This window comes from Calliopsis andreniformis, chromosome 12 (assembly GCF_051401765.1).
Source record: "Calliopsis andreniformis isolate RMS-2024a chromosome 12, iyCalAndr_principal, whole genome shotgun sequence".
Lineage (NCBI taxonomy): Eukaryota > Metazoa > Arthropoda > Insecta > Hymenoptera > Andrenidae > Calliopsis > Calliopsis andreniformis.
In genome coordinates, this window is record NC_135073.1 from 15525406 (window position 1) to 15590105 (window position 64700).

General features: G+C 37.9%; 10 protein-coding genes across 19 annotated transcripts; 4 read left to right on the forward strand and 6 right to left on the reverse strand.

Annotated features, from left to right (window-relative positions):
• The first annotated feature begins 25020 nt into the window (after positions 1-25020).
• Positions 25021-27124, forward strand: LOC143186126 (mitochondrial import inner membrane translocase subunit TIM50-C). The gene is made up of 8 exons (XM_076389573.1): positions 25021-25230; positions 25459-25799; positions 25875-25994; positions 26068-26175; positions 26249-26380; positions 26449-26572; positions 26655-26758; positions 26830-27124. Exons 1-8 carry the CDS (start codon positions 25089-25091, stop codon positions 26920-26922), a joined length of 1164 nt encoding a protein of 387 aa, XP_076245688.1. The 5' UTR covers positions 25021-25088; the 3' UTR covers positions 26923-27124.
• Positions 27053-30228, reverse strand: Taf1c-like (TATA box-binding protein-associated factor RNA polymerase I subunit C-like). 2 transcript variants are annotated; one of them, XM_076389571.1, is made up of 11 exons: positions 29748-30228; positions 29573-29674; positions 29371-29501; positions 29202-29292; positions 29010-29129; positions 28727-28925; positions 28508-28643; positions 28216-28436; positions 27861-28126; positions 27616-27789; positions 27053-27543 (listed from the first exon to the last, which is right to left on the reverse strand). In XM_076389571.1, exons 1-11 carry the CDS (start codon positions 29986-29988, stop codon positions 27143-27145), a joined length of 2082 nt encoding a protein of 693 aa, XP_076245686.1. In that variant the 5' UTR covers positions 29989-30228; the 3' UTR covers positions 27053-27142. The 2 variants fall into 2 exon arrangements, with proteins under 2 accessions (XP_076245686.1, XP_076245685.1); XM_076389570.1 differs by having other exon boundaries at positions 29745-30228.
• Positions 30229-30625: 397 nt separating this feature from the next.
• On the reverse strand, positions 30626-35435 carry LOC143186127 (lysophosphatidylserine lipase ABHD12). 3 transcript variants are annotated; one of them, XM_076389575.1, is made up of 10 exons: positions 35094-35435; positions 34130-34289; positions 32570-32688; positions 32384-32489; positions 32094-32293; positions 31887-32022; positions 31659-31776; positions 31411-31572; positions 31215-31342; positions 30626-31142 (listed from the first exon to the last, which is right to left on the reverse strand). In XM_076389575.1, exons 2-10 carry the CDS (start codon positions 34198-34200, stop codon positions 31103-31105), a joined length of 1080 nt encoding a protein of 359 aa, XP_076245690.1. In that variant the 5' UTR covers positions 34201-34289; positions 35094-35435; the 3' UTR covers positions 30626-31102. The 3 variants fall into 3 exon arrangements, with proteins under 3 accessions (XP_076245690.1, XP_076245691.1, XP_076245692.1); XM_076389576.1 differs by lacking the exon at positions 35094-35435 and having other exon boundaries at positions 34130-34392; XM_076389577.1 differs by lacking the exon at positions 34130-34289 and having other exon boundaries at positions 30628-31142.
• LOC143186131 (U6 snRNA-associated Sm-like protein LSm6) lies at positions 34014-36598 on the forward strand. 5 transcript variants are annotated; one of them, XM_076389582.1, is made up of 5 exons: positions 34023-34185; positions 35465-35541; positions 36003-36178; positions 36256-36346; positions 36426-36598. In XM_076389582.1, exons 4-5 carry the CDS (start codon positions 36256-36258, stop codon positions 36572-36574), a joined length of 240 nt encoding a protein of 79 aa, XP_076245697.1. In that variant the 5' UTR covers positions 34023-34185; positions 35465-35541; positions 36003-36178; the 3' UTR covers positions 36575-36598. The 5 variants fall into 5 exon arrangements, with proteins under 5 accessions (XP_076245699.1, XP_076245697.1, XP_076245696.1 ...); XM_076389581.1 differs by lacking the exon at positions 34023-34185 and having other exon boundaries at positions 35457-35541; XM_076389584.1 differs by lacking the exons at positions 35465-35541; positions 36003-36178 and having other exon boundaries at positions 34014-34185.
• An 18-nt stretch (positions 36599-36616) lies between these two features.
• Positions 36617-37708, reverse strand: LOC143186128 (TIMELESS-interacting protein). Its single transcript, XM_076389578.1, has one exon. The coding sequence runs from the start codon at positions 37689-37691 to the stop codon at positions 36765-36767; it is 927 nt and encodes a 308-aa protein (XP_076245693.1). The 5' UTR covers positions 37692-37708; the 3' UTR covers positions 36617-36764.
• A 216-nt stretch (positions 37709-37924) lies between these two features.
• LOC143186133 (uncharacterized) lies at positions 37925-38158 on the reverse strand. The gene has a single exon (XM_076389586.1). It carries the CDS (start codon positions 38156-38158, stop codon positions 37925-37927), a length of 234 nt encoding a protein of 77 aa, XP_076245701.1.
• Positions 38159-38162: 4 nt separating this feature from the next.
• Bgm (acyl-CoA synthetase bubblegum family member 1) lies at positions 38163-48959 on the forward strand. Of its 3 annotated transcripts, none has more exons than XM_076389569.1 (13): positions 38163-38303; positions 45038-45105; positions 45195-45246; positions 45314-45518; positions 45593-45727; positions 45823-46018; positions 46090-46191; positions 46263-46409; positions 46518-46993; positions 47115-47329; positions 47405-47556; positions 47651-47776; positions 47854-48959. In XM_076389569.1, the coding sequence occupies exons 2-13, from the start codon at positions 45043-45045 to the stop codon at positions 48046-48048; spliced, it is 2064 nt and encodes a 687-aa protein (XP_076245684.1). In that variant the 5' UTR covers positions 38163-38303; positions 45038-45042; the 3' UTR covers positions 48049-48959. The 3 variants fall into 3 exon arrangements, with proteins under 3 accessions (XP_076245684.1, XP_076245683.1, XP_076245682.1); XM_076389568.1 differs by lacking the exon at positions 38163-38303 and adding an exon at positions 39004-39121; XM_076389567.1 differs by lacking the exon at positions 38163-38303 and adding an exon at positions 42462-42496.
• Positions 48960-49365: 406 nt separating this feature from the next.
• Endos (endosulfine alpha) lies at positions 49366-51189 on the reverse strand. Its single transcript, XM_076389580.1, has 3 exons — positions 50654-51189; positions 50409-50525; positions 49366-50287 (listed from the first exon to the last, which is right to left on the reverse strand). Exons 1-3 carry the CDS (start codon positions 50696-50698, stop codon positions 50117-50119), a joined length of 333 nt encoding a protein of 110 aa, XP_076245695.1. The 5' UTR covers positions 50699-51189; the 3' UTR covers positions 49366-50116.
• On the forward strand, positions 51162-52364 carry LOC143186129 (uncharacterized). Its single transcript, XM_076389579.1, has 3 exons — positions 51162-51376; positions 51446-51490; positions 51618-52364. Exons 1-3 carry the CDS (start codon positions 51365-51367, stop codon positions 52362-52364), a joined length of 804 nt encoding a protein of 267 aa, XP_076245694.1. The 5' UTR covers positions 51162-51364.
• A 127-nt stretch (positions 52365-52491) lies between these two features.
• LOC143186125 (proline-rich protein PRCC) lies at positions 52492-53997 on the reverse strand. The gene is made up of 3 exons (XM_076389572.1): positions 53579-53997; positions 53450-53506; positions 52492-53376 (listed from the first exon to the last, which is right to left on the reverse strand). Exons 1-3 carry the CDS (start codon positions 53948-53950, stop codon positions 52492-52494), a joined length of 1314 nt encoding a protein of 437 aa, XP_076245687.1. The 5' UTR covers positions 53951-53997.
• Positions 53998-64700: the final 10703 nt, after the last annotated feature.

Here is a 64700-nt window from a genome sequence, read left to right on the forward strand (position 1 = left end):
CGCGGGACGATCACCATGCATTCGAATAAGCTATCGGCCATTGGAAAAGTGAGAACAAGAAGATCGTCGCGACTACTCGAGGACACGGTGTCGCGCGAAAGCAATCTGACGAGAAATGAGACCGGTTTGACGATTAAGTGAGCTTGCGTGTCGACCCTTTGTACGATAAATTTTAATCTATACTATTGCACCGAGATGGGAGAAGTATCCGCCAGCTACACATTAATGTACGCTTTTTTTTCTCGCCATTCATTTAATCGTGCAATTTCTTATGTGGTTTCAATAACCTTGATATCAACTCCACTCAAACGAATATTATCGAATGTAATTAGAAAAGCTATTGCTTCACTGTGATATATTTGATTCCCTTTTATAAACTGTTTTCTAGGTCTGCAATTATCGTCTGATGTAGTTACATAAATTTTGTTTAAAAGAAAATAATGACTATTAATTCTATTCCTCTTCATTGTAAAGAGACCATAGAAATTCTAGTCAGAAAAAGGGTAATGGAAAAGCAAGCGCCTCGAAATCACAGTAATTTGCCAGACGTTTTATCATAAAATTATTCGCCTGTGAAATTCGCGAACACGACTCGGCCGGTATCTCGGATTTCGTTTCGAGCACTGGCAAAACATTTGATGCAACTTCCAACGAGCTGATACGTTATAAAAGTTAAAAGCACCCAGGGAACAGTTTGTACTACGCGGGCATTCGCGAAAGTAATTATATTATCGTTTAAAGTTGCGAAAATCCGTGAGTGCCGGTTCGCGAATGCGATCCAAGTGTCTTTCTCTCCCCCCTTGTTCTCTGCTACGAATATTGAAATTTATTATACAGCAGACCGTGTCCTACATAGTAAGCGAGAGAAAATCGATCCTTTGTCGAGATGTCTCCGAAAGGATCTAATTTCACGAGCATCTTTCCGCGGCGATACTCCTGATAAACGATCGAACGTCGTCCCTTCCCTCGCAATTGCCACGATACATTTCACTTCAAACGACTTTAACGCCGTTCGCGGTTCTGCTCGCGAAATCAAAAGGCACGCGTTACCACCGACCGCTTTGAAGTTCCATCCAATCGAGATTGATCTTTGAGAAACTCTATTTCTAACGAGGGCCACGCCGTATGAAATGGGGGAGCAAGGAATCCAGGGGAGATTTCTCCTCTGCTTGAGAGGTAACGACGTTTCAAAAACACATCCGGCGCGGGTAGCGTATCGGTAATTGGCAGCTGAACGGGGACAGATGAGACCGTGGCTGGCCAAAAGGTCGCGACGACGGGGATAGGTAAATGTCTTAAAAGTGAAATGCTGTGTCGACGCCGAGAGACGAAGATAAATAGCTTTCGTCCTCGGTGATTTTTCCCTAGCGGCAACAGGCAGACTGCTGAGAGGCATAGAGACGGATAAATAAGAAATCGCTGCCCCCTAGAAATGGGTCAAAATGGATTGCCCGAAATAATTAGAACAATGGCATTCCTTGAATGCCACTCGTGCTGTGTGAGAACAGTAGAATCCTCCTGCCGCTGTACTTATTTTTACAAGACTCGAAAGAACGTCTGAGACCTCGAACGAGCGTCGTGTAATAAAATTAAACAATTCTCGGGGAAGAAAAGAGGGAGCGAAATTATTCTCGTAAGCACCCGCACGATTATCGTCGAGGTGATCATCAACGGTCCGTTTAATTTAATCCAGCTGGCAATCCGGCGACATTCGGAGCAACAGAGAGGAAAGAAAGGGCAAACAGATACTAGTGATTGTGGTACGCAGGGGTAGGACACAGGCGTAGTAGGTGCGCCCGCTGAAAGAGGGATAGAGTAGTCGATGGGCGAGGTGGAATTGGCCGGTGCTCATCTCTGCCTAGAAGCCAGTGCATCTCCCGAATATGATTAGCATATGCATGAGTCGGCCAACCCCTTTCCGCAGCCTCCAACGACTGACCGCGCATGTCAGCGTCAGCGTTCTCCGCTACCATCCCCCTTCGACGAGCAACGCGCCCACGTACACGTACCCGCGGCATTGTGTACGCACGGTGGCGCGCGTAAACGCTTGGCTAGCGTGCGCGCACACAAACAACCAGGGTCCCCGTGCCGCGCCGTCGCCATCAGAAACTTCAATAATACCTTCCACGTCCCTCAATTACCTCCTATTTAATTACACCGCCGCATAATTAACGTCGCGAGAGCACCCTCGCCTGACGTGACGTGGCTTGACCGACCGACTACCCGGGGACAGAAAGGCTACGCAGTGTCCTATATCCGAGAGCCAAGAGCCGTGGAACAGGTGAAATTGAAGCCGAACAGTGGCCAGAACTTGAGGGCAGTCTGGATTCTCGGGCAAACCCTTAGGGAATTTTAAAGATGGAATTCGGGAGAACTTTGATTGTCTGACAGATGCATTACGTACACTACTGTGCATAAGTATTTCAACGCTTACACGTCATTGCAATATGTAAAATGTACCAAGTAAAATTGTATGATATAGTTTTAGCTGCAAACCTCACCTCAAACGATTATATAAGGTTTACATATGCTAATAAGAATAACATTTGATAGCAGTGTAAATATTTCATGAGTTTCCAATAACGTGAAAGTGATCAAATACTTATGGACAGTAATGTATAAAAGGTATGTAATTCATTTTGAATGGGGAAATTTTTATTAATAATGTATACTTCTTAACCAAATATCTCTGCTCTTAGTAGTCCCTCTTTTCTCCCTTTTATAGGGATTAGACATTGAATGATTATACATATACAATAGTATACTACCAAGATCTACGCGAAATGCCGCGGTCAACGAAGTTGGAAGTCGCTGAAATGGCGACGCGACGAGGTACTTGTTCTTTCCATCGATGCACACGTCCGTTACATTCCTACGAATGCAGCTGAAAAGATCACGCACGCTCGATAAAACTTTCAAGAGATCTCTGTCGGTTGCATAATGCACGAAAGCGGCGGACAGCGAAGTTGCCGAGACACGAAGAGTTTCTCACGTTACCGGACTTTCTTCCACTCGAGGAATTCGATGGTTGTCGGGAAAATTAACGTTACGAAGATTCGAGATTTATAGTTTTGCAAAAATGTGACCGCCTTCCCAGCACTTGCATTATAAACGTCCAAAAACATTCGCAAGTTTTTCTAACTCAGAAATGTCAGATAGAATAGGAATATTGACGCTAATACCGTGAGATCCAAATATTTTTTTTCTAGATTTGCTTATTGGACGAAGAATATCCATTTCTAAACAATTGCATTCTTTTACCCCTCGAAAACAGACGTAAAAGTATCACCAATAAAAATGGATAACTGATTGAAAAGATGCTTTGATTGATGCTAACCGCTTTGATGGACTATCGATCGACACGACATGCAAAGACAGTTTTGATCTGACTGTCAACGTAATTGTCTTTCCCGTGATTGGCATACAATTTCCGGCCAAAAATATCTCTTGGAAAGTTCAGCGAAGCTATTTCGCAGCGATCTCGCTATTAAACTCTTGACTAAAGAGGAACACTTCCCTGGAAGTTAGTGGGGTTTAAATGGTGCGTAGAATAGGAGACCAAAGTGTACGTTCCGAAAGATGTTTACTTAAGAGGAAACTAACTACTGTAGAAGCTTGATTGTGCCAGAAAAATGATACCAAAGTCTATGCAATTAATGAGCTAATCAATCAGGTATTTTAAAACTGGAATATACCACAAACAACCTTTTGCATCGATTTACACTTCCTTCGCCGAAGGTTTAAGGCAACTTCGATTAACTTAGGAAACCCAACGAAGGCTCAAAAAGGTGTCAGGACGCCACCATGAAGTATTCGAAGAACAGGGATTCCTGGAACACAATCTGAATGGAGGGAACAGGGTAGAACTTTAACAAATTTACGCGCACCACGGGAAACGAGCGGAAGGGTAGTGGGTATGGAACGAAAACGCTGCTCTTATCGAAAGTTCCCTGCGTGAACCCTGCTAGTGACACTGAATATCGATTAGAGGAGATTAGAAAGGACTCGGGTACACGCCACGGGAATCATCCGCGAATTTACGCCAACGATTTCATTTATGTTCGGTTGGAGTCGGCTGAATTCGAACATTTCATTTCGACCCCTCGAACAGACGCACACATTCTGAATACAGAATTAGGAAGATCGACAGAGGAGAGGACAGTCGAAGTTCAATAAAAGAATCTATATTCGTGGTGACTTCCAATTCGTGAAACTCTGTAGTGGTGATCCTAGAATTATAGAACACAGTAGAATTAACCTCACATAGGTACTTTAGACTATGTAGAACCCTCCTCTGAAGCTTTCTTGAACCCCTGACCCACGGTTGGAACCTCCTAGATACATGGAAGCCTAGAACCCTTGGGTATACTACAGGGGTTATCTAGGCGTAACCCCTTTTCATCTCCTAGGACCCTTTAACCTCTTGGGTCATCTGTGCATGACTCTACGCATCTGAGAACACCTGGATTGAGTTCCACGCGTTCTCTGTTGTTGATATCGAGTTCCACAGTTCGTACATCGTTCGTATCGGATTCCACAACCCCACCACTGTTGATATCGAATTGCATGGATCTACATTGAACTCCAGGAGACATTGGATGGTATCATATCATTTAAATCATAATTACCTGCATGAATGCCATTCGTCCAATGTTTTACCACACCTATACACTACCCACTCGCAAAAAGAAGTCCTGTTTCAACAAACCCACTAACGTTATCGCGTTTCAAACCAACTTCCTCACCCCTAAAATATTCACGTACGTTTAAGAGCATACGAGCATTCGAACTTTCGAAAATTCTACCACGATGGTATGTTGTCCAGGAAACGACAAGCAAGTAGAATACAGGGCAAGGTAGGTGCATCGAATTTTCGAAGCGATATGAAACGAGAAGATGAAAAGTATAAATGTGTTGGCCACTTGGCGAAACGTGTGAACGTGAGGTATCGCGATATGGCATACGTGTCAAGGGTGAAAGGGTGTGCATCGAGGACGAAGAGGGCGAGCCATTTAATAATCAGTAAACTAGTTACAAGCCCGCATACATTCATGCAAGGAGAAGGGCCTAGCACGGTCGCATGTGCGCCTTGAATTATTTACACGTGGGATGACCGCTCGCCAAAATGGACTTAGAATTCGCAATTAAGGTGCACGGAGCCATAAGCCCGAAACGCATTATCGCATTATTATTAAAATCGAGCAGACCCGTCGCCGCTCGCCTTCCGTGCCACAAAATGTAAGACCTTCGTTCGCTTAAGCGGCGCGCCTGTCAGAACAGGAACGAGAAGCGACGGGGAAAGGAGAGGGGTCGAGAATGAAAATGAAAATTCAGCGAGAGGCCGACTCGTACGCGCCAGCTTACACGACTGGCCAAATTTTAATCCGGAAAATACGAGTGCGCGTTTCTCCGAACTACCCCACTGCTCGCGCGCGGACCTGTTTGTACAACAATTTCGTGTTCGCCGCAGCCACGTTGTTCGCCACCAGAACGCTCTCGAATAATCGAAATTCAATCAAAAAGCATTGCAGCGCAGCAACGACGGACGAGGAACTACAATGAAAGTATTGCTGCCGTTCACTGTGTAACTGAGAACGAAAAGCTCGCGGATTAAAATTGCAACGAATTTTCGAATCCCGCGCAATCAGGATTTGCCAACTTTTTGTTGCCTTCAAATAGATTTGTGAAAATTAATCTTTGTCTTTTATGATGGAAAAAATGTCAACATTTGGCTAAAAAACTGTGCTGAAAAAAATTGTAGAATTTTTTAAGCAGCTTACTTATTCAGTCGTCGACTTAAAAGCTTCCAAGTACCGTATGTTTTAGGATCAACGAGTCATGGGAACATTTGTTAATTTTTTGGCTATATTTAGAGCAATAAAGGCGACCCTGTTGGTCGCGCGATGACGGGACAAAAATTTTCTGGAACATTTAACGGCACGACATGCTCAAAGACTTTTCAGCGAAACGCCGAGCGAACAGGTCGCGCACACATTCGAGACATGTTGCCACGGAACCGTACATGCAAATTTTATAGGTTAAATAGGGCGACCGACCGACCACGGAAATAATTAGCCCCGTCACCCTGCATTCAGTGCCTTACTCATTCCTACCTAACACACCCTCGTGTGCTGCCAACACGAGGACTCACACATCGACGTATTCGCTGCTGCTTTTACTACCTTTGAAGCTGTAATTCGCTAGTAATGCGATCGGTGATTTAGTTACAGTAAATTTGTAACAGATTATCGGCGAACATTAACTGTATCGTATGTTTAAAAGTTTTGTTGTTATACCTTCTGGTATCGACAAATGGATAGGAGCCAAACAATTATACATATATATAGTTCATGTATATATATATAGTTCAAAATCGATTTTGGTGAAAAATTAGGCTAATTAGAAAATGTAGAATAATTTTATATATATTAGAATTTATATTTGAACAGCCTTCGTTACAAATTCGAATTAATGAATTAATATTATATACTACAATTAACTCTCTTTTTAACCACCTACGTAATATCCATTATTTTATTTCAATTACATTAGAAATATATATATAATAATTTTCAATATGAAAATCAGACAGTATTTGGCCATCAGCTTAATATTAATATTTATGTGCATTCTGGTGTACAGAATACCGCATATGCTCCGAAAGACTACCATAAGAAAAAAGTGACGCACCCTACGGTTCAGCAGAAAAATTATCAAGACACTTGAACCTCTGGTAATATTTAAGGATCGCGTCCAAGAGGATTGCGCGAGCTGCTGAGCTATAACTCTGACAGACTCCGTCGCTAATTCCCAATTTCAAGCACGGGAAACTATAAATCGGCGTGAACGGTGTTAAACAGCAATAGGTAAACCCGATCGCCGTGCACGAACATTTCCCACACGCTGCATAAATTCTTCTTATGATCTATTCAGCACCGCGCTGGGACTAGCTCACGTGTGGGCACGAGTTTTTGTTCGCGGCCGACACGAATGGTCCCTCCAATGACCACGTGCGCGCAGAGTTCACCATAGAAAGATTACAGACTGTCGATTCCTTCGGTGAAAACGAATTACGTGATTGCTGGTTGTTATGATCGATTTACCTGTCAGTATTAATGTTAGAAATGTTAAAATAGACAAAATGATAGATGTAGAAATTTTGATAAAATTATTCCATTTCAGGGGATCCTATTACCTAAGATTCTCTGTATACATGTACAAGTGATCGATTTCATAATAAGTGATTAAATTCCAGTAAAATGCCTTAGTGTCTATGATGAAATACTAAAGGAGAATAAGCCGCTTCTCCCATTCAGCGGCAAAGTAACTGGAATTAAAGTAAAGGTACGGAAGTACGTGAAAATTTAATAAAAGCTGTGTGGTAATCCCTGCTGCAACATATTACAACGAACACCAGTGAAAATATTGTGCATCCGTATAATCCTAACCCGTTAGAGCCCGCCTTCATAACGAATAATTAATTAGTTCAACACTCGGGCGCAATGTAGGCGAAAGCCCGATATCCACGTACGCGTTCCGTTAGCAATACCTTAATTCCAGCCAGCGCCTAGGAAGTAATTAAACGTCCGATGATTATCTATTTCCTACGTAGACCAACTACCATCTCCAGTTTGCATCCCCTTTCCCTTCCACCTTCCTCGCCACCAGTCGCCATTGCACAATGACGATGCGCCATCGGTTCAACCGGAAATTACCACGGAATCGGGGTTAGCCCCGTACTCGGGGACATCACACATTGCCACCACGCATCAGGAAGGTGCATGGGTGTTAACGCAGCCTGTGCTAGCGAGCACCGTATTGAGAATCAGCTTCGAGGAAAGGGTGGTAATTAGAGTATTTTCGACTATGCTACATACAATGGAACCTTGAATAATCGAGTTGATAATTCGTTAAAATTCTTATATAACGGGTGATAGATGAAAGTTTGAAACAATAGGAAGAAGAAAGATTTCTATTTACATTAGCTTTTTGAGCTCTGAAATTTTCTTGTTGTAGAAGGGCAACTACCCTCTGCCATCGGGCGCACGAACCACCTCCAATTAATTCGCGGGCTGGGCTTCGTTCGACGGAGGGGGAATATGGTTAAGGTCTGCACTCGACAATTGTTACCACGGGGAAAACTGTTTGGAGCAGCAAAGGGTGAGCCACTTAATGCAAGTGTCATTAACACTTTGGATCACGTTTTACCTAGGCAAAGAAATTGTCTTGGTATACCCATACGATGTTTAGAATGAAAAAGAAGAGTGGCTGTGCAATTTGGGCAGACATGAGTAATCAACGCGGGGTAAATATTGAAACGTTCGAGCGAGTCCGACCTTAGATATTTGACTTTGTAAAAAAATCTAGTCGAACGTGGAAGGAATTTAATTCCACCCTGGCAGGATTATTGGGCAAGCCCTTTTTTCAACCCCTGGCGAACTTACAAACTTGTTCCTTTAACTTGCGTCGAACGAACGTGAGAAAGAATTCAAGCAGCGAACGTTCCGCCAGACGAGCTCTGGCTTTAATTCTGCGCCTCTCTTTCTCTCTCTCTCCTTCCCCTGACCCTCTCCCTCCATCCGCCGCTGATATAATTTACCGTGTAATCAAGTGAAACATCGCAGTGGGTTACTCGAACCATTCCCAGCATACCTGCAAGATTTTTCGCCTAGCTACTCGTGTTAATGATACCGATGTTTCATCATCGTTCCAATAACGCTACGTTAATATTGCACGGACGTGTGCACGTACGCGTGAATGCAGATGCACGTGGATGCATATTAATTCTCAAGCCCTCGCGCTGACCAAAAATGAGAGATTGAAAACACGAGAATTCCTACAATGATGATGACGTAGCGAGCACGGAGGATTCGTTCTAATTCCCCGCGAGAAATAATACGCGAGCGGAGTGATATTAAATGGTACCTGCGAAATTTTCGATAAACTTCGACGAATTGAAACTTCCGTTCCAGGGGTCTGCGAATACATTTCGAACACAATGTTTGCATACGAAGCGTGACTTTATTTACATTCCCTTAAATTGTTTTTCTATGTGACCGTCCACTGTCATCGTTTCGGGAGGACAACATGAAGAGTAGGAGCCATGGAGTCCAAGCAGAGACAATCCGACTCCATTCTTTCACTAAGCAAAATGAAATTTATTTTCACACGCTGTTGGAGCAACTGAAGAAACTCGATGACTATGCTTGTTTCTGCTTACCATGTTCATTTGATCTGAATTCCCCTTTAGTCACAGGCACAGATTATGTACAGCGATGCATGATAGTATATTATCCATATAACGACGCATATTAGATACAGAGAAGCGTACGTGATCAAGATCCAGAGTATCCAACTGAGGGAATTGTTTTGCGAGCTTTTTACGTGGAACAAGGACTTCCAACTACGAGACTGATTCATGGTCCGTGTGAAATCGATCGGTCCAGAGTTCGCTTTTTATCGTGGCTGCTCCGATCAGGTTATAAAACGTGTCGCACCGTTGGAAACAATTGCTGGCACGCGTCACTGGCTACGTCTAAATTACTCGCAGACATTGATGTGCCTTTGGCTTCTCGCGACGCGGCAAACAGGCGAATCGAAACTTTTCCCTCCTGGCGTCCTTTTGCGCGTTATTCAGGGGAGAATTGTGCCACTAAAATCCGTAGCAAGCGCGACAGCGTTACCCAACATTGACAGTCTCGGCGATAACTGTTCTCGCGGAGAGCCGTAGCGAGCGTGACAAAACAGCGGAAACAAGAGACTGTAAACAAACGAGAATCTCGTCTGGGTACTGTTTCGTCGAGCATACTTCGAATTTGTTTGCCGCGGTGCTCGCCCGTCGCGTCTCCTTGATTTTACGACGAACAGCCAGCCTCGGAACAGAGGATGCAGAAAATAATTTTCATGGAGCGTGGTCGTTGAATAATATGAGGAGCAAAGAAATTTTTGTTGGCCTATGTAATGGCATGAGAAGACACGAAGGGTACTTTATAAGATAAACATTAAAGACTTGAATATAAACTACTTAATAGAAAAAATTAAATATTTTGTAACTTAAGCACGTCATCGCGTGGAATCCAGTAAATACTGTCGCTCCAAAGTACAAACTGCAACTCATTCGTTAATTTACGCGGCAGAAGTTTGTTACAAAGCCCCTCCAGGGAACTGTCAATTCCTCGTAGGGTGTTTGAGTGTCGTGTAACGAGAAACTCTCACATAAATCAGAGTTATTAATGGATCTGAGAGTAAAGAAGCGTTGCGAGGAGAAAGCCAACCGCGTGACCATAACAACCTTATGATCTCATGCTAATCTTGTGTATTTTGCCTCTGATGAGCTGTCCAATTTAATTACAATTATATGCAAATAGCAAATATTCTCTACTGTTACTAAATTACCAGAAATCGTTCCAGATTTGACTTGAGAGAGCCGTTATTCACCGTTTCGATTTGTTTAAGACTAGACTGCAGAACTGCAGGCACGAAGGCGAAGAAATCGTTTAGAAGTTCGTGAATCGGCGGAAACAAAGCGCGCAAAGGGTTGGAAAGGGACTTCGATGAGAAGCAAAGTGGCAACAAAGAGAGGAAGAGGTGAAATAGGGAGGGACGTGAAAGAAACGGAAGAGTTCCTGAAAATAATTACTCTGGAACTGGCGCTCTCGTAGTTACCATTAGCGACGCAGCGAAGCCAATACTCTAGACATCGTAATCCTATTTAAAATTGACGACCCGGGGCCGGATTTGTTAACGACGAGCAATTTGTTCCTCGAGTGTTTATCGGAACAATCATTCGGAGGGAAAAGGTAATGAGGTCTGAAAAAGGAACTGCAGGAGCAAAAGTATCGGACCCTTTAACGACATCGAGACCAGGGGCTCGTCTCTTGTTTTATTATTAATATGCAACTCGCGTTTCACTTATCTACTTCTTCTCGTTGCCGGGCAAACGCTAACGATTGCTATTTATCGAGGCAAACAAAATTCTTAAGACAAGAAAGAGAAACATTCTTGTGAAAGTATTGACGTAAAAAACGTTTCAAACAGAAATATAAAAACTGTTTAAAAAATGAGTACTAAAGTTAAACAATCATTAAAGTTGAAAAATTATATTTTTAAATCAGAATCAGCCAGGCGGAAGCACAAAAAATTAACATGTTCATACAGTTACTCAACGTCACATGCTAGGAACATTTTCAGGAAATCGCAGGCATAACGCGTGCCATGGGTAGAGTAATCTACCTCTGTGCAAAAATGCGAGAAACATGGCAAATCCCCCTCTCTCCCTCTCTCCCTGCTCCATTTCATTTCTGCGTGGGGAAGTTAGCCTGTCCCGCGTCGTGCTGCTCGATTTAAGCGGAAGCAAACGCGAGTGTTCGAGCAGGAACACAGATGCGTTCGCAAAGCTCAACGAGTTAAACCACAAACTCGATTGGACGCCGGAAAGAAACTCTGCAACAAATGGGCGAAGTCTGGTCCAGACACGGGCCGACCTTAGTCATTTGACGCCTCATTTCTGCTCCCGCAAAAACCAGGGTAACGACCAACTACTCTACGACTCCGCGTATCGACGCTCCACTTTATCCTGAACTTCCGTTACTATGCAACAGATATTCAATTTTATTGGCCCGAGTCCCTTGGGAAAGGTAAAGTTGATGACGACAGAGATAAATGGAAAACTGGTCTACCACAGAAGATCTCGAAACGTTTTAGAATGACCTGATAATCCTATTTACAGCTACTGGGACTGATGAATCTAGGTAGAAAATAATTCCAAGCTTTTGACCGACACTAAAAGTTACAATAAATTTGTATAATACAAGGGATGAAATTCAGCAATTTAAACTGAATCTAAAAATCAGTCGAGGAATGATTAGCATGAGCACAAAAAGATTATCAGAGAAAACAAGCCGGAGAGAACGAAAAGAAACTCGATTAGCCGAGTCACTGGCAGCAGGCGCGTATCCTATAAGTGGATGGATGAAGAACTTTGTAGAACAAACAATTCGGAAGGATTACTTCGAAATAGGATGTGCACCCTACGCGGCCAGACTGACAAAGGAAACAATCTCGCTCACGCAGAGAGCGATATTTTCAGAGACAACGGCTTCCCACGACTGGTAGATCTCGCAGGTAGACGTATGAATTTAAAATCTAATTCGTTACGTCTAACGTAATGTCCATTCCCGTGAAAACACGTGAGCGATAAAAGAGTCTAGCGTTGCTGATGCGCTAAAAGAGGCCGAGGAGGGAAAGGAGACGAAATTGACACCGTTCTTGAAGAACGTTCTTGTCGACTAAGATGAGATGCGCGACGAGCCCAAGAATAGGCACAAATCGTGCCACTTGAATATGTTAATACGCGACACTATCTTACCGCGACCTTAATCTTAAACGATGTCAGTGAAGAAGCCATCTCGCATGCATCCGTTTAGCAGCACCCTCAAGGCGTTTAAAAATGCAAATGGCAGCGTATGAGCGTGCTATAGCCCGAGAACGTCTCAGCTAGTCAGCTGAATTTTAAGTTCACTTATGCGCTTACACCATCATCGCTCATTAACGATGCCTCTAATGTCGAGCTAGCATTCATAGCCAAGATCGGAATGCCATTAGCTAATAAAAGCCGAACGGGGCCTGTTTCCACACTCCTACCAACACGACAGACCATGTTTCTGCATTCGAGGCGGCCACTGCCTCAGTTGCCGCAAAATAAGCACGGTTGGCCTGCACCCAAAGCCATCCACGGCCCATTAGAGGCTTCAGGATAACGCGCCATTCACTCCCACCCCGCCCGTTTTCTGCTGTTTCCCGTAAGTGCTGCATGAAGGATTCAAAAACAGAAGCGCAACGATTCCACATTGTACCGAGGCAGAACGTGGGCCCTGAAATGACGCGCCCGAGAGAAAAGCCATTGGACGTCGTACAGACCAATTAATCACAGTTTTCATCGGTAGAGACACGATTCGATCGTCGACGTCTACTTTGTCTACCAGCCGCGCCTATGTCTATTGTTTGGTCTCAATTATGGTCGAATAGGTAATTGGGTAGATGATTTATCTCGATTTTTTGTAGCGTCGGATGGCTTAGAAGGGTCGTTGCTCCGAAGAAGCTTGGCATGGATTGATCTCTGGTCGGTTTATAAATAATTTAGAAATAGGAGTTTCGAAACAACTGAGCTAGAGTACGTGAGATTATTTACCTATGCGGCAACGATCCCTCGTCGCAATTCAGATAATATCGTAAGTTTCATAAGTATCTCCTCCCCGCCAATGAACCGCTATTGTTATATCTCGCACCTGCACTGCGACCAGGCGCATGGAACGTCCCTTGCATGCACCGAACGATATTGGCCGAGCACTTTTATGGCCTATCCGTTTCGGGCTTTACGATCGAATCCAACGATCAAAGGCAACCGAGGTGGAAGGGTGCTGACAATGACACCAGTCCACGTCCTTTCCTTAATTTATTTACTTCCGACTGCGGGAACGTGCCAAGGAATCATGGTCATTCGACACCTATTGATTCAGAGGACACCTTTCACCAAAAAACGACTGGACCCATGCCTGTCTACTGTCCCAAGCTCAGGTCATCGCGCGTCCCCGATCAGGTCGCAGAAGAAAGAACACAAAGCCCGGCCGATCGCGAATGCCGAAGCTAACTGTTAATTAATCAAGCGAAAAGTGATTTAATTGGCGCAGAGATACCATATCTAATTATTCGCGGGCTCGACAGAGCGAAACAGGACCGTTTCGCTTGCGAAAGTGCCACCTTAATGATCGACGACCTCGGGTGCCAGAAATTCTCGGCATCACGAGGCGCTCATCATGCGTATCTCACATATGTACACAGTTTGCATGATAAGCTTTGGAAAGTGATGTCGATCGATGGGTGCAAGTTAAAACAAACTGCAGGTGAAAAGGAGATGCGAATGTGACGGACGGTTTTGCATGTAATTTATTATGTGCATAATTAGAATGACGTATAACTTAACTTTCTGCTCACAACTAACAACGGCGTATCGGGAGCGCTATCAGCGTTCGCGGAACACTGATAGGAGCGGCGAAAGCCATGCAGAGCGCCGGTGAGAACGGCATTTCGCTCGCGCTGGAGAAAGCTTAAAGGTCGACCGTGGCGAAGCACTAGTGTGGGCTAGCAATCACTTTCAATCGTTTCGAATATTTATGACTAATGATTCCAGAAGTTTAGTACATGGTGAACAATCAAAAATTTTTGAGTAGCATGAGAATCTAGGTAGTTTCAAATGCCTTGAGAATCTTGATCTTTCACAAAGCACAGACTCCATCACCTGACATAATCTAATAAACAGGACGTTTCCTAATATATGCCAGGTACTGATAGATTCAAGATACAAAACCATATTTGAAAAGAAAAAAAAGAAATTCTGAAGATCTGAATGTAACTATGCAATTCATCAAAGTTCTCCAGGCCTTCAGGAACCTCTGCCTTCTAATTACCAAAGCGATATGAAATTCCACAGCGATTGAATTGATCGATAACTTCCACCAGAGAACATTGAATGCCCATCGCTAGGACATTAGCACCGACTCCCTAGCAGTTTTCTCTTCCCGCTCGCAGCACGCGTGTGCATGACCGATTACGCTCTATGAAGATATCATTCCACGTAAAGACGGACAGCTTCTGGGCGCCAATATGCACACCTTAATAGGGAGTCGAAGGCAGCGTGAGTATTTTCGCAGAGACGCATGAAGCGAAATGATACAGGAAACCTCCGCGGAGGCTAGCGTTCGCGAGAAGGGGCCCATAAATTGGACTTTACCCCTCGGCAGAGGGGATGACTGATCGATAATGTTGCTCTGCGAAGTATCCGCTACCGAGCTGTGAACGGTGAACGGGCATAACGCTCTTTAATGGGGAATTTAAGCCGTAAGTGAAGAGGGCGACGATTTCACGCGACGACGGTCTTGTTGGACCATATGCCGCGTCGAATTAGGAACACATATTATATGCGAAGCGTTATTACATACTCCTGGAAACGGCTTAATTACTGTTATTATTGGGATAATAATGCGAATGCAGGATCCTGGACACCTGGAATCTGACGTTTCCAGTTTAGCAATACTATTTTCCAAAAAATAGGAAAATTTACATTCGTAGAACTTGAGTTAAGCTATCTATATTTGGACATCAAATGAAATTATAGTAAAGGAAATTAAATTAAAAAGCATTATGTGATTTATCACCTTGCATCATCCTGCTTAAAATCAGTGTTCGTGAAATCATTGAAGCATGTGTATTTGCCCCACCCTCAACACTATTGACGAATCGACAACACTCGACTACGAAAAAAGATTAACTAGGTACAAACCATATTTCATAATCCCCATACAATATAAATCACTCGAAAATCGCATATACGCCGTATTTACGTCTCGATCGACAAACGACGCAATATGTACGCTTTATTGACAGACGAATTCAATAAATGAAACTTCAGGAGCGGATACACGGAGATCGTCTTCCACGTCCCCCTCGGAGCTTTCGATATAATGTACAAGTCCACCCCTTTCCCTCTAGTTTCGCCCCATTCTCCACAGCGATGTAATGGGTGCATAAATTATACAGTCTGAAATATGCTAATGCTAGGCTCGGTCGGCATTGCTATATCGAGGGACATAATCTAATAAAAATGTCGGGGAATCCTGAGAGGAAACTCGAAGAATCACTGCCCGAGTATTCGTTTCGTGGGCGTCGATAACATCGGGTGCGTGCGCTGGCCAGGGACGTTTCCTGTATCGCGATAATTACGAGCGTTATAATTAATCGATGTAAATAGTTTGCATGAAAAACGTTAAGGCGCGACCCGACGGTATTCATCGAGAACGCACAAGTGGCTTCTTTTTGCGTGGCGCAAGAATGTGGAACAATTATTTAATCTTCCCTGGGGTGCGCGACTAACCCTGCCAACCGGTTTAATGTAAAATATCGATACAGAGACGTTCGAGGAATAAGACATTCATGAATATTTAAGAGACGCTTTTAATATTCGACAAACAGTTTTTCAGAGGTGTCGGGGAAGGGCGTCGCAACATTTCACTTCGTACGCATAAATAATTCTTTCGCACCTGTACCGCGGAACGTAATTATCGTCCTACTACTAAATAACAAAACAATTCCAACGAGCTCGGTTGAATAGCTCGCACGAGCGTTGTTGCATCCCCGCCCCCGAGGTCCCTCGTCTTCCACCTCGTCTAATCGCAACAGAAGCGGAATGTAAGACGCGAATTCGCCTCGACGCGAATGCAGATGGAAACATTAATAATATAGATACCATCGAACGTAATCTTGGGACTTGGTGTGGTGACTCCATTGTGCGAAACGCCTCCCTCGAGCCGAGGAGAGTTTAACAAAATTAGCAACATCGCGCTGTGCAAAACGAACGTTTGAAAAACGGGGGAAAAGTCGCAGGAATTTTTACGATTGCCCAGAGGCGTGGAACAGCAGCTTCTATCTCCTCGAAGTCCATTCATTTTATGAACAGTGATTTTTTTATGCAAGACGGAGACCATCATCTCCTCCCTCTTCATGGGTAGGGGGTCGTTAGTCAAGATAACGAATTAAGGAAGCAATGATGGAACGAACGAGGAAAGGGCTGCATCCAGGAAGGTGCATTGCATTCATTTTACTGCCAAACGACCGATATATCTAATCATTAGAAATCTGCATAATGGTCAGTTGGCGTGCCTCGTACGCGACGCGTGCCTGTTCTTGAAACGACCTGTGCTACACGTTCGAAAACACCAGCGGAAGAAGAAAAACTTTTCTAACGCGCCAACGACGTGGTATTAAATTGCCGCAATTCACCACTAGCGACTGGATCAAAATTGCTTTCAAGACGCTACTTGCATATTCTTAGTATAGAAGTGAGCTACGAAGTTGAACTATGAACAGTAATCCCTTTTGACTTTGAATAAGGGAAGCCTTCCTGGCTCCTGCTCGAAGAAGAACTGGTACCGACACCTTTCAGTCTTCCGCTGAACTACTTGCTGCGGAGTCCAAGGATATCTCTGCACCATCGCTCTCTTCCGCTTACAAAATGTAAAAATAATAGAAATAATAATTCAGGTAGTGAACTCTTACTTTAATTCTCAACTAATATTATAGCAACGTCAAGATAAAATTAGCGTTAATTCAATTTTATCCCAGACCAATATAGAGTACAAACAGCTGCTAAACTTAAAGACAAATTAAATTTCTCCGTATCGCAGTGGTTCCACTAACCCAATTGAAGACTATTTCAATTCACACCAAGGACCAAGGAAACTCAACAACTCAGAGATCCTTCCTCATTCTTTCTAAGTCACCACAATTACTTACTCAATAACCATGTCAGGAGTGACATCAATTGTAAGTCATCATCCCCACTTAATCAGTCATTGGAATATCGGTACCCCCGACGAGGTCAAACAAATAGGATCGACCAATATGGTTGACCCGCCACGTCCTGCTTTACATATAATGGGAGCCCATAAGTTACAATGTACCGTGGCGGCAGTACACAGCGATGGTGTGTACGAAACGGCTGGCGTGGCTCACGGTTGTTGGCGCAATTGTACACAATGCTCGGAACCGTGGGGCCACCCGAAGAACGGGCGCGAAAAAAAAGGCGCTAGGGGGAGGGCCGGTGTCGAAACATTTGGATCCCACTTACTGGCCCCAGACACAATGCATTGATTAATGAAGGGCATCAAGACCGACACGCGGTACCCGCTAAGAATTTAATATGGACCAACGCCGTGGCGTCGCTGTCCGAATGTTTTACCAGCATATTAAGCCTGTCCGACAATGCTCCAGGCGAGAGACGAGCATATTTTCGTCTTTGATATACGCTTCCTTGTCAGAGATGTCAGGTGGCGGATCCAGGAAGAGTGATCGCTAATAAAGGAGAAATAATGATCCTATTTCTTGCCCGGGGTTACTTTCCGATGGAGAAAAAAAAGGCGCGCGGTAAGTCAGTTGTTTTGGATAACTTAATGCCGATAGCTCGAGCCGATCGCGTACCTTGATAAATAATTCCACGGGAATGATACTTGCGATTCGAAGGGGAGGGGATCTCTGAGAGCCCCTGCTGGTCCCAGGTGTGTGATCTACGAGATGTGATCCTTTTTCTGGGACTCGAGAGAATTCTGATGAACTACAACTTTGTCAAAGCTTCGACTTCCCTGGTTAGGTAACAGAATTTGTGTTTCAATGTAGATTGCTTTTTAAATGGGCAGATATCTATGTAACGGTAATGAACGTGACGTAAATTCTCGCGCAAATATCTCTTTTGAAATCAGAGTGGTGCAGTAAATTTTTTGCAGCGTGAACAATGCACCGCCAGCCGTTGACAACGGATATATATTTTTCGATCCGTTCTTTCGTGGAACGTATCACCGTTCAACCGTCTAAGTTATTGCCACGTGGATGAGCAGAAGCATTGTTCGATTCATGTGCAGGCACGTATAGACGAGGGCTATAGGAATAAAGTCACATTGTCTAACTGAAACGGGAGTAAGACACGCGGCCATTCGTCGTGGGATGCAACAGTGAACGATGATGGACCATTAGTCACCGTTAGCAGCCGGAAAGAAAGGTCGTCTCGAAATTCTGCGACGTGATAAACTAATAAAAACGCCTTAAAAATCTGGCTTCTGGCAACACTGATTAATGTCGTTCACTTAGTCCCGGGAAATAGCTTCGAAATTTAATTTGCTCGATTCCCTCGGAGTTCCTAAAGTAACTAGCCGAAGGAATTCTGTTCGTTTCGAAGGAAGGTGGAATAAAATCGAGTGTAGAATCATGTTAAATTCTTGGAGTTTTTAAACACTATTTGCCCCAAACTTTGAGCTTTAATTCTTTACGAGTTATTTAAAGGAGAGCGAACCGAATTTAATTAATTTTTCACCTGCACTGAATATACTAAATGTAGCGCTTAAGGAAAAATTATTACAATAAGTACAGTAAAATTAAACTATAATATAACCGATATTTTATGCATGTTAAGCGAATAAATTAATTATGCTACGACCAGGAAGATTTTACAAGCAGTTCAACGTCTATCACTAATTATATGCACAGCTGTAAACTTGTTAACTTTCTAATTCTAACCGAAAGCCTCCGGTAGAACGCTCGAAGCCAAAATGCACATGTCTACAGTCTGCTTTTGAAATGACCGCCCCTGAAGCGCCAGTCATTTCGATCACGTTCCGACGCGTGTACGCACGAAATTTCATTTGCTAAGTATTCGTTGGCATAGGAGCGCAGAATCACGTACGATATTCACCAATCGTCATTATCCATGCAAATGTTTGAAATATATGACAATTAATTTCATCCCCTAGCGAAAATGTGCACTGAATGACGCGGTTTATCGAATTCGTTCGCGTGTTTTTTCATTAAATTTGCTCAATAGCACGAAGGTTTGTTTTACGATTCGCAACACAGCGACGCATTTTGCAGGACGGTCTAATGATTTCGCACATTGAAAGGGCTCGCATTATATGGCGAAACCGAAACTGTGGCCACGCAATGTATAACAATGAACATCAAACTGGGAATACAAGGACAGCACCTGTGAAAGAGGAACAAAGGAAATGGTTATGTAACGAACGCAAATACGTGTTTCGCTGAAATTCACTCATATGAAAAGAATAATTTCTTGAAAATTCCTATTACATTGGAAGTTTCCCAACGTGTTATCCTCGTGGAAGAAATATAAATACTATCACAAGAAATATCGCTAACCAAAGATTCTAAACACTGTGACTTATGTGAGGTGTATTCCTGCCATATTTACCTACAGAATTACATAAAATGCCTAATATCAGTAATTGCAATAAAAACTGATCATAAGATATATTAATTGCTGCTGTTCTATCGTTAAAGATCAAGTCAATTTATCAAATCTACGGATACACGGATCCACAATTCACGCTCTGAAAAGATAACAATTTACTGAAACCGATCGATTAACCCCGTCGCCATGGTCGCCGATAAATTACAGCGTAATATCGGAACGCGCGACGAAACAATGAGGAAGGACCACATTGCAATAACGCCGTTCAAATAAGTTCGCAAATACGCGGGTTACGCAGCGGGAATTCACGCAGGACTTAGGCAAAAGGAGAAGGGGAGAGGGAAATATAGAAGCTTTTGTCGGGGTTCTGAGCACGGGTACGAAACGAAACGAATGAAATTCGCGCTGTCCCGAATGGCATTGTTCGCAAAAGCACTGTAATCGATCGTCACTCGATGAATACTGCGACAAGGTGGCGAGAGGAGGAATCGAAGGGTTGGTGGAGGAGATGAAGTACGTGCACGAACAGATACGCAGAGCCGATTTTTATTACCGGTCTGCGTCTCGACCAGCTTTGTAATTCAGACGTATGAAATCTCCCGACCACTTTTATCCTCTGCATAAAGGATCAGCCTCCCGTGTCCCATCCTCACTCGTTTAACGGGGCTTTTCAGCGTCGTGTCACTCGTAAAGGAGCAAAGGCGATTTCGATATTCTGTGGTTACTAACGAAGCAACTTTACGTATCTGTAGAGCGTTGCTTCAACGGTGGTTTACGAACTCCTAATTTAATCACGAGGAAAGAAAGTCTTCCCTAGATTCCGAGTTCAGAGGCACAAAGTGCTGAAGTTTAGAGGAACGAAAGGGTTAGGTCAGGGAGCTGGGGGTTCTGTGGCGAAAACTTCGAAGTTCGAGGTTAGCGAAAACGTATCTGATCGGGGGAAACTGATTTTGCACTTATCCTGGCTTTTAATTTGTCTCTAGATATTCTTGGAGAGTTTCAGCCGAAGTTAGAGTGTGTTTTCAATTTGGGGAACAGGTACTCCCGATGCTGTTGAGAGACGGACAGGAAGCCTGTATAAGGTTCTCCTACCGACAAACAACTGAATTACGAAGGAGAAATCTTGATCCCAAGAACTACGAAAAAGTCACGTCTCTGCTGTAAAGTCAATTCACATTAAGAACTTTATCGCACCTAATTGCGAGGATTCTACTTTCGACGATGCTATATTCTGTACATGGAGATGAAGACCGAAGTCCCTCAATTTTCAGCCACCCTGAAGACACGAGGCAAGAAGCATAAATACTCGTTCGCCTCGAATAAGGGGAAGAAGTCATTTTCGCGTTGGAAAAAGAGTGAGTAGCAAAGTGGCGCGAAAAGTTAGATTATTAAAGTCTCCGAATGGCCGAGGAAGGCGGACATTATCCGCGTTTTGGTTTACTTGAGATTAAGAAAGTTCAACCAAGGAGGGTGGCTTTGTGCCGAAAGCCAGCGAATCATAATGACGATTTAACGAATCGAATTACGTTGGGCAACTTTTTTTAGGATAAGCAAATGAATACTTAATAAACGCGATAAGAACAAATTGGCACGCCTGACTCGGATGATTTATAATAATTCAAAAATATATATTACGAAAACAGAAGTTCCCCCATTCAACAAAACCAAGATATTCGACAAATTCTATCGCCTGCTATTTGAAACGATTCGTAAATTACATTGGGGAAGTGATTCGATGTACCTCGAGCCCATCGCCAGCGACTCGTAACCATCCAGCAGTCTCTCTCGGTTATATTTATGCAGCTCGAAACGTTGCTTTCCCACGCGAGGAGAATTACTCGCGTATCTCACGCACGAGCTCTCGCAAGAACGGGCCGCGGTGATCGACGAAATATCAGATCGTTCCCGATAAAAATGTCCTGCCCCGGCGGTACGTATGTAGCTACGTTTGTTCTCTCGCGTAATGGAATTATCGTTCCGCAGGAACCACGACACGCGATACTTCGATTACACCAAATGCTCCCTTTCACGCCACCCGCCCCTCCGACCACCCCTGTACTCCTTGCTTTCTCCACCCCTGTGCACCGTGGCTCGACGATTATGATTCGAACTTGCAGTCATACCTAGAAATCTACGCGAGGTAATTATGATCGTCGCTAACGGGGGATTAGTAGGCAGGAAAAAGAAGGGTTAATAAACGTTGCGCGCGAATCGACATTTCAAACCTCGCGTCGTCGCTCTGAAATTGAAAAAACGATGAAAGTCGAAAGGTAAATCGGCGTCGATTCACTCGCGAGGAATGAATCAAGAAGAGGGAAGGCTCGCCTCGTGAATAGAACGCCGCCAGTGGCTTGAATGACTCGACTATTCTCGGCTCGAGAAGGAATTTTCGTTTGGAAATCTTTGGACGCGCGACGGAGGTGCAAATAGCGCAAAGAGACGCAGACACACGCGAGAATCGCCTAGAAAGACGAGCTTCCCATCTACATTCTATGTATTAGGACGTTTATAGATCTCGACAGCGTTAAGAAACAGAGCGATCTTCACGTATCGCGAACACGAATAGCTGAGCACCACACAGTATTGTACCTCGGAAATGTATACAAACGGAAATTACACTGGAATCCCCATTATTTGAGCACCGTTTTGACAAACGTCCAATTATTCAAAGGACGTATCCTCTAATTAGGAAGGATAACAGAATTCCTGTGTAATACATGTAATGAACCAAGCAGGGCAAGCAGTTTATCCATTTACAGAAGCGAGATGGATCGCTAGTGTTTGCTACAGAAGTTTCGTTTCGTAGATTCTGCGAGGGATTCCGCGAAACACGGTAGAGGATTCTACTTCATTTCGGGACATATAATAGAATATAATGAAATGTAAAAGCCCGAGTTCAGTGATGCGATGTTTCGCAAATATTAGGAAGCGAGTCCTTGATTTTTGGGACGTGTGAAACAATGGATAGCGTTCGACGATGCGTGAATATTTACGGAGAAAAATTGTACGTTGCAGAGAACATTCGGCGTGAAAGGCATGAATATCATAGAAGAGGACGCGTCCTTCCCCGAAGGCAATTTGTCGCGAAAACCTTGGCGCGCAATCCGAAAGCAAAACAGAACGTCCAGGGCCAACGTCCAACAAACGATGTGTGCGCCCTTTTTGTGCTCGCGTACGCGCCGGTTCGTATGCGTGCTCGTCCGTCCACTCCGCGAAAATATTTCACATATTTTTGTTAGGAATTAATCCAGCGCCGTAATACTCGTTGCCCGGTGTGCTCGCCGCTGAAAATTCTCTTGACAAACAACCCTCTCGGCTGCATTCGCGCCCCTGGCTCGCTAAAGGGCGCGTCGCCTCTGTGTTTGTACGCTTTTCGCGCGTGTGTACACGACCGTCTGCGAGGCAGGAAAACGCGGCGAGACCCGACGAAATGGTCAGCGACGCCCTCCGCCTCCTCGACGACCCCCTTGCAACCTCCTGCCCCTTACCTCCATCGCGCCCTTCCCCGCGAAACGAGCGCGTACTCGCAACGCGAAATTCCTCAAGTTTGCCCAGGGACAGAAATTAGTTGGAGCGACGTAATTGCTCGAATGTATGCGTTCGCCCGTTAACGTTATGGCACCTCTCATTACGGTCCTAACAGCAGCTGACACGAGAAACGGACGCGGTTCACCCCTCCCATCCATGTACACGGTCGACGGGCGCAAAAATTTAAGCGTCGCCTTGGGAGAGACCCCAGAAAAATTTAGCGATTAATTCGCGCCCCTTTGCGGCGTTCTCTTGTCTCTAAGTTTTCGCTCGGGCGCAAAAAGAGCGACCGTTTAGCGAAATTGGATAAAATTTGCTGCAAGTGAAGAGTAGAGGTTGTAGACCTTGAAAATAAAGTATTTCTAAATTTGAAAATTTGAAAATTTAAAAACTTGGATATATGAAAATTTGAAACCTTAAAAATTTGAAAATTTGAAAATCTGAAAACTTAAAATTTTGAAAATTTGAAAATTTGAAAATTTATTAATTGACCATAACTCAACTATAACCCTAATTAACATACATATATGAAAAATATCTTTCCATATTACACAAATACATGCAATTGCTAAAGTGTAGGACATCGTCAGCGATTCTTTCGTTGCAATCAAAAATGTATCATATTGATTTTAGCTCGTAATATTCAATCATTGAATTTAATTCGATTATATCACGTAAAGGTATTAACGAGTCGGTTCTATAATTAATATTTATATCTCTAGCGCGACCTGTTGGTGTTCGACGGTATTTTACATCGGTACCAATTTCGTTACGATCGTTAGCCCGAGATTGACGCGGCAAGTGAACACTGGCGAATTATTGTCATTCCATTGGGTCATCCCGTTAGTCATGATTAAGCAAATTTCATACCGTGGCTATTAATATTATAGTGGTTGACCGCACGATGTCCACAAAATTCCCCTGGCTAGTATAGAATGCATGCACTCACCCCGACAACTGCCGCTGCCAGCAAACTTCCTGATGTCGATTAAACTGGAAAGAGCTTCGACTACTCGCATCCACGTCCATGTAGCTCCGTTTCCTGCAATTTGACAAGTATTATCTAACAAGAACGAGGATAATGCAATTATAAATGTTGGTCAACCTAGATGACTCGGTTTTAATTAAATGTTCAATTATCTTGCGGTTATGTGAGAAGAAAGAATCATAATCCGTTAAATTGAAATAAATGTAATTTCATTCTTTAGCACATCCCTTTCGCAGTCTACCTCTATTGTATTTTTCACAATATTTCAATCTAAGTTGATAATTTTGAATCTTTGATTACTAACGAACGCAATTTCAGACGCCATAACGGTCATTCTAACCGTCTCGAAAGTACTAAGTTTGTTACTCTTCAATACTTTGAAATTTTACATATTTATATGGCTAAACAGTAGAATTTAGAAATACCTTATAATACTACCGATGCAGCACAATCCATTTGGCAATTCTGACGATCGATTTCTGAATATTAATTCGAATTAAAGTAAAAATTAACAGAAAACAACGTACTAAATCGTGCACCACTCTACTGACGCTAACGCCTCTAAAAAAGCGCGAAAAATGAAGGCGTTCAAATGATTTCTGCGCATAGGCAGACGGCATAATTGTGAACTACCTTTAGATATAGGTTGGCAAACTAGATCCCTAAATCATCGACCGAGTGTAATACATACTAGAAAATACGAGCACGAGCTTTTTGCGTACATCTGCCAGGAAGCTGCAGGAAACTCATGACCTGTTTACAGTAATGGCATTTGCGACGAGGAGTCTGCGGCATTTATACAAAATATACAATGGAAGTACAACGGCTAGATATTCTACACTTCGACTACCAATTGCTCAAATATCCGCTGTTCGAACTACGCAAAAATATTATTACAACACAGAGGGTAAGTAAATTCGAGAAACATAACCTTTGTAGCCGGAGCATGGACGATCCGAATACCTAATATTTATTACTCGTTTAAGTATAGTAAACAATAAAAAGAGATCACCGTTTTATAACAAGATCAGATGATGCTTAATTGAGTTATATTTTATAGTATCTATGTAATTACACAACGTTTTATGTAAATATTTTTAATTCAGATACCTAGAATGTTCTTTTGCTTTTGCAGCACATAGACCAAAAATAACAGGTAGTTTAACTAATATACAATCTAGTAGTGGAACTGTTCAAACTTTAACTGCAGATTGTTCAGATAGTAAAAAATTAGAGTATGAAGAAAAGGAAGAAGCAGAAGAAAAGGAAAGACGTGAACAATCTAAGAGACTACTTAAATATAGTTTCACATTTTTTGGTATATTCATGACTGTTGGACTGTCCTATATAATATATGATTTGACTAAAGCCAAATATGATGATGAAGGAAATATTATTGAAGATGAATTTTCAAATTTACCATTGTATCAAAAAGTATATAAAAGACTTAAAAGGGAACTTAATTATTATACTAAGGTATTAAGTTTATAATTGCAAGGAGAAAATATAAAGTGCATGTGACATATTTTGAAGAGTTAATTGTACTTTCAGATGGTTCAAGAACCTAGCAGAGATAAGTTGCTTCCTGATCCACTTAAATACCCTTACATTCAACCTCCTTATACTTTAGTGTTGGAATTAACAGATCTGCTTGTACATCCTGATTGGACAGTAAGTTGTATTTTTATTTAAATGCGTTTGATTTACGTTATACAAGTGCTTATCTTTTTTACTAATTGTCTAGTATGAAACTGGTTGGAGGTTTAAGAAGCGTCCTGGAGTGGATCAATTTTTAGAGGCCATAGCTCCTCCACAATTTGAAATTGTAGTTTATACAGCAGAACAAGGATTAGTAAGTATAATATATAAAACCATAAATAAATAATTTTGGTTATTTTTATGTCATTGCTTAATATTACTTTTAGACTGTTTTTCCCATCTTGGATATCTTGGATCCTAATGGATATATCATGTATAGACTAGTAAGAGATACAACACGCTTTGTAGATGGCCATCACGTTAAAGATTTAGATGCTCTAAACCGAGATCTTAGCAAAGTAAGTACATCAGTAATGCTTCTTAGATGTGCTATGGATCATTGAATAAATTTCATATATTTTATTAGGTTATAGTAGTTGACTGGAACCCGAAGAGTACAAAATTCCATCCTGAGAATACTTTAAGATTACCACAGTGGACAGGTAATGACGACGATACAACACTATATGATTTAGCTGCATTCCTCAAAAGTAAGTTTACTTTATAGAATTCGTGAATATGTTATCAATTATACTTTTTTTTTACTTTAATTTCACATAATATATTTTTCAGCTATATCAACGACCAATGTGGATGATGTACGAACCGTGTTAAACTATTATAAACAATTTGATAATCCATTACAAGTTTTTAGAGAAAATCAACGCAAATTACTAGTAATTATCTAATTTTATTTTTGATATTAAAAAAAATCTTATACTTATTACTAACTGTAATATTTTTCTAGATGCAAATTGAAGAAGAAGAAAATAAAGCACAACAAGAAAATAGTGGAACACTAACATCAAAATGGAAACCGTCTTTCCATCGTACTACTTAAGATGATGGTAGAATATGCAGCTGTTGTAAAATATAAAATTTGTAAACCATAATTAACATATTCGTTCATTTTCATTACATGTAATTATTGTATAATTTTGCTATAAATAAATAAACAAGTAATTCATATGTCCAAATATTCTGTTCTTATAATTGAACTTCGTCCATATTTTATTAAAAAAATAATTTATTTTACAATGAAATGTGTGCTTTACTAAATCCTACGTTTTTTGTCTTTTCCGTGTATTTAATTTTTTTTTAGAAGTTTTAACTTTCGGCAGAAGCAGTTCTTGCAATGCATTACTATCATCCAGACAAGTTATATCTACTTCTTGAGATATACTTATTAACTCTTGAGTATTGATTGGTGTTATATTGTCTAATTCTTCTTGTGATGGAATAAATACTTTCGTATCTGCAGATTCTAACCAATTTAAGACTTTCTGATGAGGTGCTGCTGTTAAAGGTACTGGAACTTCCTCGCATATTTCCCATAGTGCTAAAAGTTCTGGCGCTAGTATGTCCATATAAGAATTCAATTTTTCTAAAGACTGCTTCCAACTCGGTTCGAAATCCGATTCGTGCTTACTATATTTTAACCGTAATTTTCTATTTGTGAAACCTATGAAAGGAATATTCATCGTATAATGTACGTTTACAATTTAATTGGAACTTTAATTGTATCTTTACTTACTTTCATAAACATGTTGCATATTTGACTTATCAGTAATTGTAAGAGGCACGATGGTATCAGTTTGTAAAGACACCGCATTTTCCCAGGCTTTTAGTATGCAATATGACTTGCAATTGATAGGTGAATATTTATCTAATGCAGTATTATAAGTAATGCACTGATAATACACGTCACCTAAAGAGAATACTTACTTTGAGTCTCTTACAAGAAAGTAGGATATGACAAACTACATAATTCCCTCTTACCGATAGAATTTTGAAGGAAGAAAAATAACTCATTAGCTTCATTTTTAATAATTATAGAACCAATATTACACAATTCAAACCTATTTCTCAAGTACGGATTTAGACACATTCCTTGCATCTGAGATTCATTCAATGTTTTCATAACATCGGGAGGAGTAAATGGAAAATGATATGAGTGTGAAGTCTCACTACTTGTCCAGGTATTTAAAATTATTGTACTTTCACCAGCTATTTGACTAGATAAAATTACAAATTCCATACTATCTCTGAAATCCATCAACTTCTGTTATATTTCCTAATTTAATTATTTTTGTGTCTATTTAAATACGCTTCTAGATAAATAAATTTCTGTTACCTATTTATTGCATGACCCATTAGTGGTGGACCTTGAAATTGATGAGTCCATTTTTGTTGTACACATTGTTTTTCAAAACGATTATCACACATTAGAATACTATGACAAGTTGCCACATATCTACAAGAATTATGTCTGCTTTCCACATCCAAGGAAAGATTCTCACATTTCTCTAAATAAGATTTTGGACATAATGTTAACGCTGGTTTATCAAATGGGGCCTAAAACAACAATGAATTTACGACTAATTTGAATGATATTAAAAGCATAAAAAAGATGTTTGCATTCTTACTCTAACATCCAGGTAATGAAGGCAGCATCTATCTACAAACAAAATAACATTTGGATCCATTACTTGGAACCTAACAGTACCCCATGAATCATCTAATACTTTAGTTTGCATTATAGTATTACTACTTATGTACTTCCTACAAAGATAAGACAAACAGAAATTTAATAAATGTTTAATCATTAATATACACTTAATAATGCTATTATGCTTAATATTAACATTTTAGTTATATCCCATAATGTTACAGATCTTCCTGCATTAATTGTGCAATAATGATGTGTATCAGTTGAACTCAAATCTGCACCAACATAAGGAATCTTTGACAGTTGTCTATGAATTTCAGTAAGATTACATTTATTATCACGTTCAGATAACATATAAAAATTACAATGATTTTTGTATCTTCCTAAAATCATACCTGAAGTAAAAAGCAAAATTTAGAACTTTACTAATAAATACAATTCTTAAACACTATCCTAAAATTCATAATACATAAACTTACATGTATCAGTATTAACATTATGTTTTAACTCATACAATGAACCATCGAGTTCACATTTAGCTGCCTTTTGCAATTGTGGTCTCCATAAGAATTCTTCTACATTAACCATAGGTGTAGCAACTACAAGTATACTGAAATTAAATTATTACCACTTACAAAGCATACAGTAAAATATTGTTTTAACAATAATACCTAAATCTCCCATAAATGGGAAAAGAAATATATTCATATCATTTAATTGTACATAATCTAAGGTACCACCAGTGTAATACCAGTTATAAACCTGAAACAAACTTCTATTAATTTACCTAGATTTTTCAAACAAGTTCCATTATAAATATTAAATTTCAATCTACTGTACCCCCTCAAAATGAGGATCTGGATCCATGTCAATAATTTCTGCTATATCCGCTATATATTTAGGTACTTTAGCAGTAACTGAATTTCCTGTATGATTCCATTTTACATCTTTCTTACACACTAATTCCAGATCTATAAAAAATTCACATATTCAAAAATTCATGTTTCTATACTCTCACATTTATTATATCAGATGTAGATACCTTTATCATGTTTTTCATAATAATGCTTCATCCTTTGTACATCATCCTTTATGTGATTTTTAGTTGTAAGTAGTTCTAGTGCTGGATCTTCTTCATTTAACACTGCATAATTTGTATACAGTTATAGGTATATATGTTTAATAATATTCTGTTATTAATTGCAATCGCTTACCACTTCTAGGTAACCTAGCAGGAGGTAAAAAAGGCCTTGGTAGATCACAATGATAAGGATAATCTTGATATTGTTCTACAATATTTTCTACATCCACATCGTCCACAGAAAAGTTACTGTGTAAATTATAACCTGGCACTAAGTGATGTGCATAATGCTTCAAAAATGTTGATTTCAGTTTCTCCTTTAAATTTGATTCAGCGCGTTTATATGCTTTCGAAGTTAAAATACTTTGTTCTTCCATCTTTACTTTCCTTTACTTCCATATTTTACTATTAATACAAGTAACTGTTAGTTAAGATTTATTTGGTTCATCAGTTTTTCCATCGTGTGTAAAACCTACACACTTATGTTAAATTATATTAATTTTACATAATGAAACAGATAAAAAGTAGAACAATTTATTTCTTTGGAACACCTTATTGCAAGTGTCTAATACTAATTACGTATCATAATATGTAATAATGTTTTTTAAGTATATTGTCATTACTACCCCCAGCACGTGTTCAAATTGAACTGATTAAAGCTACCATTGTGTCATTGATAAGATTAAGAAACGACCGCTTCATAATTTCAGAACTAGGAAAGTCAAAGGAACTAGATGGGACCAGTGTAGGCAATCTAAATGCACCACTGATTCAACTAAAGCGGTAAAAATTTAAACCTTCCCCTGCGCACAACGTAACGCAACACAGCATACTCCCACGACGCACAGCACAGTTTTGCACTCCAGTATTATATTTTATCATTGTGAACTTATTTAAACAATACTCGGTATTGAATTGTAACTATTTCTTTCTCGTATCAATAGTTTTTATGATAAAAATAAGGTAATTCTCATTTCATTATTCCATTTATTTTTCAGTAAAAGAAATATGAAATATACTGACATTACAATTTACAATATTTTACAAAAAATTGCATCGCACACACAATACGTTAACAAAAATACTCATTTGAACTATTTTGTAAAATTGAATATATTAATAACAATCACATCTCCTTATACACATTGTCATATTTGACGACAAATATAAAATAATAAAATACTGTTAATGGTATTGCAATATGTATCACATAAGAACACTTTTCCTATGAATAATATGTGTGTGTGTGTGTGTGTGTGTGTATATATATATATGTATATATACATCCATTTTTGTATTTGTTTTGCGTGTATACCATTACAACAAAAGAGAATGTATTAAAAATTCTACAAGCATGCATACGGAAAAATAAAACTCAAAATTTTAATGGTATATCTTCAAACATGCCAATAATGTAATTTTGTATTATTCATCTATGAATTTCTACCGTAAAAATACTTTTGTCATAAAAAAAACTTTGTGCTAAATAATTTACTCAGTCTGACTTTTGTGGTGTACTTCAACAAAAGATCTGAAAGGATAAAATTACAAACATTAATATCTATATTATTAATTTTATAATAATGTTATAATTGAGACTTACTTAATTATGCTAGGTAATTTTTCATACCGACATATATACTTATGACCTAGACTATGCGATGAATTTATTCTTATAAATTGAACATGACTTGCATTATTCCCACGATAAGTTACTGCTGCTTTAAATAGCTAAAAGTACAAGTTTAAAGTATACTGTCATTAATATCTTATCATGAAACTATAAAGTAATTACATACCTTTTCACCTAAAGAAATTGGTATAATATTATCATCTTCTGCATGTAATATCATAATAGAACATTGTATTTTTTTAATATGTTCGTCTGACTCAAATCGAAGATGATTGCTATAAAACGGTTCTATAACCAACCAGCGAAACCATGGTAAATGTTTAAAAGGCTTGAAACATAATAAATATATTATTTATATGTTTATGCTATGACGTATCAATTTATATGAAAAATTTTATATAAGATTAAAAATACCTGTGCTAGTGGATGTTCACTTAATTCATCTGCAATGTTACTAAATGGCGCCTCTAAGATCAAACCTACAGGCTGAATATTTTCTGTTGCCAATAGTGCTAACATATGAGCAGAAACCCTGTAAATACATAATATGAATAATCTTTATTAGAAAGAAATATATTTTTCAATGCAAATTACAATTTCCTGTGTTGTTAATATAACTTGAAAAAAATGTTTAATTTTTACCCGGTGCCTAAAGAATGACCCCATACAAAGATAGGAGCTGTACCATTTACTTTGTTTAGTAACCACTGAAGCACATATTTGCTATCTGCAACTACACCTATTTCAGAGAGTTTTGCTGCTTCACTATCGCCATATCCTGAATAAATTAAAGGAATATAAATAAATTTCTAAGTACTGAAATAATTATATAATGTATTCTATACCTACCTCTGTAATCAAAGCATATAACATGATAATCTAATGTCTGGAAAAGTTTATAAAGTTCTAATCTATGACCACTTGCTCTGTTACCACTATTTCCATGCAAATAAAGAAAAACAGGTTGTTTGGCATTACTTAAAACAGCTTCATAATCATCATCAGTCACAATAGAGGAATCATTTAATAAAGACTGAGGTAATGTTTGCCTGAAAACAAATTTTATTCAGTCTGCATGAATAGACAATGTAACTCACATTACATCCATGTAATATTTATAAACACAGCTAATTACTCACCACAATCCTAAGGTTACATTTTGATCAGTTTTTAAATAAAAATTTCTTGTTCCCTGCATTCCAATCAACTCTGGTTTGGAAAAATCTACATTGACAGGCCATTGTACTAGTAACATAAAAATAAAAGTTGTGTATTATAAACAAATATAAATGAGCAACAAACATTTTTAGATTTTCTTTACTTACCAAAATTTAAAAAAAGTATTTTTTCTTGTAATGTGGAGCAATAATGAAATATAAGAGGCAGAAGCCCAAATAGAATAAAATATGTAATTAATGATATCTTGATCATCCAAACTAAATACCTGCAATATAAATTAAATTTTTTCAAGATGTTATAATATATATCAACAATAAATTAAAAAAAGAATAAAAAGAAGTGAAAACGCTTGATTATAGACACGATACAACAATGTATAAATGTTAACAAAAAATACTAGGTAATAAATGGTTTAAATGCCTATTATTATAATACTTTTCTCATTTTGATTATTATAAAATAGTAAAATTGTATACACATAATATTTATTGATAGTGTGTGTATTACACACATATAAAACAATTAAACTATCTTTAAATGAGAATATACATATAATCTTTTTTATAACAAACTATGTAAATATATCAACAGCTCCAATAATATCTATAAAATTATACCTTTTAAATTTCATAGCAGATAGATGCTTATATTTACAATTATGTTACTAACTATTCCACACTGTTCAATATATTTAAGTTAAGAACTGTTCACAGAAAGTACAATTAAAAAGCACAATACTTGAATTTTCCCAATTAATGATTCTATTGTTTATAATCCAACATTAATAAAATATTTCAAAAATTTGTCTTTATTTATTTTATCGTATTAACACATTTCTTTTGTAAAACATATAATTACTACAATAAAAAGCACAATATAAGAAACAAAGAACATAATTCCACAAACAAGAAGTCAATTAAAAAAGGATAGATACATATGTAACTATACACGTAATTACACATTAAAATAAAAAAGCTATATGAGAACGTAAAAAAGAAATATTTGTATGTGTTTAATAGAATAGGTACATACATAAAGATTATTTGTTACGTATGCAAGATATATGGTTGTGGATTAAACTATATAGGAATTAATGAAGTGATTTATTAGATATTTATTGTTATTTACATACATGTATATGATTAATAATTATGATTATGAGTTTAAATATAGATATACATGGGTGCTAAAATTTATAATAAATTATTTTCTGTTCTTTTATGTTTATAACAAAATTGCAATGTTTATAAATGCAAAAAAATTTGAAAATCTTTTATTTATGAAGATTTTTTTTACAATGACATATGTTATTATTTATGTACGTTGAGAGTTACAGGTTAAATATTACATGAGCATAAAGAAACCCATTATGAAATCATGTTAGAAAGGAAAGTATAATAATCATAGTTTTCTGTAGTACTACATACATAATACATATGTACTGATATGTAATGTTATGCTGATTCATGATTATTTATATATCAAAAAAGGTGAAAATGTCATAAAATATGTGCCAAAGGTTACTATCAACTTATTGTACCATTTAAAAGTACATTTAGAACAAGATAATTATAATAAAAAATGTTATAGGTTTAAAGAATGTAGAAGATACATTGAGAATATAAGCTTACACATTTATTAGCATTAGCAAAAACTTTAAATAAATAAAGGAAGAATTAAACTATGATCATGACAGAGTGACTTACATTCCTGTATACCAAACATCAACAATGATGAGTGGTATCACTGCTGCTAATAGTAGGTAAGTGGACATCATATTTGTCAGTAGCTACCAAATCTAAGGCACCTTTGTAATTCCTCCTTTTTAAAGTAATTTACTCGTGTAAATGTTGTTGGAACGAATTACTACACAGTAACGGTAGATGAATAACTAATTTGTGATTATTGGTTATTACAGTTATGAAAGTGTAATTACACCCACATTAAATAACAGAGTTGTATTTAAATACTGATAAGATTTACATTATATGCATATAGAAATTCTTAGGAATTCGAATTTATAAAATATTATTCTGCACCTTTTTATAGAATTTAAAAATAAAGCAATATTTTACATGATAATTTCCTTATTAAATATAGTATGATATATGTACATATTAGCAATAATAAATATAAAAATGTATGACTTATACTTAGGCTTCATTAAATTTCATAAACTTCACATGAAATATATTTAATACAAATGTGTAACATTGAAGCAATATAATGTCAATTGTATCAATATGCTTAAATTGGAGTAAAAGCTATGAATTAAAAATTGTAAATACTTTCGTAACAGATAATCATATGCTTTCTTCATATTTTTGAAAAATAGAAGAATTATTATAATATCTATGCATGGTCGACAATGAAATAATTATTCAGCCTTGTTTTCAGGTTTGTAATTTTCAAATTCAATGATTTATAGTAATATTATAATCAATTATTAAAATAATATATGAAAAAGTAGAAATTCATTAAATAAGGTGCAGATTAGCTCTTCAGATTTTAAGAATGTGGCAATAATTACACTTAACATGTACGCTAAGTCGCGATCTTTATTAATCTTTGATTAAACTACAAGATTGAAATATTAAGATTCATAGACAGCTGAGACAGTATTATAATAGCAGCAGAATCAGAAAGCATTATTAGAATGAAAGACAGTACCTTTTTTTCAAACGTTTCTTAGGTAACCAGAATACCATAATAATTGTATGGTAATAGATGAAAGAAAACAACAGTGTTACTATTAAAGGAAAACAGAAGTACTGATTTATGTAATTACACTTTAATCGCGATTCAAATATACAAAAATTCGGCGCTGTCGATGTGACACTGTTTATTCATAATAATGACAAATTTTTGAAAACAATATATTTTTATTTAACGAAATATTTAAATAGGAACTTGTACTTTTATATTAGGCCTGGTCTGCTCACATTCACTATGAAATTTAATACTAAAAGAACACGAATTGACAGAGGACTACATATATATATGTATGTACACATATATTGAACGATCTATGCTACTTTCAGCAAGTGGGGAATGACAAACAAGGACAGGGAAAAGTTATCAACAGATAATTATTTCTAAAAAAAAATATTCAATACACGTATGTAGATTAAATGTAAATTAAAACGTAAATTATAATTTATATTTTCTAAATAATTACATGGGTAATATTTCGTTTTATTTGAATTATACAAACTGTACTTAAACAACTTATTTTTCCTTTATTGGCTCATTTTTGTATTAAAAACATTGTGTGCAGTTTTCAATTTGTTGTTTTCAGTTGCTTTTTTGCAATTTTTTAAGACTGTTACTACTTTGATACTTTTATTATCAAATTTCTTGAAATTATCAGTTTATTACGCTTCAGTTCATAGAAAACATTCCTAATGTGATTGGCTGATTGTTTGATGACTTATTTAAAGACTGTATAAAATATTTTATTCGTGTAAATATGTCGCCAATATTTTTCATGAATATTTTTAATATTTGTGCTCATTTATTAATATAAATATATATTTACAACCAATTTTAAATGTATTAACTTTTATGAAATGTCACCAGATTCATCACAATTGCTGGTAGGAAATTTTGTTATCAAATTTTGGTTACTATTTATAAAACAAGTAGTTCATAGCAATAGCTACATAGTATTGAAAGAAGAATATAGGACTTTCAATTGTAAAACCGAATAACTGATACAGAAAAATATAAAAAAATAGTATACAAAGTTATCTACTGTGAGTTACATACTTTGAGAAATTAGACTTAACCTCACTTATACAATCAGTTTAATACATGAATCCAATATTTATAGATGAGTCGCAAGGAGGCATTGTCACAATTTATTCAACAAATCCACGGACGACCTGTTGTGGTAAAATTAAATAGTGGAGTAGATTACAGAGGTTGGACATCAGTATTTGAAAATAAATTGTAATAGTATTTAAAATATATTTTCTTATTTGTCATGTTTTTTTATTACAGGTGTCTTAGCTTGTCTTGATGGGTATATGAATATAGCTCTTGAACAAACAGAAGAATATGTAAATGGTCAATTAAAAGACAAATATGGTGATGCTTTCATTCGTGGTAATAATGTATTGTATATCAGTACACAAAAACGTAGAGCATAAATTAAAATAAACATATAATTCATATTATCTTGTTATTCCTGCAGCTTATACAAATATTCCAAAAATATTACTCTATAGTTTTTAATAATAAATCTTTATTCAACATACTTACTATTCCCTAAATACAGTAATACTTTTACATTATAAAATTTGTTTATAGTTTTTTATATTATAATAAGTAGCAACTTTTTTAAGACTCTTGAATTGTATTTGCTTCTTGCAAATTGTTTTCAAAATTATTTTCTAAATTAGAGGTTTTATTAGATGTTTGTAAATTGCAAAGAGCATCTTCTGACTGTGTACTTTCAACCTCTTCCAATTTCTTTTTCTGAGCATCCTCTTGCATAGCCTTAAGTCTCGCAAGTCTTCTTTGAATAGCTTGTTGTCTATTTCTTTCTATACGTTCTTTTATCTCATCACTTAACTGTGAAGGAGTAGGGTTTTGTGTAACAGGCTGAGTGTCTTTATTATTGGACTGTGATAAAAGTTTATCAAAAGTGTCATTATTAATTGCAGATGTATTGGTTATTGATGATTGTTGATTAACTTGTTTCTGCTTTTCTATTTGTTCTGCAATTAACATATCAAATTCATCAATGGGCTCTTGTTCTTTATCATCTTCTGCATCTGCACTCTCTAGAGCAATTATATCACTGTCTGCAGTAATCATATCTTGCCTATATTTTTTTATAAACACCTGAAGGTCTTTCTTAGTGCCCAACTTCTCTAATCTTTCTAAAAATGTATCAAATTCCAATTTTGGAAACAGTCTGTGTGCCCAATGTTCCATCCGTTTCATGACTCTATCTAAATCTATCTTTTCGTGTCCTTTTCCATGGAATTTAAAGCCTTCAAAATATTTCTCAATAGTATGTATCCCTTTAGGGCCTTTCAAACGTTCTGTGTTTAATTTAGGTAAAGGATTTCTTACAGCATGTTTCTTTGACGTCGATGGGTCAATTCTCCTCACAGTGTTCTCTGTATTTTCTTCATTGCCTGAGCCTGTACCTTCATCTCTGCTAACATTGCCCTGATCTTCATCTGAATTTCGATTCTCATACTCAGCTACTATATCAGGTTCGTCTTCGTAATCAGAGGCGTTTGATAATGTCGACATATTCAACAAGTTGTACCCCCACTTTCTTCACTGAATATGCGATAATAATTAATAATTTCTTATTTAACAGTAAAGTTTCGAGAAAGTCCTTAAGAATACGTGCCAGGGCAAAAGAAACAAACTATGTTTCACCCTTGGCTAATGTTTGTGCCTCGGTTATTGTACAGTTGTAACGGTAATCTTGCCGCGCAGTGGTATATAGGTTATGTCTTGTAACAAATAGAATATTTTATTTAAAAGTCGTTATCGTCTTGGGAATCACAATTGGTATTCCCTTTTTCCATAAATTTGTCAAATTCGCCATTCGATTTGTTCATCCGCTGTAAAAGCGACACCAATAGCTTCTTGTTCAATCTATCGGTTTGGGTTATTTCTCGCACAACGGGCTCGCAATTCGCTGTCGGTGGACGTTCCGTCTGTAATTTGTCTAACGTGTCGCTTTCTTCCTTCATCGGTGTGCCTGGCATTTCGATTGATCAAACAAAATGTTACGTTCAATGATCCCGAATTTAACTTTTTCTTGTGGTGTCCCGTGTAGCCAGTAATAACAAACTAATGCGCAAGAACAAATACCGTTTAACCTATGTAGTTATGCTCTTATCGTCTGAGCATGTAAGTACTTCCAAAGATATTATACGTATCGTTATACAATTATTTCAAAAATATTTGTAGCTATTTATATAATAATAAATTTTTTGAAACATTGCATTATTATAAGACAATTCAAGCTGCTAAAAAGTGTGTAAATTTCACCACGTGTGTTTCTTAACATTCTTACCAAATACGTACTCTTAAAATACACGTATCATCACTTAATTTCTGTTTCTAAATGAACATACACATTACTATCTAAAGACGTAGAATTTTTAATTTTAAGACGAACTGCGAGGCAGCTGTATTTTAGGAACCTCTGGTATTCGAGGTAATTATACGAGTAATCTTTAAATAGATTAATTTCTTTAGTTCAATTGAATAGCAAGAAAAATAGCAAGAAACTTAGTTAAAAGTATCTTAATGTGAACAAATATTTCCATGAATTCTTCCATGATCAAGCATAATACAGGTAATTCACATGATAAGGTTCCACCGAGCTATTTCGGTTTGCTTATTCGAGGTATGTAAAGGAATATGAGAATCTGTGAAAAATTTCAGAGACAAAGTTACCGATATCACGATCATTTTCATACAGCATTGGCCTGTAATCCCCGCCACATGGTACAAAATTGCTATCCGTTTCTTCATGTGATTCGAGATCCCGTCAGACAGATCGCGAGTCGTGTGCGGATTAGCGCGGTAAACTTACCGTGCCGTCAGTATCGTAAGACATTCGTGTCGTGCGGAAGTTATCGGTCGAAAGGAATCAAAGGTACAATCTCGTGAACGGTTCATCCGTGTGATCACTGTGAAATTGTAATTCAAGAAACGATCAGGTACGTTTCGAACGAGAGTCAGTGACATTTGCAACAAAATTCAGTCGCGTATTTCGTATCTAGATGAAGTTCCATTAGAATGGAAATGCGATCTAATTTTGTAGGGTCAATGCGCAAATTTATTATTGGATGTGTTGTTGTGTAAACACGTTTAACCTTTCGATGAGTAAATGCTTCTCATTTTTGTGGAAGATCGTGAAACAAGTTTGGGAATTGGATTTTTTGTTGTCCGCTTAACAAGATATTTATCCTTCTACGTCGCGACGAATTTATAAATAATTGAGATTTGAAAAATATACGAGGCAAAAAAGGAACATACCGATTTCAAAACAGTGTGGGGATTCCGATGTGGCATGATCGCCGGTAACGGGTTGTAAGGTCGTTCCCCACTTTTCCCAAAAGTTCACCGCTGATATATCGCTATCTTGGGTAGAACGAGCGGTCAGGTAAACGAAATGGGTCGTTACGTTTCATTTTTTTATGACTTTTTGGAGAAACATGCTACTTAATTCTATACTTTTTAATGATACATCTTTGAAAACAATACAAAGTGCTGATTGGTGTATTTAGTTGTTCTCGAATCGTATGTTCCGCACTAGGCCAGAATCGACCAATCGTGAGCTTCAACGTCAATGGGAAAACTCGATGATTCCTCCTACTAGATATCACTGACGTTTACTCTTGACTCTGAATGACGGAATATTGTACCTGTGGCGTGACGAAACGATTTTCATACAAATTGTGAAACGTGCTCACAATCAACACGTTTTTTTACCATTCAGCCTATCGTGTGATGACTTTTATTTAATTCAACCACTTTTAAATTTCAGATAATGAAGAATCTTTTTATAATGGATGCATTCAGCACAGACACCGCTCACTGAGCGGTACACGCGCCTCGAATAATTCTTGCCGCACGATGCTCTTCCTCTCTCTTAGACGAGACCCATTGAAAAAGAGGGAAAGAGAGAAAAAGTGTCGGTGTGGCCATAGTCGTTGGAGGTGCCTATGCAATACAGTGAGCGGTGTCTGTGCCGAATGCACCCAGTGGCAAAGAATCCATTAAAGTTAATTATTTTTTTCAAATTCTCGTAGAATTAAAGAATCGTGAATTTTAGAATAAAAATATATTAAAAGTGTAATTTACCTTGTCATTTATGTGCATGTTTCTAGAAATGTTATTTTTCTCTCCAATTTTATTATGTGTAAATAAGTTTTTCTATTACATTTGAGCGATATAGTTTGTCAATTTACGAGATTCTATGAATAATTCTGTTTTATTAACATGTGAACTTATTTTATTTCCGTATGTCATAGATTTTTTATATTAATTATGTTCTTTAAGTATTTCTATACCAGATACATAATTAACTTTATTATGATAATATGTACCTTGTGGTCTTAGTTATTATTCATTTTTTAATCAGCGATAAAAAATGACTACTCATGTTGATACAAAGTAGGGATATAGTATTACAAGTATCAACACGAAAAAACTTTCTAGAGTTACTTAAACGATAGTAGTCTATTAATAGCAAATCATTGGCTGAGATTTCGTAATTACCTCCAAAAATTTGATTCATACAGAAAATACCTAAAAAATACGAAAGGACAAAAACTATAAAACGGAGGATATAATGTATAAGATTTAAAGGTGAACTAGTATTATGTAAAATCATTATTTATGTTTCGTATAATTAAGAGATTGAAGATTTGCTAAGGACTAAGAGTTGGCAAGGAGGAAACTAATGGAAAAGCGTCATTGCTGTGTATGTAGTCGAAACGAACGTTCGTTAAATGAGTTTGAGAGAGAATTGAAGACAATTTAATTCATTGAACACTAGTTTTGTAAAATACCTAAACTCCTACACTAACGTAAGGTAAACAGTGTCTTGGATATCTACTACATAGGCTTTTATCTACAGGTAAGATAATAGCACTCTTGTAGTAGGAATTTTTCGATACAGAAGGTTGTTTTTATATATTTCTATGCCTTCTTCGAACTTTTACTATCGGGAGTATGTCGATGGCCGCAAATCGTCCTCCTTAGGTAATTTCATAAAGCAAATTATTCGACCGTGTAGACCCACTTTCCGTGTACCAAACGAACCACTGACGTTTAACGGTACCATTCTAACCAGAATGCGGAGAAAGAAAATCACAATAGACAAAGATACCTCGTGCAACGAAGCTTCTGATATTGCTATCTGTGTCTACTCATAAATTTCAAATTCATTCATAAAACGGTATATAGTATCGTAATTCTGCGTATTGCGTATATGTATTAGGCATACAATAGAAATTGTTTGCATTCCTCTTGATTAATTATTATTCTCCAGCGATTTAGCAACTTCACCTTCTATTCGTATAATCTACAAATTATTCATACAAACCATTTTTATATACATAAAAAACGTATTGTCTAGGTATCTGCAGATAGAAATATATTTTAAGTATGCATCCCATCAAGAATTAATATTATCTTAAAATTGGCCGCTGACGGTTCCTTGACACAGCAGTCAAAGTCGAAGGTCAAATTTTGAATCTGATTTCCGCGGTTCAGTTTAGTACACAAGAATATCGGTCCAGGAGTTTATACGATACTGTGGTATCTATTATCGAGTTATATTTTCCTCGATCTCTTGGTTCGAAGAAACTGGATCTAATTGATTCTCGAATTAAATCAGTTTCAATCATTAACATAAAATGTACGAATCGGATTATTTTTAAAATCCAAAAAATATGGATACGTATTAGGTAATTTTGTCCGAGTCATACCTAATTATACTGAGTTCTGTGTACAAGAGACTCTGTTTTATTGAAAATTGTTATGTGTACAGACCTATATTTGTGACTAATTATGTTTTGTTGCTATTGCGTAATATTACCAGTTCTATGCTTTTACAAACTGTAATTTAATGCAGAAGCAGATGAACGTACAATTTAAAAAGACTAACAAGTTAGCTTACCGATTGTGTCAGCTCGTACTATAATTAAGCAAAGCTTGTGATACAATTATCGTGCGACTAAATATCCATTGGGACTTTACGTACAACATTTACAAGGACGACAGAAGACCTAAGTATGCAATTATTCGTTGTATTCTTGTTTTCCTACCTCAGCATTTTGGATGCAGGATGATATTTCGATTTCATGTAAGTTAGAGCGACTGTGTGCCTGCTAGTCTTTTGGATTTTAATTTAAAGAAATAAGAAGCTATAAGTAAATGTTTTGTTCAACGCTTGAATCTACCGCCAAAAGGTGGTACGATGTTCTCTATTATTGATTTTAGCGAATCCTACAGTTCGCTCGCGGTATTCGTAACGGGGTAGTGTTCCACGACACCCGCCAAGATGGTTATTCTACTTTTTAAAGGTATTTATTAGTATTACAATAGATTAAACAAGCCAGGAGAGGTTTGAAAAACAATCTAAATTAGTTTTGTATTATATACCATAAATAAAACTTGTCTCTTTGCTTATCATTAGACACTCACTCTCGAATGGGTGGGTGACGTTGAAGAAACCCCATTCGATCAGGCGATTTGACGTTAATTATTTGTGAAGTATGCGTCGAACGATGTTAGTTCTTTTATAAATTTTTCTTTAGTTATTTATTTGCTATTAATATGTAAAATGACACATTTTTAAATCAAATTTGTAGCATTTCTTATTCTTTATCTCTTTTTGCACACTCTCTTCGTTTTCCTCAATTTGCTACCGATCTGGAAAACTTACGTTATTAATTATTAGGGTGTTTGTAAGTTCGTGATGGAAAATTGGAACGCGTGTACTGTTTCTAAAAATATGTGCGCAGATGAAGCTTTTTTAATTATTTGGATAAAAAACGTGATATTTCTAGTGTTGGTTTTGTACTTTGAACTTGAGATGTAGAGAAAGGAATATCTTTGTCTCTTCAAGCCTTCGGGAACTTCAATGCAGAAATATGCTGAACTATGAGTTCAGATAAGGAAAAGACATAAAATATGTACATTAAATTCTTATCAAAACGCGTTCATTACATAACTTATGACAAGTTTGCGAATATTTTGGATATTACCTACGCAAATTTTTCTTTGGACAATAGTAAAATATTTGGGGTTGTTATATTACTGAGATATTGCTACAATAATGGTTCGTAAATAAATGAACAAGGTGATATTCAGGGCGTGATGTATTATCTAGCGATCATGCGCAACAACCACGATGACCGCGAAAGTAATGACTTAGGAGGGTTCTCCAATGGTTCTCCACGATCTATGTTTTAATTTAGAAATAGAAATTTATGAATTAAATGTCTTTCGTTTCTCGTATATTTTCTAATCTCAGAATTTACGCTGATAAGAAATTGAGATTGATGATTCCTATGAAGAAAGACAGTTCTAACGCTATCATAGATCACAATTGCATGTATTGAAAAAGAGTTAGTGATGTCAACGACTCGATACAATAAACTGTTTTAACACATTCGCTGCCACTGTCAAAGCATTGTCAGCAGGTGTGTGCCAAGCGTCGACAGAGGATCGGTTAGTCTCTAAAGGTAGGAACTAGTGATACACGGACAGTAATATTTTTCTGGTAGCAGCGAACGTGTTAATATTATTATATCAATAGATTAAATTATTCGATAGCTACGTTCAAGTATAGAAGCAGGTTGTTTAAGCTAGATTGAATTGTCATTTAAAATTCATGATCGCTGACCCTATGTCGGCGTTTAGTCAAGGTCACTGTGTACGTATAGCCGAGCTTAAAACCAATCTATCTTACTTTATATATATATATATATATAAATATGTACATGTATATGAATTGTAAATGTTAGTTTCTATCAAGTGCACTTTGGTCGCACATCGCCTGATGTTTCGACTTATAAGAAAAGAAGAAAACTTGATATTTGCAATACGCTCAATGATAAAAGCTTTCACCAGAACGTGAACTCTGATTCCCCGGAGTACAGAGTTTATGCAACTTAAAAGTTATAGATTAGTGCATGGATATGTGGAAGAGTGAAATACAAAGTCACGTTTCTTCGAAATCAAAATAGTGATTAGTTCATTGTTTAAACTTCAAACCTTAAGACTCCGTGTAGATTATACACAGAATAAATTAGGTCCTAAGAATTTTTGTTAGGTATAAGTATTTGCATAAGCTGAAATTAGCTATTTTGATTCATTTTGAACGCGTTCAACCTATTTCTTTTATTATTTTTTTACAAGGATTATATAAGACCATAAAACTTCTCACCCTTTTTGTATGATAAATTTCATCTTAATGCTTATAAATATGAATTACAAAGTAAGTTTTTCATTACACCATTCACATATCATTTTAATAAAGATACAAAGGAATGAACATGCGATCTATGCTTAAGTCAATGCTGCTGTAGTCAGTCACTATCACAATTCGTACAATACATATTTCTTCTGACTTTCATAGTGTCTATCATTGAAAATTAAAGTTCGCTTCAAATTCATACTGAAGTAGAGTGAAAAGTTACTGTTTCCAACAATTTGTATATCCCCCAACCTGCTCTTTTCAAACAAAGTATTTATGCTCTGCTGTGAATTGCAAATTAATTATCGAAATAATTTGGACATTGCTGATAATGATAATACTCGCGAGGCATGAGGTCAAGTATCATGGATGACTTATAACATCTCCAACGAAGAAGTTACAAGATGTAGCGTGTAATCTGAAACGATGCATCAGAATTACCTTTGATATAAAAGATCGATACAAAAATGATTAAAAAAAAATTTTTTTTTCCATTATTTCTAGAATATATGTACATATATTTGTAACTGATCATACCGCACATTTATGTATGAAAGACATGATTTTACAACACTGCCCTGGAAATTAAACTTTTAAGTTTAATTAATTCCTTCCTGACAAACTCGTAATTTTTTTATTTCAGATAATATGACTGCCGTGCAGCCAGTTGAATCTAACGAAGCGATAAAAGGGTTCGCGCTAAATGACAAGGTACAATAGTAAAATCGATCAAATAATTTTTTAATTTTATTTTTTTATGTAGAATCGTTTTTGTTTGGTACTTAATATATTCTTTACAGGACATACTAGAGAAAAGTACTTATGCACGTTGTACTGGAACCGGTTTAGATGGTACGTATTAAATTATAATAAATTTAGTTAAACATATATCTAATACTGTTCCTCTTAATGCTTACAGGGCCCGATCAAGTTTTACCCGCGGAAAGCTGTATTACTACGAAAGCAAGCGGGCGTGTTCGTATCACCTTAAACAATAATTATTCAGAAAGGGCACCTTTATCAGTTCCTGGATTACTTACAAAAATAGCTAATACTTATCCAGATCAAATTGCTCTGGTAGCAAGACCTGATGCTAATGGAGAAAGAAAGTCTTACACTTTCAAGTATGTATTTTATGAATGTAGGTTCATATTGATTTTAATTTGATGTATTTATTATCATTTTTGTGACTTTTCAGAGAGTATGAAACGCTTGTGAAAACTGTGGCGAAGGCTTTCATAAAGTTAGGCTTAGAACGGTACCATGGAGTCTGTATCCTGGGATTTAATAGTCCAGAATGGTTTATTTCAGATCTTGCTGCTATATATGCAGGGTAAAAATAATTATTTTTCTACGGATTTCAAAATTGCAAAAAATCTTATATTTTGCCATGTATTTCTTATATTTTTTTTAAATTATCTTTTTTAGAGGATTCGCAGTTGGAATATATACTACAAATACGCCAGAGGCATGCCAATATTGTGCCGAAAATAGTGAAGCAAATATAATCGTGGTTGAAGATTCACACCAATTAGCTAAAATATTGCAAATCAGGAAGAATCTCCCCCACTTGAAAGCAATCATTATGTATGAAGGTACACCGCAAGAAGAAGGCGTTCTAAGTGTGAGTTACTTTACCTATTTAATACTCGCATTTTTACCACGTCAGATTTGATACAAATTTGTCTCTTTTAGTGGAATGATTTACTGAAAATAGGAGAAGAGGAATCTGAAGATCAATTGAACAATGTTTTAAAAAGAATTGGTGCTAATGAATGTTGTACTTTAGTTTACACGGTAAAAGAAATTTCATAAAAATTTAAGAGTTAACATTATTAACAGAGATTTATAGTCTTTTTTATTTACAGTCAGGTACAGTTGGAAATCCAAAAGCTGTGATGCTGAGTCACGATAATTTAGTACAAGATGCACGAATTCTAGTAGAGACTCTCCATCTTGATAAGAATTCTGAAATTTTAATTAGTTATCTACCTTTATCTCACGTTGCAGCACAGGTGAATATACTTTTTATATTAATTCTAATAATGCAATTAACGTCTATATAGTTATAGATCAAAACTTGTCATCTACATCTATTTATACAATTTTTTAAATTATTTCAGATAGTTGATATATATTGCTGCATGAGTGTCGCGGGTACAATATATTTCGCAGACAAGAATGCACTTAAAGGTACCTTACTTAACACTTTGCTTTCGGCACGACCTACTATTTTTGTAGGCGTACCTAGAGTATGGGAGAAAATATATGAAAAGATGCAAGCAGTTGCGCGCAATAACGGCCTAATAAAAACTTGGATTGCTTCTTGGGCGAAAGCACAAGGGCTTTATTATTACACGAATAAAATGAACGGCACTGATTTCAAGCACTGGGGTTACTTATTCGCTAAGTGGTTAATTTTTAGTAAAGTAAAAGGAGCGCTCGGTTTAGATAGATGTAAAGCATGCGTCACTGCAGCTGCACCTTTAAGTACGGAAGTGAAACAATACATGATGAGCCTGGATATTCCTATATTAGAAGCATACGGAATGTCCGAATGCAGTGGTGCACATACTTTAAGTACACATGAACACTTTAGGTACATATCTGGTTGCTTACTATATGTATACTTTTACATTGTCATGTTAAAAGTTCTAAGTGTCAGTTAATACCATGAACAAAATTAAAGAATGTTATTTAGCAACATTTTTCGTGTCTAGGTTAGGCAGCGTTGGACGTACTTTATCGGAGTTTCAGACAAAGTTGGATAACCTTGATAGTGAAGGCGAAGGGGAAATTTGTATGCGCGGCAGACATGTATTCATGGGATATTTAAATGAACCTGAAAAAACTGCAGAAATTTTGACCGAAGATGGATGGTTACGGACCGGTGACTTGGGCAAAGTTGACTCGGATAAATATTTATATGTAACAGGTAAATATCTCCTGCAGTTATTGCGCTATTTTAATTATGATTATTAAAACAATATATTTGTATACTGATATTTAGGAAGAATAAAGGAATTGATTATTACTGCTGGTGGAGAGAATATTCCACCAGCCCACATAGAACAACTGGTGCTAACTGAACTACCAGCACTAAGCTATGCTGTATTAATTGGAGATAAAAGAAAATTCCTCACCATGTTGGTTACTCTAAAGGTAAGGCATAGATAATCATATTTTAGGTATAATATAATAGTTATAACTTATATAAATCTTATTTTTAAACATTTTTTTGCGCACGTACTTTTAGACTGAAACAAATACAGATACGGGTGAACCAAAGGATACATTTACTCCAGAAACCTTAAAATGGTTAAAATCTATTGGAAGCAAATCGACAACAGTTTCAGAAGTTATAAATACACATGACCAAGCTGTAAGTCTAGTCCTTTAATTAATTATTTTATATAAATTAATGTGTCTACCTTACAATTAATTTTTATTTACTTTTAGGTACATGATGAAATTGATAAAGCAATTAAGAAGGCAAATAATAAAGTAATAAGTAACGCACAGAAAGTGCAGAAATTCAAAATTTTGCCACATGATTTTTCAATTCCAACTGGAGAATTGGGACCAACACTTAAAATGAGGAGGAACATTATATACAAAATGTATGAAAATTTGATAGAAGACATGTACAAGTAAATACAGTACTAACTGGATGCTAAAAAATGAAATGTTCCAATATTATCAAAAAGTACACATTGAAGCAACTGCCATTATATGCCTATCTGAAATGCTTTAAACATAAAGTAATTGTGATATTACCCAAGTAAAGAATTGTAATATAACATTGATTTATTTGGAATTTTTGGAAAATAATTTGAATTTTCAAACCATATACTTATTCAAATTAGTTATGTTTATTAATTGGTAACTTTATGATGAATTGACATTTTTAACAGAAAAAATCTACTTTGCACATAAGTAATTGTGTTTTATAAGAAGCATTTATTATTCTTATACTAAACTGTGAAATATGTATAAAATGTAATTTGAAATTGGCACATAATATTGTAATATATTAGAAGTACATAGTAAATACATATTATAAGCATAATTGAAAAGAAAGAAAAGTGAAATTATATGCATTGTTTAGCATAAAAAACACTTTACAATCAGTTACAACAAAATTTGTTACTAGCGTATTCATTTTTCTGACAATAAAAATTACGTTAATTCTGTTATCATTTTTTAGTTATTTTGTTACAAGCAAAGTTGAAGGAAAAAAAGTGGATAAGAAAGATTTATAATTTCTTAAACTATGATAATAGATAAGTGCCTCTATGATTATTCTGACACATAAAATTGCGTCGCATTACTATAAACAATACTGTATACACAAACATTACTAATAGAAAAAAACATTTATAAATTATTCTATATTCATGTTGAAATATATGGGTATAAATAATATAAATGTTTTAAAATAATGTAGATGTTTTTGTATTACTTACAATTATACTTTTATAAGTAAAATACACATAATGATCTTCGACACATCAGTGGGATACTGTACTTAAGGTAATAAAAGATGTATGTATGTGTGAAAATTACGTTAAGAATGAAGTGTCTGTAATTTTTTGTCACTCTTATTTTACACAAATACTTAAGTGGGAAAAAACGAATTTGTATTACTTAAATAATATTGTATAATACAATTTAAAATAAATGGTGATGTTATAGTAATAGAAACTATGCAAACAAATATTTTAGGTTTAAAATTATTTTATTCATAAGTGCACTTGCATCTCATTAATGTATTAATTTTATAAATACAGGTAGTTATATTATTAAATACTCGTCTTAGTATTCATACAACAAAATAAATTTATTAAGACTTCTATGCACTTCAACACACAAATATATAATAAAAATAATTAATGATAGTTAATTTATAGAAGCTTACTTGGTAAGTTCTTTTCTCATTATGATAATGGTTGTAACTAAACAAATAATTAGTAAATTTAAATTGCAATATATTATTAATATAGTTTACAATAACCAAAACAAGTGCTACATTTATGATTGTTTTATGCTACATACAGATTCTTATGACAACCTGACATCTTATAAGAAAATAGTCTTACTAAGCGCATCACAGCAACTTTGGAAATGCAGATCTGTAAAATGTCTTATCCTGAATGTCTATTGCATATACAAGTGGTTACATTTACATTGTCACCTTTTGCCACCAATCATACATTATTCTTTGTATTCCTAAATACTTAGCTTCATTGCTCTTTATACAACAGATTTTGAAATCCTACTTTCATGCATGTAAATCTAAAATCCAAACTTATTGCTGTCTATAAAAAACAACCCAAATAACAAAATGACATTTGAGTACAATTTAATTACAGATGCTCCTACCTTTTTTTAAATAAGAGATAGAATCTAATAATGATTTGACACATGATACACTGTTCTAAAGCATTATAAGTTACAATCCGTTTTTTCCAGTGCCTTAAAAGCTTTCAAATATAATTTTTGAAAAATGCTTTTATGGCACAATTATTCATTTTACTGTGAACATAAAATTCTTGCATCAAAGCTTTGATCATTAGAAAGATGTTTGAAAAATATATTATGAAAATTAAACTTTCTATATACCATCTATAAAATATTAAAATATTGGACTGTTTATAATTTGAATCACGTACAATTGTGTTGTATCACTGGAGTTGTAATACTTTGAAAGTAGTACAATAATTTATGAAGTACTTGACGTATTAAATTTTTGTTGAATAATAGATGTTTTTCGTTGTGGTACAGTTTCAGGTGTAGGTATAGCATCACCCGTTGGCAAAACACCAGCTGGCTTTGGTTTAGCTGTATATTTTTGTTTTGCCATTTGATAATCCCCAGAATCGAAATATTTTTGCTGAAAATATGTTGTATTATTTAGAAGATTTTAGTTATCGTTTCATTTAATCACAATATTATTTCCAAGTAGTCTATAAGCTAAATAAATTACATGTAACAAAACAGATTTTAATTTTTACCCCTTTGGCTAGCCTCTTCTGCAAGAAAGCTGAATGCCCACTAATTGGGCGTCCAGTGTTTGGAAACTTTGCTCTTAATTTTGCTTCTTCCAGCTTCTCTATATCATTTGAAGATAACTGTAACACAAATCATTTTACATTCTTCAGTATTAACTACAAATCAGAGAATATTGAAATAAACATACACAATGCTCTTTTGTAGGATTCAATAGACTAATAGACCTTGCTATTTAAATACGTCTTACCTCAACTGTTTCGCTCAACTCATTTCCTTGATCGTCGCTCATCATTGCTGATACTTAACCGCTTTTTTCGACAACCGTTTTTACAATTTATCATTCACTGTTTAAATACGTTCGTATCGACACTGGCGCGTACAAAAGTACGCAGTGCGACGACACACCGATATTTTTTCCTTCACTTGTTCTTGGATCAAACAACTCCACACGTTTCGATTGTTATAAACTTTCTCGTTACCGAAAACAAATAACTGTCAATGAAAGCGTACTTGTAAGACAGAAACAATAGTTCGCACAGGGCCATGAGTTTCCAGACGGCCGTTACCGGAATTCAGAACTAGGTGCGAATTTCCATGACGTGCAGAGGCGATAAAAATCACAGTTTAAATAAGGATTTACGAATGCACATCGTCTGTCAACTTACGTAATCGAACTGTCATCGAATCTGCTAATAGTGTGTATCACACGTGCATTTCCGGTTGATAAAAATAGTTATCGTAAAAATTTTGTCGCATAATCGCTTGGCAATAGCGTGAAAACAGGTCCTAAATTTGCTAGCTACTATAGGTAATTCACAACCTTTTTCGCAGTGAACTTCGCTTCGAATTTCAAGGTTGAAATTTAATTTACCAATATTTGAACTGGTCCTGAGTAGTGAAGTAACTTTTACTTTATTTCGTATCGTTTTTGTGGATATTCAAATGTAGACTTTCGCAAATGCGCGAATCGGTAAAAATCTATGCATTTAGGAACTCTTGTAAAAGAGGCGCGATTCATAACCGTTTTCTAATTAAATAGTTATCGGTGTTGGAACCTATTGGAGAAATGGAGGGCAATAGCGAGGTAAGTTTTGGACACATTTTTTGACAGCCAAAAGCGTGAATAACTTTTTTTGAAACGAAAAAGTGTGTGTAACGTTATGGACTAATTGTGAACGAAACCTGAGCAACAAGTGAAATCATTTTCTCAGAATGATTCTATCTCGAGTACTGCTTCAAGTGTGAGATGTCGTGAAGACAGCATCTTTCTGGAAGAGCAATCGTTGCTTCAGCTTCTACAAGGAGGAATCTTGGAAACGACTCAGGAAAACATCGCGTTTACGAAAGAGATTTCGTTATTATTAAGTAAACTAAATCTCGAACCGCAATCCTTGCCTAATGATATTAAGGAGGGATTACAGAAAATAGCTTTAATCTTAAGATTTGAGAAACTGTCGTGTGTTGACGGCGTTTCATTGAGTATAGTTAGTGAAAGAAAGAAAATAGAGGAGAAGAAAAAACAAAGGGAAGCGATACAGTTAACAACACAATATGATAATCTTTTTAAAAAATATGTAATTTTTTCGAAAAAGCTTAATCATTTGCAAGAAGCTGTAACTTCCCTTGAAAATTTTGTAGAGGATACTCAGAAAGATCAAGACATTTATTGTAATAGAATTTCATTGTCTATGAAGTTAAAAGAATACCAGCAAACTGTGGATAAATTAAAAGCTGATATAACATACATGGAACTTGAAGATATTTACCCACAGAAGATATTGAATAAGTACAATAAATACTTAGAAACGTTGGGTGAAGTTGCAGAACTCAATCAATACCTTAGCCAGTATGGAGATTTACCACCGAATCTATTACAAGCAAAAGCTCTACTTGAAAATAAAAAGAAGGAGTATGAAATGATAGAAAAGACATTTTTAGAGAAAACTAGTTATTCTTAAGCAATAAATATAACAGTACTGTTATATGTATGTATTGTACAATAATAGATATAAGGTTTCTTTGTAATTTTTCCACTTTTATACAGTAATAAAGAACATTTTACATTTTTTTTCAAATCTGCTATACTTAAAAACCATATTTAGACTGTGTTTGTTTCCTGGTCATCCTACTTTGAGCCCATTGATTTTTCAACTCCATTTCCATTGCTTTAGCTTGATGAGCCAAGTATGTTATCTGATGTTTCTTTTTAGATTGAGAACTCACTCCACCACTTTGCATAGAAACTGGTCTCTGTATAGGTTCTTCTGTCAATGCTTTAACCAACCATTCCCTTTCATCAGGCTTAATATCTTCACCATTTATTTCAATGATATTTGCTTCTTCAATTTCCTTATTTTTCCTTTTTACTCCTCTCCTTCCACAGAGATATTCTATAGCTTTTTCATCAAAGGCCACATTGCCTTCAACATCAACATTATATTCCTGTTCAGGTATTGGTAATTTTGGACCCACTTCTGCTTTATTTTTAAGTAAAATCTCTTCTTTTGGCAAATTTATAACATTACTAACTAATATCTTTTGAGAATTATTCACATCAGTTTCTTCTATAGCTGCATCAGAATTATCTTTGACTGTTGCATTGGAATTATTTAATTTATCTTTTAAGTATAAATCACTATTTGAGATGTCCGATATAGGAGCATCTGAAACAGATGCAGTTGCTGTTAAAGCAAAGAAATCTGTAGCAGAACTAGTACTAGCATCTGTAACTGTATCATCTTCGTCTTCTGAGTTTGAATCATAACTTATTCCTATAGAACTCTTTGCTGTTGCAACCTTTGCTAGCTTGTCTGTACTAGAACTTTTTATAAGTGTATCTTTAGCTGGTTGCACTTTTTTTTGGTTTATTTTTGCAGCTGCTTTATTAACAGCAGTAGGTATTAAATTACTAGTAGGTTTCACCTCGACTCCTTTAGGTGGTGGTAAAAGTGCAAAAAGTTTAGTGCCTTTCTGAAATTATAATTATATACAAAAATTTATACATTCTCTTAAATATTAAAATAGATATAATGTGTGTACTTACACTTGATGGTCTAATCCTGTTCTGCTTTTTTGCATTTTCTTCCTCAATGTCCTTAAACTAAAACCAATAAACCACAATAGTTTATTCATTAAAAAAACATTTTATAAAAAGGATAATACTTGCTCTTACATCAGACAGTGAAGGAACTGTTATTTTAACTGGTGCACGATCCTTTTTGACTGGTTTTTCAGACATTAATTCGACTTCCTTCTTTGGAAGGATATCATCTTCTTCTATATCTTCCGCTTCAGTGATTAAAGTTTTAGGTTTTGGTAATTTGTCGAAATGTATCTTCTCAGATATGTCATTTGTATCAACTGCTTTTCCATTACTTTCGTTAAGTTTTGCTACAGAATCATGTTTCGGATTAGGTAAACATAATTTGTCATTTGTTCGTTTGATTGCGATTTCCTCTACAACTCTGCCAAGGCTGTCCACATCACAATTATTCCCTTCGTCCTCTGAACTTTCATCGCTGCTGCCATACGCGACGAGACTCATATTTAAATTTAAAGAAAAACACTGTTTTACATTGTTTCACATAACATACTCATCGAAGACATAACCCTAAATAAAAAGCTTGACACTTTGGAGAACAAAGTTGTAGAAATTGCCATTAGAGGTCCTAGAGTAGTGTCATCTTTAGCTCATTGGTAGTACTATTACGAACTTATTACAATGTTCAGACGGTAATAATTTCTTATCGATTGTTGATTCTCACAGGTAATATATTGGAGGTACTGCTCTACAGGGGGAATAGATGGTAGCAATATCAAAATTTGAAGTTAACAAAATTGCTTGGAAAATAGTGAATAATTTTAATGTGTTTTAGTAAAAGTTATTGGAAGATAAACGTGCGCGATATAAGTAACATACAAGTTACTTAAATGTAGTGTTTCAGTAATTATATATATTTTTATCATTCAAATATTTTATTACTGTAATTTAGTTTAATTTTACATAGTTATTCCTACTTTAATAGTCTTACACAAGCAATAATTTTGACAGAAAAGTATAGTAAAGTCTAATATAAAATTACAGAGATTTACTTATTAGTAAGAACGTTTTTAGTAACTACTAAGAAAGTCCCCACTATGGATAAATTCAAATTCATATTCACCTCAGAAAGCGCCAGTCAAATTTTCTTTCTCAAAATAATAATGGTCAATTTCGAAACGATAGAAGATGATCGTACACCTTATAATATAATATGTTTCTCCAACTAACCCTTGGAAGCAAAACTTTTAATCAGTATCTATTTCGTTTCCGTGATTAATTTCCAAATATAATCAGACCAGGAAAGTATTCGTCTACATTTCTGTGTAAACAAGAAACTGCCTTGGCACGGAGGCGTAATGAGAAGAAAAAATTCCGATTCGGTAGTTGCGGAGCGGCCGCGGCATAACTCCTCCTCTCTTGGTATATGCGGAGCCCCGTCGACGAGGAGGGATCAACCGTCCGACCCTGATTCGCTCGTCTGAAAACCTTGCTCTTTTACGCAATTTTAGCGTTTATTAAAGTTTGCTCGCAAATGAAACGAAGCCCATATAACCTACCTAATTTAGCGAGTAGCATTTTCGAGTGGGGGCCACTCCAGGAGAGGAGGAGAGGCCGGGTTCTATTGACAGCGGTTATTGCCTAACTGCGTGCCTCCACCTAATATGCCCGCTCGGGGATTCGCATGCAGGGCCGCTCGAACGAAAACTGCGAAACACGCCTGTGAATCTTTAATTCCGTCGGTGGTAATCCAGCATCCCTCTCCTCTCTGGCTGGTCCTCACTCATCCCCTCGGCCTATCCGGCTTTGATTTTTTCCCTGGCTCTTCGTAGCCAGCCGTATCGTATGGGAATTCTTTTTATCGTCGTTTGCAAACGAACGATCCACCAGCCTGCTGACTTTTCCCTCATTCGATCGCGAGTATCGACATTACGCGCTAGCTAGAATTTTCTTTTTCATTTTCGTCCCGTCGTTGTTTCGCGTCAAATTGCTTTTCTATTGTTATTTCACGCTTGAGTTCTACCATAAAGTTCGATCAAACGTCGATTAGAGCTATAACGCTATGAGGGGCTCGATTAAAGTTATTATTCATAGAAAAATATATCTTTCTATTCGTTTGTTTGCGTCGATGAAATCCAATTTATGTAGGTATTATTATCGTGATAGATCATCTTGATGCATTCAGCGTTCGGCTCGATTTTTAAGAAAAAAAAAAAATCCTCGTCAAGATGTTATCATTTCTTCTTCTTTTTGCTAAATGAGTTAGGTACGTTTATATCTCGAAAAACGAAACTTTGTCTAGCTACTGCCTACGGTCGCGAACGGATGCGAGCAAATGACGGCCCTGCCTGCATTTGAAACTCTGTTAACTCTCCGAATATTAGCTCGTCGAGCGAGATTAACCCCATTGTGCCCCGTTGAAAATGATGACATCACCATTAAACTCCCGTCGGCTTACGGAAATTGATTAAACTATCAAATTAGCTCTACTAATATCAACACATCAACGTCGAACGCTCTGGTCTGGATTCGGGCTTTGAACCCCCCCGATGACTGGAATTTATGTGTCCGACGATCGTTCGACGTGCATTCATCGGTCTGATTATATTTCCTAAGAGGTCCGCAATCACCAGTCTGCTGCATGTACGTTGGATTTTGGAAGGAGCTTAATACCAATAACTTTTGCTGAGGGTGCGCGGGATCTTGCGGATCTTTAGTACCAGAGAATGAACGTCGAAAATCAACGTCGAATTTCTGGAAATAATTCATACTCAAAAAATTATTCATACTTAACACTCTTGAACACCTTCAATCACACAATCGAATTCATTTCAGAAATTAGTGAATCCTAGTAGGGAAGGAAAACCCTGATTCTCATTTAATAGTACGAGTAAACGATAATCGCGTATTAGACACACCCCCTCGGTATAATACGCGATCAGAAGACAATGACCGAAAACCAATGGCTCGAGAACTTGTTCCCTAATCCACTTAGCGTATTTCGTATTTCTGTAACCTCGTAATCCTTCATAATCTAAGTGTGAATGCTCAACGCAACGACGATTAAGTGCTCCATAATGAGGTCTCCCAAGAATGAATGTGTCCCGATTCTTTTCTTCGTAACGATATCCGTTTATAGAAATCCGATTATGGGTAATTTTTCCGTGGTGTCCGAATATGTCGGACGTGGTTCAGCAGGGCAATGACGAAAACGAGCGAGTTTCAAGAATTCGTCTATGCATGGGGGAGGGAAGTGATAACGCGTCGGTGGCCGCCCCTCTGTGCCGAGGCATCCCTTTGCATCCAGCATCCAGGAACTACGGAGCGTTAGATGTACTGTCAAGGGAAGTGTGAACAATTTCGTGCATTGTCGAGACTATAATATGGATGGCTGGCAGGATAATTATTGGAGGCCGTTTGAATCTAACTGTTTCCTTCATTAGCAGTCTCAGTTCGCCCAAGCTGTCTCCGTCCCCAACCTCCTCCGCCCTCTCGTTCTCGCTTTCTCTAACTCTCCCCACCCATTTTGCCCCCCTCCTCTCTCTCTCTCTGTCTATCTGAATTTTGTGCAGAATTACCCACCATTATCATAATTGCGCTATTACCGATAATATCTGCGACTCAGCTTCGAAACTGTACCTCGATGCTCTTAATCCATTTTCTATTTGGACAGCGGGTGCTTTCGGTGGACGAGAAGTCGCAAATTCCGTTGCGTAATTTCCGCCCCATTGAGCGTCTCTCTTAGGTATGGAATTATGTGTTTCGCGTAGCCCGTCGGATTGCGACGCGAACGAACCGTGTGTCGTTGGATTTCGCTCGCTGCACTGGAACCGTGGTCCGTCGACTAAAAAAAACTTTTCGCGCGGCACGCCCCTCGAATATTGCACGGTGCCAGCGTGAATCTCGTTCCTTTCGCTCGCGATATTTCGCTACGCGTATTTCCACGCCCGAGCCCCCCTCTGCCGTGGCCACCACGGTCCCTGGCGAAGGTACGCGGATTAACGCTGGCGAAAAGTCGGGATTGCAGATCGGATGTTCGACGTATCGATTCTTGTATCCCTCGTCGGCAATTAGGCGGGCCAGCAGGTGGTAAGCTGAACGTGACAGTTTTTAGTAGGGCGGAAGAATGGAGGGTTACCTCAATGCCGCAAATAAATCCCGACTCTATTATTGTTCGTAATGAGGCCTCGTGGGCTCGAGGGCAACCGTATATCCAGTGCCCTTGAAGCGATCCACAGGACTACTAACCCAGCACGATGGAATTAATTTGCGATCGTCGAAATCGATCAACATATACCTCCTGCATAAAATTATCTGCAATTAACCGTACAGTCCGATAAGACTAGAGAACTCGAGGGCACCCTCGACCTTTACTCCCCGCTGGAAATAGAAAAAGGGAAACACATCGAAACGAGGGGGAGGAAAGTTAATACCTCCCCGATGTCGTGATTGCAACTTATCTCGTTAAATTCCGTTCTTCTTCGATAGGACGATGAAAGTAACTGGTTGAGTACGAAACGAGGATAGAGAGGGGCCCAGGGGGGAGGGAGGGATAGAGTAGGTGGGGATGTGGCATAATTACGAATATTAATTGCGTTTCCAACGAGCTGCTGGAACCGGGGACTGCTGAGTGCAGATGTCAACCTATTATCATCCCTTACCTTACAATGGGTGAGATCTCGCTTTCTCTGTGTCGCTCGAACCTCCTCCCTCTCTTTTACTGCTTCATCGCTCCTCCCTCCTCTCTCTCCCACGCCCCCGTCGGCCTCTTTGTCCCCCCGGCTGACGGTATCACCCCCGCTTTATTGCAAAGTTAACAATGTTACTCGTTCTTGAATAGCTGCGGAGTATCATTATCAACGTGTCATCAGCAGGACGAGGATCGTCCGCTTTTATAAAGTAAGACAGCGCGGCGCAGGAAGGAAGCCGGATAGACGCGGGGGTAATGCGCGCGGGCAGGTGTTTCGTGTATTTCTGGTTCGAGCTCCTTCAGCGAGGCCTGGACAAAGGGTAGAGGATTTTCACCTTCTTCCGTTTTCCATTTCCCAGAAATTGAACGTCGATCATAGCCACCGATCGCGGTGAAACAAAGCTGCAGGGGGATATGTAAGTATGTAGTCAGACCACCACAGAGCAGTCTTCATCTGCAAAGGGAGGCACCAGCGCAGAGTTCTATCAAAGCATCATCCCGATTCGTTATCGACATTAACGAGGGCGGCAATTTTCCTCATTGTTCCCGAATACTTTTCAACTTCAGAATGCCGATGGCACGTCGACTCGTCTCAGCTATGTCAACGTCGGATAATGAAATTTCCTGCTCTGATATCTCGTCAATTAGACGTCGGAACTAATTACTTAAACGATTGCAACCGCTGATACATGTCGTTCCGCGTCATTCGATACTCGCTGTTTCGTCTGGCGAACGAGAAGTACTAATTATGTACCGCGATGATCGGCTCCGCGGCTGGGCGTATCTTTGAGCCGAAAGGACAATGGAATGAAATCGTAGCGGAGGGCTTAATTTGCCGCGAGTGGCGACTATACATCCCCGATCGGTGCTGAAGTAAAGAAAAAGGGTGCCAGTTGGAGGCGGAGGTTCGACGTCGACGAGGAGGACGAGGAGGCAGAAGGAGAGGGCCGTTTAATAAAAGTATGAATATCGCCAATAACTCCTCGCTCGTTCCCGAATAATTTCCACTCTATCGGAAAATAATTATACTTTATCGCGGCGGTCCTGTCTCCTCCTCTTTCTTCCCTCCCCTTTCTCATTCCTCTTTTTCTCCCTCGACGACGTCTCAAATCGCTCAATTATATTTCCTCTTCGTTCCTTCTGCCCATTGTCTCCTGAATCCAGTCACCGACCAATCCACCATCGCCGTTACCCACCGGAGAAATCCTTTCGGCGACGATCATTTCCTCGTCTTCGTCTGTGGTCTTCGACGTCTTGCTCGTCGATTTTCAGTCTTCAGCCACGGCTATTTGGCTGCCTCTCCACAGCTAATCGACATCTCGTTCCTCTACTTGTATCAATGCTCTGTTAATTCGATCACTCCTGTTCCTCGGGCATAACCTGGGAAGATGAGAGCATTGAGTGTTCAATGAGCCCTTGCACTGTACATGGAAATGCATAGTAAGGTACTTGGAGCACACTTGTGTAATAATCCATGAAGTAATGGCACTCGATTTTCAAATTTGAAATTATTTTAGGTCTTAAGAGAAGTGAGGAATTTTTTCTTCAGAAAATCAAATTAAAATAATCTTAAAGAATTGTAGGGTACCAATTTCGAGTGAGAAGGAATTTGATTATGGTTTGTATGGGTACTAAAGATTATATTTTCCTAATAAGAAAACAATCCTAATTTCTATAACGCGCTCTCTCCTTAAACGTTGCAGAAAATAATAATCTCCTAACATCGTTAGAAGAGCACGGTCACTTAACGACACCCCCGTGGACGCAATTAATCTTAAAATTACCCCGTTGCGCGGGCAACAATCGTTTTCCTCGTTTTTCGAAAAAGGAAGAAAATAGCGGCATTCCATACGAGCCAATCATTCTCCGCTCGACAATCGGCCTCTCCCTCGAGCAGGGGCTATTCAACGATGTTCAACGCGTAGCACGCGTAACAAACAAAGCGGTGGCTGGTACGCGCGCTGAAAGAGCTCCTTCCTCTTTTTGCTCCTTTCAACGGGCGATTAACGCGCGATAATCGAGAGCAAGAGAGAGAAAGAGAGAGTAGGGAGAGGAAAGAGAGAGAACGCGTGATGCGCGTCCAAGTTAATTGACTAAGATAATTCCCGATCGCCTCTCGAGGCTGAACGTTAAAAGCTGGCTGAAAAAGAAAGAAGGGGGACGTCACCCTGCTACGCGTATGATGGTCCCTATCGTGTCGAGGGCTCGATCGTTTGGTAGGTTACATGGGGATTGGAGCGAGATCGTGGCAAAAGGGACGCGGAAGAACGACGAAGGAGGCCAATGAAAAAGGACGCGAAAGGAAGCTGCTGGGGACAGAGGGAGAGACAGAGAGAGAGAGAGTGGGTGGCAGGGGAAATATAGAGTCCTTAACGTGCGTAGGGGTGGATCGTTCGTGGATGGCACGCGTGAATGCGCCTTTATAAAGAGCAGTCAGTGAATTGATATAAGTGAGCGGTTATTTCGCGATCATTTGGGATTCCCCGTGAATACAGGGACTCTGAAGGAGCGAGGGTATGTGGTGGGGTGTCTTCTGACTGGGTGGTGGGGCACATGGGGAGTATTCAGCCACGTGCTGCCCGCCTCGTAACGGATCAAAGCCAATGGCCCTGATCGGACTTCCGAATGTTCCGTCGATGTTCCTCATCCTCGTCCTTCCGTCTCTTCGCCTACGTACTTTGCATGGTGATGTACGCGCGATTTACGTCGTCGATCGACTCGTTTATACCTATCCCCTTAATACCATACCTTCGTTAAGAGCTTTCGGTTACCAATGGCTGTCCCCGTAATTGGTATCTCTGTCGGTGCACTCGAGCAAAAAACCTGCGTCCTCTGTTATACGTATAGAAACTATTCAATTCAATTAATTTCTTGCACCGATTTATGTATTTAGAACCTTGCTTCGAATAGAATTCTAAATCTGAGAGAAACGAGGATCACAGGAACGTGATTCTTGAGCAGAGAATGAAGGTACAATTTCCATCGGATTAATTAGGAGGAACGCTTTTCCAAGAGGTTCAGGGTGATTTTTTAAGAAGCATCCGAGGCGGGACAGGGTCGAGCCGAGAGGGTATTCGTGGAGTGACGAGGAAGGGCGCGGGCCAACGAAGAAATAAACCGGGCACAAACACAATAATTACTATCTCTTTATTTGGCTGTTTGTCGGGAGACGAGGTCTCGGCCTCCTCCGTCTCTGTCTGCTCTGAACGAAACGTGCAGCGTCGTCGTCGTTGTGCAGAAGTTAATAAAATCCCGGCAGCCGCGCGCAGTAACCAACCCCCTCTGTCTCCGCAGATCCTTTCCCACCCCCTCAGGGGTTAGTTTATTTAGCAGAGGCGTAGTCACCATCTCTCAGCCTTTCTGTCTCTCCTTGTTGTCTATCTACCTATCTATGCGGTTACCGAGCACATTTTAATCTTGTCCTCTGTCTCGCCGACACTCCCGACAATCGTATAAACTACCCTTTCTCCTGTGCTGTACTGCCAAGCATTTTGCTTAATTTCACGGTGTGTTTCGCTGTATGCAGATTTATTCTTGAAATATGTGACCAGGCTAGTTATTCCAGATGAACTCTCTTGGGGTAATACACTGTTTTCTGTTTCAGAGATGCGAGTGGCTTAATAAGACCACAATATTCAGTATTCGAAGCTTCAAACGAGGATATTCGAAGCTTCAAACGAGGATAAGTAGAGTGCTTCCTTTCTAAATTACATTTTGTTATATATCTATTGTTGTCCTAACTAAATTCAATTCATCGCCTAAAAAACTACTAAATTCGCGGTCACAAGAATAGCGTGAATATAATTTATACTTGGTGTCTTCCCTTTCTTTTCTTTTCTCACTTTTTCCGACAGCACGTACAAACACACTTGCCGTGGTATACGCGCGTCGTTGCTTACGTGTGACGCTGTACATCCACAGAGACGTGTCGGGGGTAGTCTTTACCCCGTTTATCCCATAAAAGTCAGTGGTTCTTCGGTCTCGGTTTATCCGGTGCACGGTGTGCCAGCCGACAAAGCTCGGTGGCGCCTCGGGGGCCAATAACGCGACGCCCCTGATATACAACCACGAAAGAGCGTCCACCCCCAACCACCGACCTCTTCGTGGCTGCTCGACCGCGTTGTTATCGCTTGAAAAGGATCCGGAATTAACAAAAAACGAAGGAAAAAAGAAATAGTTTTGAAAAAGGTCGCTGGTGTTTGCGGCGATAAGCTTTTTCTCTCTTCCTTGACTCTTCTTGGTGTTGATCACACGAACCGAGGGAGTATACATGATTAAGAACAAGGTTTAAGAGGATGTGCTAAAGGATCATCGAGGCAATTTTCCATTATCTTATCATGCTTAATGAAAAAGAAATTCTTGCCAATTTTGTGTCTCCTTTCAGAGCGATTCTACAACGTTGGACAATGTAGAAAATAAAAATTTATTGACCTCAGTGATCCCTATCGGGTTTGTAACCTAGGAGCTCTGTTGATGGCTTATCGACGGATGGAGCATCGTTGATACTAAATAATGAGAAAAGTGGCACGGTAATTGTAAGATTAAACGTTTCGAATGCGCCGATTATTTCCCCGGTACGGTTACGTTCCCATTTCATTTGATTCGATCCACGTCGATTGCTTAAATATGCAATCTTTGCCGCGTTTGCCCGCGTAAAATTCAATGGTCCTCCGGCTCATTCGACGGTAACAATACGCGCGTGCCCCCAGGGGATAATAACTACGTCCTTGATACCGTGACTTCCCTTACAGAATCCACGCTAAACTCGTTCCGCCACCCCCGGCCTCTCGCTGAAAGAAAGGACGCGCGCCAATTTGAGGCTCATATTGTCTCGTTGTTTTTACGCGCTCCAATAAACTGGACCGCGAGGTACCGGTTTGATAAACTGTTTCTTACCCTTTCCACGATAAAACGAATGAACGTCGCTCGTTGTGGTCATTGTTGCCAATTATCGCTGCCTCTGATTGGTTTAATATCCCCCATATTTCTCGTTCATTATCACATTTTTTGCAATAGGGACCGGGACTGTTTTACTGTTAATGCATTCAACAACTGCTCCCGTTGCTGTCCTCATTTAACCTTTTTTGTTGCCATTACTGCATTATTGCAATAGAAACTTCATCTCGAGCACACAACTGCTATTTACCAATTACGGTGATTATTTAATTTCATAGAGAAGAAAGGACGCGCATAAAGCTAAACCTAGATATTTTCATTGTCATATAGTTTTATTTCCCTGAAAACTCTGTCGCACCGCTACTGAAATTCAAATAGTAGGTTATTCAATTTTCAGCTCTTTCGAACATTAAAAACGTTATCCAGTAAAACTTGATATCTTTTGATTTCACCAACCCAATAGTCATCGTCCACTCGAAATTCCTCGAACCCTATTCCGCACACAGAAAGTAACTTTTTATTGTGACAAACGACCCCATCAGTGCTAATTAGCCGAGAAAAAAAGATTAGCCAAGCGAATGAAAGGCTTTTTGATAACCGACCGAATTAACGCAACGATTTTCGCCCCTTTCATCCTGCTAATAAAATAGGAGGCTACCGTGGCGTGAAACCGGCAGGAAAAATTGGCGATATTTTTTTTCGTCGAGCCTCGACAACGAACGTCGTCGTTCGGCAACGGTTGCCAGCGGATATCATCGAACTTTTGACACTCTGCGCCTTACGGTGACGGGTTATGGGCGTCGGTAGTTCTTGCAGGGGCGGCGTTTGATCTTCGAGCCGGTTCGCCGGGTCTATTGTGAATTGTATCTGCTTCCTTTACGCCCGATTCCACCCCCCCAACCCTCTATTCTGTCGCGCGCGCGGGAGAGAATCTCCTCTCTTTTGCAGATTTAATGTTGCCTATTGTAGAACGTCGCCTTGCATGCCTCCCCTTCCCCTTCTTCCTGTCCCGGCCCTCCTCTTTGCGCTGCTCTCTCCTTCTTTATTCGCTCCCCTTCCCCTCTGTTCCCGGTTAGACTCATGATATAACAATTACACCCACGAGTTATCAACCCTCCATCCCCCTCTGCCCGCCCGCAGTCGCGCCGATCGCATCAAAGGTACACCTTCCGCGTTTTTTATCACGTCCCGCTCGTTCGCGAGCTACGAAAACGACTTTGCCCGCGACGAACGAGGAAAAAGGAGGCGAAAAGTTTGCGGAACGGTTTTTTATCATGCATAAGCGGCGAAGTGTGCAGTCTGACGTTCGATTGTCGCTTGGCTGGTGCGACTTATGAGACAAATTATGAATTATGTTTTTGATTATTTTTTTTGAAGCGATGAAATAAGTTTCAATGCCTTTTTAGAGAAATTTGGGATCCTCGTTTTGTTAAAGATTGAAGACTATTTCTAGTTTGTTATGCTTAAGATATTTATATCTAATTTTTTATGAACAGATGATTTGAGTTTTGGTTTTTCTGTTCAGTGAATATTTTTTGGAGCTTTTTGAGCGAGTTGTTGTCTGTGTTTAATTTGCTATGCATCATATGGATGGTATGGGTATAGGTGCCTAGCAAATGCTCCTGATTTTGAACATAGCTTCCATTGTTTCTGATTCTATGCATGCTT

Excerpts from the sequence above, each read along its gene's own strand:
- LOC143186126 (XM_076389573.1), top strand. The coding sequence starts at position 25,089 with ATGGCATTTGCGACGAGGAGTCTGCGGCATTTATACAAAATATACAAT. Across the intron at positions 25,995-26,067 it reads TTGTACATCCTGATTGGACA|TATGAAACTGGTTGGAGGTT; the intron begins GTAAGTTGTATT and ends CTAATTGTCTAG. Across the intron at positions 26,381-26,448 it reads TAAACCGAGATCTTAGCAAA|GTTATAGTAGTTGACTGGAA; the intron begins GTAAGTACATCA and ends ATATTTTATTAG.
- Taf1c-like (XM_076389570.1), bottom strand. The coding sequence starts at position 29,988 with ATGGAAGAACAAAGTATTTTAACTTCGAAAGCATATAAACGCGCTGAA. Across the intron at positions 29,293-29,370 it reads CAGATCCTCATTTTGAGGGG|GTTTATAACTGGTATTACAC; the intron begins GTACAGTAGATT and ends AGTTTGTTTCAG. Across the intron at positions 27,790-27,860 it reads CTTCCTTCAAAATTCTATCG|GTGACGTGTATTATCAGTGC; the intron begins GTAAGAGGGAAT and ends TATTCTCTTTAG.
- LOC143186127 (XM_076389575.1), bottom strand. The coding sequence starts at position 34,200 with ATGATGTCCACTTACCTACTATTAGCAGCAGTGATACCACTCATCATT. Across the intron at positions 32,490-32,569 it reads AATACTTTTTTTAAATTTTG|TACAATGGCCTGTCAATGTA; the intron begins GTAAGTAAAGAA and ends TTATGTTACTAG. Across the intron at positions 32,294-32,383 it reads AATGTAACCTTAGGATTGTG|GCAAACATTACCTCAGTCTT; the intron begins GTGAGTAATTAG and ends ATTTGTTTTCAG.
- LOC143186131 (XM_076389584.1), top strand. The coding sequence starts at position 36,256 with ATGAGTCGCAAGGAGGCATTGTCACAATTTATTCAACAAATCCACGGA. Across the intron at positions 36,347-36,425 it reads TAGTGGAGTAGATTACAGAG|GTGTCTTAGCTTGTCTTGAT; the intron begins GTTGGACATCAG and ends TTTTTATTACAG.
- LOC143186128 (XM_076389578.1), bottom strand. The coding sequence starts at position 37,691 with ATGTCGACATTATCAAACGCCTCTGATTACGAAGACGAACCTGATATA.
- LOC143186133 (XM_076389586.1), bottom strand. The coding sequence starts at position 38,158 with ATGCCAGGCACACCGATGAAGGAAGAAAGCGACACGTTAGACAAATTA.
- Bgm (XM_076389567.1), top strand. The coding sequence starts at position 42,475 with ATGGTTATTCTACTTTTTAAAG. Across the intron at positions 45,728-45,822 it reads CTTGCTGCTATATATGCAGG|AGGATTCGCAGTTGGAATAT; the intron begins GTAAAAATAATT and ends TATCTTTTTTAG. Across the intron at positions 46,192-46,262 it reads GTTGTACTTTAGTTTACACG|TCAGGTACAGTTGGAAATCC; the intron begins GTAAAAGAAATT and ends TTTTATTTACAG.
- Endos (XM_076389580.1), bottom strand. The coding sequence starts at position 50,698 with ATGATGAGCGACGATCAAGGAAATGAGTTGAGCGAAACAGTTGAG. Across the intron at positions 50,526-50,653 it reads AGTTGAGCGAAACAGTTGAG|TTATCTTCAAATGATATAGA; the intron begins GTAAGACGTATT and ends TTTGTGTTACAG. Across the intron at positions 50,288-50,408 it reads AGAAGAGGCTAGCCAAAGGG|CAAAAATATTTCGATTCTGG; the intron begins GTAAAAATTAAA and ends ACATATTTTCAG.
- LOC143186129 (XM_076389579.1), top strand. Across the intron at positions 51,491-51,617 it reads AAATGGAGGGCAATAGCGAG|AATGATTCTATCTCGAGTAC; the intron begins GTAAGTTTTGGA and ends TCATTTTCTCAG.
- LOC143186125 (XM_076389572.1), bottom strand. The coding sequence starts at position 53,950 with ATGAGTCTCGTCGCGTATGGCAGCAGCGATGAAAGTTCAGAGGACGAA. Across the intron at positions 53,507-53,578 it reads CAGTTCCTTCACTGTCTGAT|TTTAAGGACATTGAGGAAGA; the intron begins GTAAGAGCAAGT and ends TATTGGTTTTAG. Across the intron at positions 53,377-53,449 it reads ACAGGATTAGACCATCAAGT|AAAGGCACTAAACTTTTTGC; the intron begins GTAAGTACACAC and ends TTATAATTTCAG.